We start from the raw sequence: 72,089 nt of genomic DNA on the forward strand, positions 1-72,089 counted from the left end.
CCATCCAGGCATTTCTATATATCCTCTGAAGTCAGGTTCCCAACCCTCAATTCTTGACTTTTTGCCCTAGCAGACTCAACACCACATGGAAACTACCAACCCTTGAGGCTTGTACCCTCTAAAGCCATGGCCCGAGCTCTTCACTGGCCCCTTTCAGCCATGGCTAGAGCAGATAGGATGCAGAGCACCAAATCCCTAGCCTGTACACAACACAAGGACCCTGGGTCTGGCCCATGAAACCACTTTTCACTCCTAGGCCTTTGGGTCTGTGATGAGAGTGGCTTCTTTGAAGACCTCTGGGACGCCCTGGAGACATTTTCCCCACTATCTTGGTGAGGAACATTCAGTTCCTCATTACTGTTGCAAATTTCTGCAGCTGGCTTGAATTTCTCCTCAGAAAATGGGATTTACTTTTCTTTCACATTGTCAGGCTGCAACTTTTTCAAACTTTTATGCTCTGCTTTGCTTACAAAACTAAATGCCATTAATAACACTCAAGTCACCTCTTGAATACTTTGCTACTTAGAAATTTCTTCTGCCAGATATCCTAAATCATCTCTCTCAAGTTCAAAATTCCACAAGTCTCCAGGACTGGGACAAAATGCTGCCAGTCTCTTTGATAAAACATAACAATAGTCACCTTTACTCCAGTTCCCAACAAGTTCCTCATTTTCATCTGAGACCACCTCAGCCTGGACTTCATTGTCCATATCACTATCAGCATTTTGGGCAAACCCATTTAACAAGGCTTTAGAAAGTTCCAAACTTTCCCACATTTTCCTGTCTCCTTCTCATTCCTGCAAACTGCTCCAATCCCTACTTGTCACCCAGTTCCAAAGTCACTTCCACATTTTCAGGTATCTTTTCACAACATCCCACTCTACTGGTATCAATTTACTGTATTAGTCCATTTTCACATTGCTGTTAAAGACATACCCAAGACTGGGTAACTTATACAGGAAAAAAGGATTTAACGCACCCTTACATTTCCCTTTCCCCAATGGACAGTTACCCTGGTAAAAGGGCATAGCTTTCCTTGGGGAAGGGTGAGACAAAGATTAGCAGCATAAATTGTAGGTAGTGTAGTGGGGTCCCTCCTCAAAGGACATAGCCTCCTCTGTTTTTATAATTCAAATTAGTCTTTTGTCCCTTTGACCTGGAAATTTTCTGCTTACATATATTAAGTAGGAATGCGGTAGGCTTCCTATCAATTTCGCTTCTAGGAACACCATGACTAATTAGCCAAGGCCAGAGCTCTACATTAGTCCACTAGTCAGACTATGCTGGTGCCACTTTGACTCTGCTGTCCATTATGGTATTTATGTCCACCTTGCCTTTGACAGTGGAGTGCTGCAACTTGGCCCCTGACATCTTGGGATCCAATTATTCCCAATGTATCTAAATTCTGTAGTTGAGTGACTGTGGTTCCCACTGTTAGATCTGACATAGAGACAAGGGCTATCACAAGGCTCTTCAAAGATACTGGTGCTGCACTCTATTTTGCAAGGCATTGGTCAAGGGTATATCTTCTGGACCCTCCCAGCTGGGATGAGAAGGTCTAAAGTGACTAATCCAGTCCACCATCCCAATCCCTCTAAACTTTTGGATCCCTTCCTTTACATTAAACCAAGGGAGATTAGGCATTTCCAGCTCACTCACAGTGGGCCATCTTTTAATCCATATTTCAGCTAACCAAGCAAATAAACTATTAGAAACTTTTTAAATTCCCTGAACTGCAACATTAAATGCAGAGTCCCTACTTAGTGGGCCCAAATCAATAAATTCAGCCTTATTTAACTCTATGTTCCTTCCACGATTATCCTACACCCTTAATATCTATCCACATACCTGTTCTCCAGATTTCTGCTTATATAAATTAGAAAATTCATGGAGCTCTTTTTGAGTGTACTGTACCACCTCATGGGCCACGCTATTAATTTCACCTCTAAAGGCCCACTGGGACTTTAGTTCATTTATAGGTCTAGAAGCAAACAGGTATGTTGGAGGTGGTTCCTGAGGAGAATCAACATTATCTTGACTGGCAACTGCCTCAGAAGAGGCCACCACTGTTGCCTCAGTCAGTGCAGGGTTTATCTCCTCAGACAAAGGTGGAAAGGCTGATGGTAGCATGGGTCGAGGAGGGCATGTTGCCACTATTGGGGATGGGGAAGCTGTTTTTCTGGCAAAAGACATTCATTAGAGTTTACAAGCTCAGTGTCTCCAGCTTCATCAGGGTCCTCCCACATAACCCCATTCCAAGTTGCAGGGTCCTATTCTTTTCCAATCAATGCCCTCACTTTTCTTAACAGTAGACACATGGCAAGGATGTGCATAAACCTTTTCTTGCAGGTCAGCCACTCACATGATAAGAGTGTGTGTCTGTTTTTCCACAATTTCAACTCTTTCTCTACAGGAGATGAGACTCTCACTCAGGGCAATCTTAATAGATTTGAGGCTCAGTATCTGCTTCTAAAGTCAGGAGTTAGAATCCCTAAGTTCATCATTTCCTTTCATCACTTTGTCCACTGAATTTAGGAGCAACCAACCAGCTTCATTATGTTCCTTGGTTCTCCACATATGGTCAAAAGTATTATGTATAGAGTCACAAAACTCCTTGACTCTCATGAGCAGTGAATTAGGAGTGTTAAATGCATTTATATTGCATAACTCTCTAAACAATTAAAGCCAAGAACTATCAGTGTTCTCCATACTATTAGAAGTAGAGTCTTTAGCGTTTTGGGGTCTAATCATATTTAGCAGCCAACTCCAGAAAACCCAAAACCAACAAAGGAACTCTATCCTTAATATTCTATTCCTCTAGAACAACTCCTGGTACCAAAACCTGTATTAGTTAGGATTCTCTAGAGAAACAGAAGTAATAGGATAGATACATATACAAAAGGGAGTCTATTCAGTATTAACTCACACAGTCATATGTTCCCACAATAGGTCATCTGCAAGCTGAAGAGGAAAGAGAGCCAGTCTGAGACCCAAACCTGAAGAACTTGGATTATGATGTTCAAGGGCAGAATGTATCCAGCACAGTAGAAAGATTTAGGCTGGGAGGCTAAGCCTGTCGAGTTTTTTCACATTTTTTTCTGCCTGCTTTATATTCTAGTCATGCTAGCAGCTGATTAGATGGTGTCCACCCAGATTAAGGGTAGGCTTGTTTTTCCCAGCCCACTGACTCAAATGTTAATCTCCTTTGGCAAAACCCTCACAGACACACCCAGAATCAATACTTTGCATCCTTCAATCCAATCCAGTTGACACTCAGTATTAGCCATCACAGTTACCATATAAAATGTATTGCCTTTTATCCAGCCACCAGCTCATAAGTGAACATCATATATTACTTTTTAGCTTTTATGGAGGATCTCTACTTCCTTGTGTTAATTCCTGTGTATGTGAAAATCAACTAATTTTTACATGAAGCCCAAATCAGAGTAATTTAAAGCAAAGGTTTATTTTTCACTCATGCTACACATTCATCTTGGGTCAGCAAGCAGTTTTTCTGTACATTAACCACTTTTAGGGGTGTAGGCTGCTGGAGATTCCACCTCCTGAAATATTGTGGTTTGCCACTACAGGAAGAAAAGAACATGACAAATTATGTTTCATTCCTCAAAGACTTCCATTCAAAGATGATACGTGCCATTTCTGCTCACACTTTATTTGCCAAAGAAAGTGACATGGTCACGCCTATCTTCAAAAAAGCTGAAAGATGCAATCCTTCCTTGTATCCAGAAAAAGGAGAACCAGAAATACTGATAAATAGCACTAGATGTCATCATATTAACCTAATCTAATTTTAGAACTATAAGAACATCCCCACAAATCATATTAAATATTAAATCACATTAAAACTTAATATTAAAACTTAACATTCATTTAATATTGCCTAATTTCCTTCAATTTATCATAGGTATCTACCTCTTTTAAGATCTTATTGTCAAAGAGTAGTTAATCATTTTTAAAGTACTTCAAAGATCTTGCAGATTAGACTTTCCTAACAACACTGTGGACCAGTTGCAGTGGCTCATGCCTTTAATCCCAGCACTTAGGGAGGCAAAGGGAGGATCATGTGAGCCTCTAGAGAGGCTCCAATATTATTAAATTTTTAAAATTACAAGCTTCTTTCCTTATCACCATCTTTTCCTCTAAGAAAGATAAAGGTAAACAAAACAATATTACCTAAAATAACTTTGTCTTGATATATAGAGAGGCCAAGTACAATTAACATAACAAAGCTAAACTTCTTTTCATCAATTTACCTAAATATCAAAGTATCTCCAACCCTTGACAATCTGAAAACACATTTCAAGGAGTTTTTCGTTTTCTTTTTTTTCCCCCATCCATTAAAAAGAACCTATCAAACAGAAACGGGAGGGTTACAGGATATTTCAAGAATAACAGGGATAAAAGCAGACAGCATGAAAAAAAATTGCTGTGAACTAGGTAATCTATCAGACATATAATAAAATGCCTATTCTAGAGAGTTGCTTCTGGGTTTCCAAAAGAATCAGAAAATAGGAATTGTTCTCTGCTTGTTGTTCTCTGCTTGTTTTAAGAAAGAAAGATGCAGAAGTCAAAGACTAACACTTAAAAAAATCCCAAAGGTTTTGAGCAAAGAGAGACCCATTTTAAATAATAGCAATGTAAATAAAGCACTATGTTTTTAAGCCTAAGAGACATTGCTTTAATAGTCATGCTCAATTTAAAACTCACAGCTGTTCAATCCATTCAATCCATGATAACTTACTTTAATAATGCTAGTTGTTCCAAAATAAGAAAATTATATCAAACTACTTCAATTAATTCACACAGAAATGAAAATTGGAAGTACACATTTAAACATATTCCCAATTATTATAATTCTTTATTCACCCAGGACACCATTCTGAAAATTTAAAGGAATCTTAACAATGTATGTTCCTCAACTATAACAATTAAAGCACACCGGTGGGGATTTTGATGGTAGGGGAGATTTTTGCCTGAGTGTGGGCAGGAACAGATGGAGAATTTCTGTACCTCCTCTTCATTATTACTGTGAACCTAAAATTGCTCAAAAATATATTTTTTAAAAAAGAACACTAAATTCCTGTTATCTGATTTTCTTTTTTTCTTTGTAGTATGTGACATATATACTACAATCCATGCCAAGGTATATTGTTTCCTCCCCTGAAGAATAGAAATGTTTCAATAGAAAAAGAAGTTCCTCTTCCCTAAAAGTTATCTGTCCTCTTGTACTCTGGATCCTGGCCTCCTCCAATTTGTACAGATTGTCCATCTATTCATTTATGTATCCATCCATCCACATAATTTACAAAATTGAATTGACATCCTACAATGTGCTCAGCACTGTGCTAAATAAGCATTGAGGATATGGTAATCCTAAGGAACACATTTGAGAAGACAGGAGGAACTTGACGTATAGTGTAACAGACAGGGTCATCAGCCCCTGGCTTCCATTCCAGCTCCCATTCTCAAACTGGAACATATTAAAGCTTTCATTTTCTGGAAGGAAGGCAAGAAAACTGCAGACAGTAGAAGAGATTTTTGTGTTATTAGAATTTGCTAGTCCCAATAGGTGAAGGGCAAAATAACTAGGAGCAGCCTTGGAATCACAAGTGCTGTCCTAGAAGTCACAGCCAGTTTTAGGTCCTAGAATCATTTTCGAACATATTTACACCAGGGTGAAGAGCCACTACTAGACGATGCCAAACTGCAGCAAGAATAAGACGGATTGGGGCCTTGCAGACAGACCCCTGGAATTCAGTATCGGTAGCTGAAGACTCAGACTGTATCTCACTAGTTTTGCAATAAAGTAACCCCACATATTAGATTATTTAATTGTTGGAGCCTAAGTTCTTTTTTTTTTTCACATTGTGACACAATGCAAAGAAGGAAAAGGAGTTGTGTTGGTGGCAAGGAATTGTGGAATTTTCTGCCTCGTGAATTTTTATTTTCTCTGCGAATTAGGAAGACAGTTTATCTTACACAAATGGGGAGGTAAATACATTAATACACACTCAAATCATTAAGACTTTAAATCAATGCAAAGTAAAGCAAAATCATTCCATTCTCTTCCTTATCACTCCCCAACAGATACTGTCTTTCTCATCTGCTGTTATGACTCTAATTGTCTTTACTTCCTGAATTGTCCATGATATCATTTCTATTTAGTGTGTTTTGTTTGTTTTAACTAAGCCTGTCATATATGGCTTCTGTGTCTCTCAGTTCTAAATTTTAATGTCTTAGAAATGGGAACCTGGGCCAGGGGTGGTGGCTCAGGCCTGTAATCCCAGGACTTTGGGAGGCCAAGGTGGGCAGATCACGAGATCAGGAGATCGAGACCATCCTGGCTAACACAGTGAAACCCTATCTCTACTAAAAATACAAAAAATTAGCCGGGTGTGGTGGCAGGCACCAGTGGTCCCAGCTACACCGGAGGCTGAGGCAGGGGAATGGCGTGAACCTGGGAGGCGGAGGTTGCAGGGAGCTGAGATCACACCACTGCACTCCAGCCTGGATGACAGAGCGAGGCTCTGTCTCTAAATGAATAAATAAATAAATACAACAGCAACAAAAGAAATGGGAATTTGATGGGGCCAGCCTGGCTCAAGTGGAGCCACCTAAAACATGCAGCTATGGCCAGGAGTCAGCATCCTGTGGTCCAAATGGCCATTCCTGAGTACAGATACTATTTCTGGAAAAGAGGAAACTGCTATAAGTCAAGTAGCCAGACAGTGCATGTCTATGGCACATGCAGTTTTCCCCATGGCCTCTGTGCTCCTTGTACTCTTCCTTTTCCAGTAGTTCTTTCTGTTCTTGTTAGGCTTCTCTTCCTCCTAAATGCTGGTGTTTTTTGGGATTCTCTTCAAGGTCCTCTTCTCTTCTTTCTTGGACCTTCTCATGAATGATTTCATCTTTTACCAAGAAAACAATTAACAGTTACCTGGTGATGACTCCTAAATCTGTACTCCTTATACGGATCTGACTCCTAAATTACAAGCTTGTAAAATATCACAGATAAAAGAGCTGAGAGATGACGAGAAAAAAAGTTTTACATCACAAGTGTCAAAATCATGGGTTTAGCTGGCCTGAAACTAAATCTACTCTATGATATTTTTAAATAAGAATTCTTTTTGCTTAAGCCAGATTGAGCTGGGCTTCTGTGACTTGCAACCAAAAGTGTGTTTGACAGATTAAGGGATATTTTTTAAGGGGGTTTTTTCCTCAGTGTTTTCTTTTGCCATTTGTTCACACTTCCTTTCTTGGTTACCTCTCTCCTTTTCTCCCAAAGTCAGTCTAATGTCAACTCCACAAAACATTTTCATAATCATTCTCATCATTATCACCATCCCCACTGCCATCCTCATTTCCCAAACCGACACACACGCACACACACTGCAAAATAAACTCGAAGTGTCAGTAACCATTTTATTCTTAATAACTTGTTAACTTTAGAGTCTGTAGTCATTAGAGTTCATCCAAATTCAGCCCTCTGTTGTCACGAGAGAAAGAGATAATGTTTTAACATGACCTGTAGTAAAATAATAACCCAAGAAATCTGAGATCTAGTCCCACCTATTTTGACAAGAAAACTAGCTGGGAAAACACAAGTACAAAAAAATTTCTGAATTTATATTTCTTCCTTAATAAAAATGATATAATCTTTTCCTAGTTGTGTTGTTATTTTATTATTATTATTATTTTAGATGGAGTTTCGCTCTTTCACACAGGCTGGAGTGAAGTGGCGCAATGTTGGCTCACTACAACCTCCACCTCCTGGGTTCAAGTGATTCTCCTGCCTCAGTCTCCTGAGCAGCTGGGATTACAGGCACACAGTACCACACCTAGATAATTATTTGTATTTTCACTAGTGACAGGATTTAGCCATGTTGCCCAGGCTGGTCTCCAACTCCTCAGCTCAGGCAATCCACCCGCCTCGGCTTCCCAAAGTGCTAGGATTACAGGCTTGAGCCACTGTGCCTCGCTAAGTTTTAAAAATTAAAAAAAAAAAAAAAAAAAAAAAAAAATCGAGACAAAGTCTCACTCTATCACCCAGGTTGGAGGGCAGGGCATGCTTATGACTCACTGCAGCCTCGACCTCCTGGGCTCCAGTGATCCTCCCACCTTTGCCTCCCTAAGTGCTGGGATTAAAGGCATGAGCCACTGCGGATGGTTCACAGTGTTGTTAGAAAAGTCTAATTTGCAAGATCTATGAAATGCTTTAAAAATGAGAAACCACTCTTTGACAATCAAATCTTATAAGAGATAGATACATATAATAAAGTGAAGGAAAAAATTAGGTAATATTAAATAAATGAGATCTTAAAGTAAATAAACATAAATATATATATGCCATTTTTATCTTGGCATGTACAGGAATAACTGTATTCCTGCTCATACAGACCATAAGTTTGTAAAAAATCTTTATAAATTATTTTCATATATTTACAAAACAGCAAACTACATGGAATACATATATGTTATGGCACCTTGACATATGTACAAAGGATTTAATTTAAGGAATCCAGCCATTTTTTCAATATTATCCAGACATATTTGCATCTTGGGTGTATGAGTACTAATATAGCCTGAAATAAAAAGTTGGACTGCTCATAAATATACCCGTGTTTTTGTAGGTAGATTTATATTAAAGACTGAATACAACAAGAAATATGTATACAGGCCCAGACAATGTTGTAGAATATACACTAGCAATTCCTAGAACATCCAGTAAAAATTAACTTTAATTGGAATGAAATGTAAATGATATATTTTACCTTGAATATATACATGTAGCATGTATCTCAAAAAATCCTGGAGAAGACTTGCAATCTTCATAGCAATTGTAATTAAATATTAATTTCTTTTTTGTTAATGCAAAATCTTATATAAAAAAGACAGCTTTATAATTTGGACAGTATAATAATTTTCTTGCATCCATAAACAAATCCTTCTCAAAACCAATTTCTTTAAGTTAAAAATCTCACTCTGTTTAAAATGTACAATAAGTCCTTTCTTAATGTCCTCAATAATTTCCTGAAAATTGTGCCTTTAAGCAAAATGACATATATTGAAATCAATTTTACATAGGCTAATTGATACAAAAAACAGTTTAGTATCTATGGCATATTTCTGGTCACAAAAGCATCATCAAATTTCAAAATAAATACCTCAAACACTTCTAATATTAAACACTGAAATAAAAGTAAATGTAAACATTTAAGAAAGATTCATGAAAACAGGTAAGACAATTATTTCCTTAATTATTCCAGTTCAAAGTTGAGGATGGCCACAGCCTATCTCCAAAGTTTAGGGAGAAGATGAGGAACAACCTCCCTGCCCCCTGCCCCGACAGGATGCCATTCCATTGCAGGGTGCACTCACAGGCACACCCACCAGCACTCAGACCAGGACCACTTAGACACTCCAATTCACTGATGTGTACATCCTCGGGATGTGGTAGGAAAACAGGGGTACCCAGAGAAAACCCACACAAGTATGGGAAGAAGCTAGCAAATTCCATGCAAACCTTGGCTCCAGCTGGAATACCTTTTTTTCTCAGATATTACAACCAAACAATCTTCAATGAAACAATGTTATAACGCTACCTTTGAAACAATTTGTTACATATAAGTATTCAGAGGCTCAGGAGAAAGAATATAAGGAAAAGAGAGTGAAGTCTTAGTCCCTGGTTAGTTTTTCTATTAGATAGCTGAATAACCTTGTCCTAGTCACCTGCGTTCCCTTGGCTTCAGTCTTCTTAGCAGGATAAAGGGGATGTTGGCTTTCATAAAGTAAACTCCAATTCATTCTTTGTATTTTATTGTAAGCATGTCATTTATTATTTAGTGCTGCCAGGAGAGGAATTAACTGATACGTAATGAAGGCACATGCTCAACCTTAGACAACATTACAATGAAAAGTAAAGGATATATTTTTTTTTTTTCCAAAGAGAAATTCACCCATCCTCTGAAATTATCAAATATATTTATGGAAGGGTTACTCCAGTTTATTCTTAAGAAAGAGGAAATTGTGGCTATTCAGATTGTAGCTTGTAATGTTCTGCTGTATTTTTCTTTACTAAATTATGTCTTGTCACTTCCTTTAAATAGTTAAAAATTTAGGGAACTGGGCTATAGTTGGGAAATAATGAAAAGCACTAGGTGACCTAAAATTGTTTAGAATGCATTCATGTTCTATTGTAAGAACGATAGTAAATCAAAGAAGACTAACTAAAAATGTTGCCTGCAGCTACTTTAACTGATGCACCAATGGCAGGCACAGGATTCACGTGGTGCTTTGTCTAACTATCATTTATTTTTCTCTTTCTACTCAAAGGCAGATGCAGCAGGATCCACTTAAACATTAGTCTTGTCAAATCGATGCTGGATTTCTCTTCTTTCCTGAAGGCAGTTATACTAGCACAATATCATTATTATTGTCGAAGAAGCTGAGACTAGCTCTGTGCTCAAGATGCCAAAATAATTTAGTCATTGCCAAATGAATAGTTTAGCATTTTACAAACATGGCTTTGCTTGGACTAGTCTGAATCTTTTGAGATTGTTCAGAAATAAAATATAAGCCACTTGCTCAATCAACAAAAGCAATCAAAGAAAAATGAAGTCAGGCTTCAATGTAAATAAAGGTTAGGACAATAGTCATTTGGGGATAGAATAACACCAAACTCACTACTGATAATTATTTTAAGAAGAAAGAAACACAATTTAGTCTATTTAGTGGAAGAACACTCTAGCGAGACTTCAATAATGGAATAAATAAACATACCTTGGCTTAAGTGCTGAAGCAGGGTGTTACTCCATCAAACTTCTGGTAATAACTTTTTTTTTCTTTTTTTTTGAGACAGAATCTCTCTCTGTCACCCAGGCTGGAGTGCAGTGGTGCAATCTCGGCCCTCTGCAACCTCTGCCTCCCAGGGTTCAAGCGATTCTCCTGCCTCAGCCTCCCAAGTAGCTGGGATTACAGGCACCTGCCACCATGTCCAGCTAAATTTTGTATTTTTTGTAGAGATGGGTTTTCACTATGTTGGCCAGGCTGGTCTCAAACTCCTGGCCTCAAGTTATCCACCCACCTTTGCCTCCCAAAATGCTGGGATTACAGGCATGATCCACTGCACCTAGCTCTGGCAATGAATTTTTAAAGCTACCTTTTTCCACTCCTGTTATACTGCCTTCATTCATTCACATAAAATTACAAATCTACTACATGCTGGTGCTTGCTGGTCATGTGGAGGATGAGGTACCTACTTTGGAAGGTTGAAAATTGTTGTGACAAAGTTATGCATAGAGTGCTAAGAGACAAGGGAGTAATGTCTGGCCAAATTCAGAACCATCAAGGTGAGTGTCCCAGAGGAGGAAATTTTTTGCCAAAGTCTTAAAACATATAGGAGTTAAACCACATGAAGAAGGGAGCCCAGGCCATTCTTGGGAAGAGGATACCATTTCTGAATGATAGTTTCAGGCAACTACTGGAATATAGGTTACTATGTTTATTGCGGCACTATTCACAATAGCAAAGACTTGGAATCAACCCAAATGTCCATCTGTGACAGACTGGATTAAGAAAATGTAGCACATATACACCATGGAATACTATGCAGCCATAAAAAAGGATGAGTTTGCGTCCTTTGTAGGGACATGGATGCAGCTGGAAACCATCATTCTTAGCAAACTATCACAAGAAGAGAAAACCAAACACCGCATGTTCTCACTCATAGGTGGGAACTGAACAATGAGTTCACCTGGACTCGGGAAGGGGAACATCACACACTGGGGCCTATCATGGGGAGGGGTAAGGGGGGAGGGATTGCACTGGGGAGTTATACCTGATATAAATGATGAATTGATGGGTGCTGATGAGTTGATGGGTGCAGCACACCAACATGGCACAGGTATACATATGTAACAAACCTGCATGTTATGCACATGTACCCTAGAACTTAAAGTATAAAAAAAAAAAAAAAAAAAAAAAGAGTGAGAGTGAGAGAAGAAGTTAACAAGGAAGGGGTCAGATCATTGAGAGCCTTGTAGGTTAAGCTGAGAAGCTTAAATTTCATCTTGGGCACTATGGGGAGTCGTTGGCAGAATGTAAAGAAGTAGAGTAACAAGATTTGCATGTTATAAAATTTTCTTTATATTTAGAGTTTATTCATATATTCAACAAATATTTATTAATATTTACTATAAGAAATGTGCAGGAAAGGAAAATGCAGCAATAAGCAATAAAGTCAGGGTCCCTACCCTCATGGAGTTTACAGTTCCCCAATAGAGACAGGTAATCAATTGTTTATTACTGAAGGAGACCAGTTGGGAGTCTATTTCAATGATCATGGTAAGAAGTGAGGAGGGTCACAATTGAGGCAGTGGTAGCAGAAGTGGAAAATAAAGGACGCATTTTTTTTAAGATAGGAGTAGACATAACAAGATTTAGTCATTCTGATGACCAAAACCCAGATGTGATATTCCAATAATAACTATGTAGCTGATAAAGAGGTTTCACCTACTGAGTGGACATTCTATACCAAGTACTGAAACAAGCACTCTATTTTACCGAATGCTTATGGAAACTCTGCAAAGTATATATTAGTTGTCAATTTTATCAGAATCTGAGGATAGATTTCAAAAATGATTGCAACACTTTGCAGATTCTCCCATCAAGAGATGGAGCCTATTTCCCTACAAGGCTTGGTCTTGTGGCTTGCTTTGATCAATAGAACACAACAGGAATGACATTCTACCAGCTTAGTCTAGCCCTGTCTCGTGGGCCCTTCTTCTGTTGTATCCCCATTATGCAGAACAAGTGTAAGCGATAACAAGATCAAGAAATAAAACCTGGAATGAACCTCATGCATAAGGATTTCCTAAATTTTGTAAAACTTTTCAGGTTCCTCAGAAAAGACCCTACTACTTACACAAGTTTTAAATCACATATTCTCTGTTTCTTGGTAGACATCACTCCCTGCCTTTACCATCATGACACCTTAATGCCTCAGGAAAACTGATTGCCCATTTGGATCAGGAGCAAATGCTAAGGTACATGAATAAATCAAGAAATATCGGTACCTTTTAGGATCCTCTGTTAAGTTCTTGGGGCACAAGTAGTGAACCTCTGATGGTGTTTCATAGAAATCTATAAATGTAATTCTATAGCCTTGTAATAGTTTACCATAATAATCACGAGCCAAGAGTTCTGCTCTATGGAGCCATTCATGGAATAATACATCAGAACTAGAAGGGGAACTAAAGAAAATATATTCTAACTCTGTTCTTTCAAAGATGAGAAAACTGAAGTTCAGAAATATTGTCACCAGCCCAAGGTCATACAATTCATTAGTTAGAAAGATGGAATCAAATACAGGTCTTCTAAAAACTCTGACTAATGCTACTGCAACTTAAAACTAGTGCTGCCTCCAGGGAATAATTGGTTAATAGCAGGGAAAATCAAAATGGACACTTTCGTCTCCCTAGGAAATTTCATATCCTACAACATTAAAGTAAAACTAAATGAAAGGAATCTAAACAACAAAAGTATAAGAGAACATATTTTTAAAAATGAAACAGTATTTCCTTAACAAGCCACATTTCAACACTTTTCTCAAAAAGCAAAAATCAATTTGTAGATAGTTCACTAGTGAGGTAAAATTCAGTTGAGACTATTTTTAAGCAAAATTAAACATTCAATAATAGGGTTTAAATACTTTGAAGAAGTTCTTTTAAAAAATGTTGTAGAGGTACAATTAATGTCTAAAAAAGAAACATTAGAAGTAAAATGATTGTGATCATTCTCTTTCCCCAGGTAAGATAATCTCCAATAATCATTTTATCCTTAAATAATAGTAACAACTTCAGAAGTTTAAACAATAATGCTTATTTAACCTGCAGTTTAAGAAATACATTTGAACTACCTAAAAATATCTCCAACTGTTTTCTAAAGTTCTCTAAATTGTGCATCTAATTGTCTCATTCTCACAATGGCGGTTTTGGTAATTTTTACAATGAAGGGATAAAAATTTTCAAGAACTTTTTGAAAGTTACACGGGAAACTTGGAATAAATATAAAAACAGAACAAAGCTGGTGATTCAGTAGCTATGCTGTGGGATGCCCTTCCAGCGAACACCTTTCTGGGAAACATCCTCAGACCCAGACTGATGAAGGAGTGGGCAGCCTTCTGTGCAACTTGTGACTTTCCAGCTAGCACAGTTGATGAGAAGAGAAGTTAGCATATATTTCAAGATAAGATAATCTTATTTTCTCTTGGAAATTTACGTTTTGAGATTCAGGAATACAACTTGTTGGCATTGGTTCCTGGAGTTATAAGGTATTGTTCAACTGCTGTTAGAACCAGTGTCATAGAAACCTAGATTCACCATGAGTCATCAAGGGACTCAAAGACAGACGTATCCGGAGAAAAAGAGAATAAAGCTGAACATGCAGCCTCCAGCCCCAAAGAAAGAGTGAGAGAGAACAGGAGAATAGAATCTTATTAGAAGCCAGATGTATTTCGAGCAACTGGGTTCCTTGAAATTTCTCTGGTTCATAAGTGCTTCACAGACATAATGGGCTAGTAAATTAGGTCCTTATTTTGGAACAAATTGAGAGATATATTTGGAAGCATGACAGGGATCAAGCTGTCAGCTTTAATTGGGGATAAAAGCTAAGTTGGAGAAGGGCAAACTGCTAATAATTCACCACAGATTTGTCAGATTTACCTACCTAGTCACAAGCCCAGTAATAATCACAGCATAGATGCAAAGATAGATAATGCATCTCTCTGCAGTCAGGCCAATTTCAAAGTGAGACAAGAAAGAAATAGGTGATCTATACATATGCAGTGTGTTCTTCCAAATCATGAAAGAATAAGTGCTGCCTCTCTTTTTGATGCTAGGTCTCCTCCAAGATATTCTTATTTAACTAGCCTACTTGTCACCTGGACATCAGGATTTTTGAAAACGTCTCAAGTGTTTCTATTGTGCAGCCTGTCATGAGAATATCCTCTCTAGGGAAGACTTAGTAGAGATAGAAGTAGCCATCATCAATCCTTCAAGCCTTTTGCACTCTTACCTATTGGATTTGAATATCTTACGTAAGGTCATCTTAGGTTATGATTGTCCCTCTCAGGTAAGCATGTTAGCATTTTTGTCAGGACTAGTTTGCTTCCATACGCAAGAGGCTCCAATCAAAATACCAATGACTTCTCCATGGATTATCTGTGATCCTCTAACTCATAAGGTATATCCCACAGAAAGCTCCACAGCCCATCAGAAAAAACAAACTAACTCTAAGATTTGCTCAGTCCAAATTATATGTCCTTTACTATTTCCCAGCTAAAATTATGTCAACCTGTATTTCGTTATATCTCATCAAATTTTCTGCAATAAGATTAAATAACTTTGTGATGTACCAAAGATAAAATAACAGCTAAAATATACTCCATATTTGATATGAATCCGCTTCCATTATGAGTTTCACAGAAAGATTTAAAAATGTTCAAAGAAATTTTACATTTAATATATCAATATTTTATTTAAGTAAAATAATTTGAAGCCTAAAAATTTAAAGTTCTTCTCAATTTCTTATTCCATTTAATCTCTGCAAGAAGTCTTGATACTTGAAGCTATACTATGTTTCACCTATTGTAAAAGCTACAAATGCCATAGCACTAATAAAGTTGAACTTAGCCAAAGTCTCTCACATATCTCGTTAAAAAAAATAAGTCAAAATATTCTGGTGGGGTACAGAGGCTAATGCCTATAATCCCAGCACTTTGGGAGACTGAGGCAGGTGGATCACCTGAGATCAGGAGTTCAAGATCATTCCGGCCAACATGGGGAAACCTTGTCTCTACTAAAAATACAAAAATTAGCTGGGCATGGGGGTGCATACCTGTAATCCCAGCTACTCGGATGACTGAGGCAGGAAAATCACTTGAACCCAGGAGGCAGAGGTTGCAGTGAGCTCAGATTATGCACTGCTCACTCCAGCCTGGGTGACAGAGTGAGACTCCATGTCATTAAAACAAAACAAAACAAAAAAACAAAAAACAAAATCATGCCATAAAAAGTCAAATAATTAATAAAATATATCATAGTTTCATAGCCCTGGTCCATTTCTGACAAATTTAGATAACCAGCCAAACCCCAATACCTAGACATTTCTTCATAAAATTTTAGTATAATAACATACTATTGTCATTAACCAATAGTTCTCATTCCCAAATGTATACTATCATTGTCTTGTATACTTTTAAAAAATACTAATATCTTACCCAATAATAGTCAAATCAGCATCTTTGAATGAGGACTGTGTAAAGATGTATTTTTTAAATCTCCCAATGTTTTTATTATTTATTAGTAACCACAGTAAAAGCAGTTCTAAGTTTACAGACATTGAGTGGAAAGTACAGGGAGTTCCCATATTGCACCAGTGTGGTACCTTTGCTACACTGATGACATAATTTTGATGAATAATTATTAACTAAAGTCTGTGGTTGACACTAACATTCACTCTGTGTTGTACATTCTATAGGTCTTAACAAATAGATGGCATATACACAGTATTACTTATGATTCAAAATAGTTTCACTGGCCTTAAATTCGCCTATGCTCCAACAATTCATTCTTTTTTCCCTCCACTGGAACCCCTGGCTCTCAACTACTGCTGTTTTCTTTTGTTCTGTCTTCACAGTTTTGCCTTTTCCAGATAAATTACCTAGTTGAAATCATTCTGTATGTAGCCTTTTCAGATTGACTTCTTTCACTTAGCAGTATATATCTCAGTTTTCTTCATGTCTTTTCATGGCTTGAAAGCTCATTTCTTCTTATTACTGAATAATATTGCAGTGTCTGGATGAACCACAGTTTATTTATCCATTCGTCTATTTAGGGACATCTCAACCCAGGGTATTTTAATGTCTAGCCAGAGTTAACCTCTGCCATAGACCATAGCAGAAACTCAATAATATCTGAAGGAAGAGGAAATGGGGAAAATCTCTATTTTAGCCATAATGAGCTGTCAGGCAGTCAATTTCAGTGCATAAACATTTCTGTGAAACACAAGTGAGTGAGAGTTCTCATTACGGGGTTAATATTTTTGAATAAGCACCTATCATTTCAGAGGGAAGCCACCTACTCAAACTGTCTTCTCATGCTGCCATTTGAGCTACTGCTGCCTTCTTGCAAAGTCTAGAAATTTACACTGGTAGCAGCTCCAGTCACCATATGCTGTTTTACTCCCTCCCTATCTCACCTCTAAATTTAATTTAATCCCTCTTAATTCCATTTATTTTTTGAGCTCCGTGCTTTCACACTTCCTTGTGAGCAAGCATTTTAGTCCTACGCTTTAATTCAGTCATTTAATAAGGGTAAGCTTAGAAATTTTTGAAATCTGTGGCACAGAAAAGAATTCCCCTAGTCCTCTCATATATTTGAATTGGAGAATCACCTTCAGCATATTTCTAAGGTAAACTTGCTCTGTTTGTTTGTGTTTTTTTTTTTCTTTTTCTGTAACTTATGACCCCAGAAGCCTAAGATGTACCAGCTTTTGTCATATGCTTCTCAATACATTCTTGCTCAGCTTTTGAAAATCCCAGATCTTGTGAATCACTTGTTTTTGTTGTTTTTGTTTTCAAACAGCTTTCTTGAAAATAATTCACATGCCATACAACCTATTCATTTAGAGTATACCATCTAACATTTTTCAGTCTACTCACTGTGTTACATGGCCATCAGCACAATTAAATTTTAGAACATTTCAACATCCTAAAAAAAAATCCTTGTTCCCATTAACAGTCAATCCCTATTCTATACCAACCCTAAGCAACTTACTAATATATTTCATTATTCTGGCCATTTAATACAAATATGTTCTTTTGTGGCTAGATCATTTAACTTAGCATAATGTTTTTAAGAGTCGTTGTGCCATAGCATGAAATAATACTTCATTTCTTTTTATTGCTAATAATATTCCATTGTATGGATATGCCAGATTGTATGGACACATTTTTCAGTTGATAGACATTTGGGTTGTTTCCACTCTTGGGCCACTATGAATAGTATTGTTACGAATAATCATAAACAAGGTTTTGTATGGATATAGATTTTCATTTCATTTGGATATATGCATTGGAATGGAATTGTGGGTCATATGATAACACTATGTTTAACTTTTGAGAAACTGCCAGACTATTTTTCAAAGTGACTGCACCATCTTACATTCCCACCAACAGCATATACACATTCCAATTTCTCCACATCTTTGCTAAAGTTGCTGTTGTCGTCTTTTTTATCATAGCCATCCAGTAAGTGTAAATAGTACCTCATTGTGGTTTTGATTTGATTTTCACTAATGATGTAGAACAACTCTTCATATACTTATTGGTCATATGTATATCTTCTCAGATAAAATATCTATTCAATTCCTTTCACCATTTTAAAATTGAGTTACTGTCTTTTTCATTGAATGGTAAGATTCATTTAAATATCTGGATACAAGTTATTTATCAGACATATGTTCTCTCATTCTGTGTTTTTCTTTCCTTGAGGATATAATTTGAAGCATAAAAGTTTTTAAATAATACAGTTTAATTTATTTTTTTTTCTGCTTATGTTTTCAATGTGTTACCTACAAAAGTTTCTTAACCCATGATCATTAGGATTTACTCCTACATTTTTGGCAGGAATTTATAGTTTAATCCCTTATGTTTAAGTCTATGATCCATTCTGAGTTTCTATGTTTTTGTTTGTTTATTTCTTTGTTTTTATTTGTTTTTTGTTTTGCATATGATTTGAGGTAAGGTTCCAACTTTTTTCCTTTGAATGTGGTCATTCAGTTTCCCCAGCAGTGTTTGTTGAAATGACTATTTTTTCACTATTTAATTTTCTTGGTACATTTGTCAAAAATAAATTGACCATATGTTTGTAATTATGCCAGTACCACACTGTCTTGATTACTGTAGCTATGCAGTAAGGGTTGAAATCAGGAAATATGAGCCAAGATCGTTTGACTATTCTGGGTCCCTTGCATTTCCTCATGAATTTTAACTTCAATTTGTCAATTTCTTCAAAAAAGCCAGCAAGAATTCTGACAGGGATTGCATTGAATATTTCCACCAATTTAGGAAGTAATGGCCATCTTAACATTATTAGTCTTTCAATCCATGAACATGAGATGTCTTTCTATTTATTTAAGGGTTTTTTTTTTTTTTATAATATCTTTAAGCAATGTTTTGTATTTTCTAGTGTACACATCTTATAAACCTTTTTGTTATACTTAAATATTTTGTTCTTTTTCATGCCATTTTGGTTGGAAATGTTTTAATTTCAAATGCATAATTTTCATTGCTAGCCTATAGAAATAACTGATTTTTAGAAATTGATCTTTTATTTTTCAGCTTTCACACGTTTTTAGTGTAATCCTTAGGATTTTCTGTATACAAAATAACGTGATCTGCAAATAGAGATAGTTTTATTTCCTTCTTTCCAATTTAGATGTCTTTTATTCCCTCTTCTTACCTAGTTGCCTGGGCTGGAAACTCCAACACAATATTAAATTAAGGTGATGAAGTCGAACATCTGTGCCTCGTTCTTGATATTAGGGTGAAAATATTAAGTATGAGGTTAACTATTAATTTTTTGTAGATGGTCTTTACTAGGTATAAATGAGTATTTTTATCATGAAATGTGGTTGTAGAACATCAAATGTTTTCAAAATGACTGTATAATATTTTTTTCTTTTATTCTGTCAAAATGGCTTATTACATTAATTAATTTTTGGATGTTAAATCAACCTTGTGTTCCTAGGATAAATCCTACTTGTTAATGGTGTATAATCCTTGGATTTGCAAACCTTGGATTTGGTTTGCTAGTATTTTGATGAGTAATTTTGCAAATATATTCATAAGCAATATTAGGTCATAGCTTTTTTCTTCTAGTTTTAGTATCAGGATACTATTGCCCTCATAGGATGAGTTGGAAACTGTTTCCAACTCTTCTATTTATTAAAAGAATTTGTGAAGTATTTATAGTAGTTTTTCTTTGAATGTTTGATAGATTTCACCAGTGAAAACATATGGTACTTGGCTTTTCTTTCAGGAAGTTTTAAAATGATCAATTCAATCTTTTGCTTATTATAGATCTATCTGGAATTTCTATTTATACTAGAGTAAGAGTTAGTACTTTGCATCTTCCAAGAAATTAATTCTTTTCATGCAACTCATCTTGTTGGTTTATAGTTGTTTGTAATTATATTCCCTTACAATCTTTTTATTTCAATACAATAAATAGTAACATTCCCTTTTCATTCTTGATTTTAGTAATTTCAGACTTCTCTTAGTTTTTTATTCTTGGTTAGTCCAGCTAAAATTTTGTCAGGTTTTTGATATTTTTAAAAGCATGAAATAGCTACTCCTGATTTCCTTTCATTTATAGTTGTGTGGTATATCTTCTTCCATCCTATTACTTTCAAACTATTTATGTCTCTTTCAGACAAATTATTATTGGATCACAATCTTTAAAATCCAACTCAAAAGTCCTTGTTTTTTGGTGAGATTGTATAACCCATGTGCATTTAATATTATTGATATGTTTAGAATTTTATCTGCCATTTTGCCTTTTGTTTTCTATGTGTCACATGTCTTTTTTCTGTATCTATTTGTGTTTTTTATACTAAGCAGTTTATGTTTAATGTAACAGTTTAATTTTTAGTAAATTTTAAATCACATTTTGAAATATTTATCAGTGGTTCTTCTAGGACTTACAATGTGTGTCTTAACTTATGAAAGCCTAATTTAAATTGATACTGATTTAATACCCATAAAATACAGAAACTTTATTCCTATACAGCTACATTTCCTCCCTGCATTTTGTCCTATTACTGTCATACATACTACTTCTATAAAGTTTACAAACTGAACAATACATTTTTATAATTATTACTTTATATAATCTTAATTTTTTTAAAGAACTAAAGAAATAGAAGCAAATATATATGTATAGAGACTGTTATATTAACATTCTTATTTACCATTTCTGTTTCTTTTTATTCTGTCTAGTGGTGTGAGATAACACTTGGTATCATTTCCTTAGTCCAACATAACTTCATTCTCACCCAGTTCCTTGAATGGTGATTGTCAAATACATGACATATCTTTGTGTTACATGCCAGAGTGTTGTATTATGCAATTGCTTTTTGAATCAGTCAAAAGAAGAAAAGACAAGAGCATGCAATTATGCTCTATTTTTCAATTAGCTACATAATTACCTTTATGGGCACTCTTTGTTTTTCTCATAGCTTTGAACTAGTCTATTGTCACTTGCTTTCAACCTGAAGAAGTTCTTTTACTATTTATTTTAAGGCAGTTTACTGGCAACAAATTCTCTCAATTTTTGTTTCCTTGGGAATGTCTTATCTTACCCTCATTTTCGAAAGATAGTCTTGCTAGATATAAATTTATTTTTCACTGTTTTTACTTTTAGCTTTTTGAATATGTCATCCCACTACCTTCTGGCCCCTTCTTTCCGATGAGCTGTCAGCTTGATGTGATGATTCCTTTTTACTCTTGCACCTTTCAAGATTTTCTCTTTGTCTGTTAGCATTTTGACTGTGATATGTCTGGGTGTTTTTCTGTTTGTACTTATTGTATTTGGAATTTGCTGAGGTTCTTTATGTGAATATTTTTCATCAAATTTAATAAGTCTTCAACTTTTATTTCTTTGCTTATTTATTTTGTCCTTTGCTTTCTTCTCCATTGTTAGTCCCATGAAATGTATGTTGGTGTGTTTAATGGTGTTCTACATTTCTCTGAGACTCTATTAATTTTTATTTATTCTTTATTCTGTTTCAGATTGTCTGATCTCTACTGATCTGTCTTCAAGTTCACTATTCTTTTCTTCTGCTAGCTCATTTCTACTCTTCTAATTATTTTTTCATTTTAGTTATTTTACTTTTAAACTATAGAATTTTAATTTGGTTACTTTTTAATAATATCTGTCTCCTTATTGGTATTCTATACTTGTTAATATATTGTCATCATACCTTCCTTTAGTTATTTAAGCTTGACTTCTTTCTGTTCTTTGAAAGTATTTGTAATTGCTGCTTTGAAGTTTCTATCCACTAACTCCACTATCAGGGTCACTTTAAAGACATATTCTATAGCCATTTTTTTCCTTATTTATAAGTCACACTTTCCTATTTCTTGGTATGTTCCATTATATTGTTGAAAACTGAACATTTCAGATAATCTATTTTACCAGTCCTGGATACTGATAATTCCTGGGATTGTATTGCTTATTTGGTCTTTTAAAATTTGCTTAGTTGCTTAACTGAAATAATTCTATGCCGTGTATTTCCCTTACAGGGAGAAGATTCTGATGTCATTGCTCACATATTCCCCCTTGTTTTCTCTTTGGCTACCCTGGTCAGTATAGCTACTAATTTGTCAAATGTTACATGTAAATCTCTTTAGCCAGTTAGATTTTTACTCTTTACCATTAGTGTGTGTTTGTGGTTTGGAAACTGCTAGCACAGTTCAGGAATTTTACATGTCTCTGCATATTCAACCAGGAACAATAGCTTAGAGGATCTCTCTCTGGTCACTACTGAGAGTGTGTAGTCTTGGGCACACACATGTTTTTTCTTTTTTTTTTTTTTGTTTGAGGTGGAGTCTTGCTCTGTCACCCAGGCTGGAGTGCAGTGGCGCCATCTCGGCTCACTGCAAGCTCCGCCCCCCGGGTTCCCACCATTCTCCTGCCTCAGCCTCCCGAGTAGCTGGGACTACAGGTGCCCGCCACCACGCCCAGCTAATTTTTTGTATTTTTAGTAGAGACGGGGTTTCACCTTGTTAGCCAGGATGGTCTCGATCTCCTGACCTTGTGATCCGCCGTCTCGGCCTTCCAAAGTGCTGGGATTACAGGCGTGATTTTTTTTGAGAATGCCAGGAATGACTATGATATTATTTAGAATACTGGTTAGGAGTCACGTCTGGGTCAGAGTAGCTTATTTTTCTGTCAATGTTCAGTCGGAGGTTGTGTGTAAGCCCATTTGCCAGTGAAGCTTCAGACACGCTGATTTGTGTGAGTCTTGGGAGATGTTTTTAAATATACCCCCACATGTAGATTTCATGTTTCTGTCTGGGTAAACCTATTACACAGGCACAGGCCTCCTCTAGAATTGTCTACATCATAGATGGGCTTTTATTTGCTCTCTTTTTCTCTGATTGTCTCTGGTAAGCTTCTGGCTCCTCTGCCATTTTGTTTGCATCAGACCTACCAGTGTCTAAGCTTTGGGACTTAAAATGATGTCATTGTGTTTTTTTTCATTATCACAACTCCAAAAGATGGATTATTCCTTTCTTTTTATTTTTTACTAATAATACCTACTCCTCCTTTGTGAGTGAGATGGCCCATTACGGCTCGGATATGTAAAGCTACATTTGGAAATTTCTAATTAACACTTCCAGATACAATTTGAGAGGGTGAGTTGAAGTTGACTTTGAGGAAGCTTATTTAGCCCTTTATACCTGGCATGAACTATTTTGTCGTTTTTAAACATTTTCAACTTTAATTTTAGACATGGCATAGCCAGGCAGAGTGGATCACACCTGTAATCCTAGTACTCTGGCAAACTGAGGTAAGAGTATCACTTTGGGCCCAGGAGTTAGAGACCAGCCTGGGCAACAAAGTAAGACCCTCATCTCTACAAAAAAGTAAAAAAAATTAGCCAGGCACATTGGTATATGCCTGTAGTCCCAGCTACTCAGGAGCTAAGGTGGGAGGATCACTTGAGCCCAGGAGTTTGAGATTGCAGCGAGCTATGATTACGCCACAGTGCTCCAACCTGTGTGACAGAGTGAGAACCTGTCTCAAAAACAAAAAGGAAAAAAAAGATACATAGGGTACAAGGGGTAAAGGTGCAGGATTGTTACATGGGTAGTTTGTGTAATGCTGAGGTTTGGGGTATGGATCCTCTACACAAGGTAGTGAACACAGTACCCAATAGTTAGGCTTTTAAGCCACGCCTATCTTCTTCCCTCCCCTTTCTAGTAGTCTACGGTGTCTATTGTTGCCATGTTTATGTCCCTGTGTGTTCAGTATTTATCTCCCACTTAAAAGTGAGAACACGCAGCATTTGGTTTCCTGTTCCTGCATTGATTCACTTAGATTTATAACCTCTAGCTGTGTCCATGTTGCTGCAAAGAACATTACTTCATTTTTTTCTGGCTGCATAGTATTCCATGACCTATACGTACTACATTTTCTTTTCTTTTCTTTTTTCCTAAAAAGGTATAATTTTTATTTTCATTATTAGTTTTTTAAATGAATGAAGGTATAATGTTTTTCTCTAAATTGCTTAGCTTGATAAATAAAATTCTGTTTTGCAACAGACATGGTACATCATTTTATATTCCCATATTAGTTTAATAAATACTACTTTTTTCTTTTTGATTAAACAGCAGAAATTTATTTTCTCATATCCCTGGAGGCTAGAAGTTCAAGATCAAGGTTTAGCTGATTTGGTTTCTGGCAAGGACTCTTTCTCTAGCTTGTATATGGCCATCTTGTTGCTGAGTCCCTTCTTTCTGCATCCTCACATGAGTCTTTTCTTGGTTCATTTGCACAGAGAGAGGAAGTGAGTTATTGGGTATCTCTTCTTGCAAGGTCATTAATCCTTAGGGAACAAAGTCTCATCCTTATGACTTCATTTACCCCTAATTGTTTCTTCCAAGGTCCCCCTCTCAAAACTTAGTAACACTGGAGGTTAGGATTTCAACATATGATCTTGAGGAAGACACAAATATTCAGTCTGTAATAGTGAAACATCAACCTCAGAATGTCATCTAAGACTGAATATCCATTGACAAGTGTAATGTTAACATTTATTTTTTCCTTTTTTTGGGGGGGGGTATGAATAATCTTGTCACTCAAGTACAGACCTTAGTATCTGTACAGTTCATTTTTCAACACTTGCCCCATTTCCTCTCTCTCTCCACTCTAGTGTTTTCCAGTGTCTATTGTTGTCATCTTCATGTCCATGAGTACATAATGTTTAGCTCACTTATAAGTGAGAACATGCAGTATTTGGTTTTCTGTTCCCGCATTAATTCACTAATAATGATAATAATGATTATTATATAGTAATAATAATAATTAATTCATTAATAATTCCAGCTGCATTCACATTGCTACAAAAGATATGACTTCACTGTTTTTTATGGTTGCATAGTATTCCATGGTGTATATGTACCACATTTTCTTCATCCAATCCACCATTGATAGGCACCTAGCTTGATTCCATATCTTTGCTATTATAAATAGTGCTGTGATGAACATGTAAATGCAGAAACAATGAACAGACCAATGTTGAGTTCTGAAATTGAATCAGTAATAAGAAAAACCTACCAATTAAAAAAAGTCTCAAACTAGATGGACTCACAGCTGAATTCTACCTGACATATGAAGAAGAGCTGGTACCATTTCCACTAAAACTATTTCAAACAATTGAAGAGGAGGGACTCCTCCCTAATTCATTCTGTGAACCCACATCACCCTGATACTAAAACGTGGCTAAGACACAGTGAAAAAAGAAAACTACAGGCCAATATCCCTGATAAACATAGGTGCAAAACTCCTGAACAAAATACTAGCAAATTTAATTCAACAGCACATCAAAAAGTTAAATCACCATGTTCAAGTAGGTTTCATTACTGGGATGCAAAGTTGGTTCAACACACACAGATCAATAAATGTGATTCACTACATAAACAGAATTAAAACCAAAAACCACATGATCACCACAATAGACAGAGAAAAAACTTTTGATAAAATTCAATAGCTCCTCATGATAAAAAACAAGAAACTAAATCAGAGGAACATATTTCAAAATAATTAGAGCCATCTATGACAAACCCACAGCTATGTCATATTGAATGGGCAAAAACTAGAAGCACTTCCTTTGAGAGATAGAAGAAGACAAGAATTCCCACTCTTACCACTCTTATTTAACATAATACTGGAAGGGCTAGACAGAGTTATCAGGCAAGCAAAAGAGATAAAAGGTTTCTAAATAGGAAAATGAGTTAAAGTATCTCTCCTCACAGATGATATGATTCTGTGCCTTGAAAATCCGAAAGACACCACCAAAAGTCTCCGAGAACTGAGAAATAACTTCGGCAAAGTTTCAGGTTACAGAATAAATGTACAAAAATTAGTAGCATTTTTACACTCATAATGCTCAAGCTGAGAGCCAAATCAGGAATGCAGTCCCATTTAAAATAGCCACAAAGAAAATAAAATACCAAGGAATACAGCTCACAAAGATGAAAGATCTCTGCAATGAGAACCACAAAACACTGCTGAAAGAAATCAGGGACAACACAAATAAATGGAAAATCATTCCATGCTTATGGATTAGAAGAATCAATATTGTTAAAATGACCATACTGCCAAAAGCAATTTACAAATTTAACACTATTACTCTCAAACTACCAAAGTTATTTTTTACAGAGTTAGAAAAAAAAAAAAAAAAAAAAAACTATTCTAAAATGCATATGGCACCAAAAAAGAACCTGAATAGCCAAAGCAATTCTAAGCAAAATGAACAAAGCCAGAGGCATCAGACTACCCAACTTCTCACTGTACTATAAGGCTACAGTGACAAAAACAGCATCTTACTAGTACAACAGACACATAGATCAATGGAACAGAATCAAAAATTCAGAAATAAAGTCGTGCACCTGCAACCATCTGATCTTCAACATGGCTGACAAATACAAGCAGTGGGGAAAGGACTCCTTAGTCATTAAGTGATGCTGGGATAACTAGCTAACCATATGCAGAATAATGAAACTGGACCCCTACCTTTCACCATATACAAATTAAATATATAAATGTAAGGCCTCAAAGTATAAAAATCCAAGAAGAGGCCAGGCGCGGTGGCTCATGCCTATAATCCCAGCACTTTGGGAGGCCGAGACGGGCGGATCACGAGGTCAGGAGATGGAGACTATCCTGGCTAACACGGTGAAACCCTGTCTCTACTAAAAATACAAAAAAAAATTAGCCGGGCGTGGTGGCGGGCGCCTGTAGTCCCAGCTACTCAGGGGGCTGAGGCAGGAGAATGGCATGAGCCCAGGAGGCAGAGCTTGCAGTGAGCCGAGATCGCAAACAGAGCGAGACTCTGCCTCAAAAAAAAAAAAAAAAAAAAAAAAAAATCCAAGAAAAAAACCTAGGAAATACCCTTCTCAACATCAACCTTGGCAAGGAATTTTTGGCTCAGTCCCCCAAAACAATTGCAACAGAAACAAAAATTTGTAAGTGGGAACTAATTAAACTAAAGAGCTTCTGCACAGCAAAACACTTATCAAAAGTAAATAGACAATCTTACAGAATGGCAGTAAATATTTGCAATCTGTGCAATATTAGACAGAGGTCTAATATTCAGAATCTGAAAGGCACTTAAACAAACCACCAAACAAAAACCAAATAACCCCATTAAAATGTTGGCAAAGGACGCGAACACTTCTCAAAAGGAGATATACAAGTGGCCAGCAAACATGAAAAAATACTTATCATCATAAATCATCAAAAAAATGCAAATCAAAACCACAATGAGACACCATCTCACACCAGTCACAATGGCTATCAATCTAAAATTAAATTTTAATCTAAAATGGCTCTCTGGTGCCATCTGGAAGGAAATTATCTTTGTGAATAAAAGCCTAAGCCTTAGTGTGTAAATTTGGCTCAGAAAGACAATTTAAGCAGGTGAAAAATAATTTATCATCTTAATGCCTAAAAACCTTTTAAAGAAATCCCGAGGTAGGCAGGATTCTAAGACCGCCTCCACCTCAGATTTCTAGGCCCTGGTGTACACACCTTCTCCCAGTTATTCGAACACTAACATATGTGTTGCTATAAAAGATTTTGCAGAGGTAATTAAAATCTTTATTCAATTGGCTTAAATTAGGAAAATTATCCTAGGTAAGTGTGACCTAATCAGGTAAATAATTAAAATAAGATGAAGTGCTACAATTTCCTTTTTAAAGAATGAATAGGCCAGGCACTCTGGCTCATGCCTGTAATCCCAACACTTTGGGAGGCCAAGGTGGGCAGATCACCTGAGGTGAGGAGTTCAAGATCAGCCTGGCCAACATGGTGAAACCCATCTCCACTAATATATATATATATATAAAACTTAGCCAGGCATAATGATAGGTGCCTGTAATCTCAGCTACTCAGGAGGCTGAGACAGGAGAATCGCTTGAACTCGAGAGATGGTGGTTGCAGTGAACCGAGATTGTGCCACTGTACTCCAGCCTGGGCGGCTGAAAGAGACTCTGCCTCAAAAAAAAAAAAAAAAGAATAATATTTTATGGTATGTTTATGGCACGTTTTCTGTATCCATTTATCTATCAATAGACACTTAGATTTTTTATCTTGACAATAGTAAATAATAGTTCAATGAACAGGAGAGTACTAATATCTCTTTAAGATCCTGACTTCAACATAACCAGAAGTGAGATGGCTGGAGCATATGGCAATTCTTTTTTATAATATTTTGAGAAGCCACCATAGTGTTTTTAATAGTGGCTGTACCATTTTTATATTCCGATGAATAGTATACAAGGGTTCCAATTTCTCCACATCCTCACCAACACTTGTTATCTTTTGATTTTGACTAATAGCCATTTCAATAGTTGCAAAGTAATATTTCATTGTGGTTTGAATCATACTGGTAATTAGTGATGTTGAACATTTATTCATATATCTGTTGGTAATTTGTATGTCTTTGGAGAATTGTCTATTGAAGCCCTTTGTTTATTTTTTAGTTTAGTTGTGTGGGCTTTTTGTTTGGTTGTTTTGTTCTTGCTGTTGAGTTATAGGAGAGCCTTATATATTTTGGATATTAATCCCTTATCAGATATAGATATATGGTTTTCCAATATTGTATCCATTGCATAGGCTGTCTTTTTACTCTACTGAGTATTTACTTTACTGTTAGAAGCTTTTTAGTTTGATATATTCCCACTTGTCTAATTTTATTTTATTGCTTGTGCTTTGGGATTCATATCTAAATCATTGCCAATAACAATGCCATAAAATTTTTCCCAAAGTTTTCTTCCAAGAGATTTATAGTTTCAGGTTTTACATTAAGTCTTTAATTGACTTTGAATTAGTTTTGGGGTACTGTGTAAGAAAAACGTTCAATTTCATTCTTTCCATTGTGGATATCCCCTTTTCCCAACAGCATGCAACAACATGAATGAAACTTGGAGATCATTATGCTAAGTGAAATAAGTCAGTCACAGAAGGACAAATACTGCAAGGTTCAATGCATATTAAGTATCTAAAATAGTCATACTCTCAGAAACAGAGAGTAGAATGTTTTTTTCCAGGAGTTAGGGAAAGGGAAAATGAGGAATTGCTATTTCACAGGTATACAGTTTAAGATATGCAAGATGAATCATTTCTAGAGATAAGTTGTTTGACATTTTGCTTATAATTAATGATATTGCATTGTGCACTTAAAAATTTGTTGTGTAGGTAGATCTCATGCTAAATGTTCTTACTACAATTAAATAGATAAATATGCAAGTAAATACAATAAAATAAGATGAAGTGTGGAATAGCCATTATGAACAACAGTATAGAGGCTTCTAAAAAAATAAAATAAAAATAAAATCACCATATGATGTCTTGTCTTCTAAAAGATGATGAAATTGCTATCTTGTAAAGCTACCTGCATTCTCATGTTCATCACATTATTCACAATAGCCTAGATATAGAAATAATCTAAATGCCCATTGACAGATCAATAAAGAAAATGGTGTGTGTGTGTACGCATATGTGTGTCTGAGTGGGTCTGTGTGTAACAGGATATTATACAGCCTTTAAAAAGAAAGAGATTATGCCATTTGTCACAACATGAATGTACTTGGAGGACATTATACTAAGTGAAGTAAGCCGGACAGAGAAAGAAAAATATCACATAATCTCACTTATATGTGCCATATATATATGAGCTCAAATATATGGAGATACAGAAGTAGATAGAAAATGAAACAGTTTTTATCACGGGCTGGGCATGAGACATGCAAATTTTAAAAGAAAACAAAATAGCAGGTATGTAGGATGAACAAATCTACAGATCTAATGTATAAAATGAGGACTAATAAAATGAGGACTAAAGTTAATAAAATTATTTCATTGGAGATTTTTGTTAAATAGATTTTAACTTCTCTCATCATTTAAAAACAGTAGTTATATGAGATGATAGATATGTTAATCCACTTTACTATAGTAACCATCTTACTTTCTCTACATATTTCATAATATAATGTTGTAAATCTCAAATATACACAATAACATTCATTTTAAAATATAAGGTGAAGTATGAGAGACATGCTCTTCTGCTGGCCTAGGAGAAAATGGAATTTGTCAGGAGTTCTACAGCTACAAGAAAATGAATTCTGCCAACAAACTAAATAAATTTCAAGAGGTCCTCAAGTTGAAGATAAGAATACAGCCCCAGATAACACTTTGACTCCTAACAGTTTTATTTCAGCTGTGTGAGAACTGAACAGAAAATCCAGCCAATCTGTGCCATGACTGCTGACCCACAGAAACTGTAAGACAGTAAATTTGTTTTTTTTTTTTTTTTGCTATTAAGCTTGTGGAAATATGTTACACAGCAATATAAAACTGATCCACTCTCTTCTCCATAACTGAATCCTTGTTTCTGTGGTGCCAGATTGCTAAGGGCAGTATTGCAGCATTGTCCGCCTGCATTTGTTAAGGCTGCTGCTGTAGTTCTACACATGTAAAAAGATCCCCTTGCCTGCATAAAAATCACTCACCTAAATACAAACTGCCACAAGCCTATAAACAAAGCCTTCATAAGGCAGGGTAAACTGGCATGTTCATAAGCCTATTTCCCCAGCTCTTATAAAAGTCGAAATTCAAAACAAACTCCCCAGGCTTCATAGTAAAAAAGTCAACTGCAAAACCAGAAATGCAAACTTTAAGAAACATATAAGGCTGCTGAAAAATCAAAGTCAAAAGCTATGACAAGTCCCACTTGCTAACCTAAGACTTAAAAGAGCCATCAAAGCCTAACCTGAAGATTTCCAGTCTTTGGGACATGTAGAAATTCTCAGGCCTAATAATACAATCAGATAACAGATGTATAAAATTCTTAAAGATCAAAATGTCCATTTTAACCATGATTGCTTTCATTTATAAACGCGTGGCATGTGTGTTTGTGTGTGTCTGTGTGTGTGTGTAAGTAGGTTTTAACAAACTCTTTAGGAGGAGAATAACCACAGCATATGAAATCAAGCAATAACTTCTAATCATGAGGACAGATACCTTATTTACCATTTTAGTAGAACATCCATTAGATTTTAAATTGACCTCTACAGAAACTCACTATTAGGCTAAATAACATAATTAATGTTTCCTCCAATGCCAAACATAGTCCTTTTGGCATGTCGGACATTTAATTTATGTTTTTTAAAGAATTTTTATTTCCATAGGTTTTTGGGGAACAAGTAGTATTTGGTTACATGATTAGGTTTTTCAGTGGTGATTTATGTGATTTTGGTGCTCCCATCACCCAAACAGTATACACTGAACCCAATTTGTAGTTTTCGTCCTTCACCTCCCTCCCACCCCTTCCCCGGAGTTGCCAAAGCACATTGTATAATTCTTATGTTTTTGCATTCTCATAGCTTAGTTCCCAGTTATGAGGGAGAACATGGGATGTTTGGTTTTCCATTCCTGAGTTACTTCACTTCAAATAATAGTCTCCAGTTCCGTCCAGGTTGTTGCAAATGCCATTAATTCATTCCTTTTTATGGCAGAGTAGTATTCTATTGTGTGTGTGTGTGTGTGTGTGTGTGTGTGTGTGTGTGTGTGTGTATCACACAATTTTTTATCCACTCATTGACTGATAGGCATTTGGGCTGGTTCCATATTTTTGCAATAGCAAATTGTGATGCTTTAAACATACATGTGCAAGTATCTTTTCCATATAATGACTTCCTTTCCTCTGGGTAGATACCCAGTGGTGGGATTGCTGGATCAAATGGTAGATCTACTTTTAGTTCTTTAAGGAATCTCCACACAGTTTTCCCTAGTGGTTGTGAAGTGTCTGGAGTAAATGCCCAAGATTCATTGTCTCATGATCATGGAAAACTAGGATGCAGACACACAAAGAGTGAGGTTCAGAGCGGAAGTTTAATAGGCAAAAGAAAGAGAAGAGCTCTCTCTGTTGTAGAGAGAGAAGTACTGGAGAAATGGGTTGCCAATTCCATGATGAAATGCAGAAGGTTTTATAAATAAATGCTTGAGGAGGCAGTGTCTGATTTACATAGGGTACAAAAGATTGGTCAAACCAGGCATGTCATTCGCATAGGATGCAAAAAGCTGGCCATATCCACCCTAATTTTTTATTATGCAGATGACTTTTCTGCCTGAGAAGCACGATGCTGCCTGTTCCTTTACTGAACGGGGGGGGAAAAAAAAAAAAAAAAAAAAAAAAAGAAGGAAGATGGGACCTCCATATCATACATGCCTGGCCATCAGGTAGCTCTTTTCTGTTAGCATGGTTGCTGGTATTCACCCGGGCAAGCTTCCAGCTTGCTTATCTATGTTTGCAACTCGATTTTTCAGACTTCTCTTTGATAGAAAATAAATGATTCTGGCACTACTTTTTTTTTGTTAAAAGGGAAATTCCACTGAGGACTTTTTTACCCTCACTCTCTGCCTAAATAATTTACATCTCCTGTATCAGTTATACTATTACATTACCACCAGCATTGTAGAAGTGTTCCTGTTTCACCATAACCACACAAACATCTATTATTTTTTGTTTTCGATTGTGGCCATTCTTGCAGGAGTAAGGTGGTATCACATTGTGCTTTTGATTTGCATTCCCCTGATCATTAGTGATGTTGAGCATTTTTCATATGCTCATTTGTCATTTGTATATCTTCTTTTGAGAAGTGTCTATTCATGCCCTTAGCTCACTTTTTGATGGGATTGTTTGTTTTCTTTCTTGTTAATTTGTTTGAGTTCATTGTAGATTCTGGGTATTAATCCTTTGTCAAATGTGTAGGTTGTGAAGATTTTCTCCCACTCTGAGGAAGAAGAGAAATCTAAAAGCCTGGAAAACATATTTGGGGGAAGAATTGAGGAAAACTTCCCCAGCCTTTCTAGAGATCTAGATATCCAAATATAAGAAGGTCAAAGAACACCTGGGAAATTTATTGTAAAAAGACAATCACCTAGGCACATCGTCATCAGGTTATCTAAAGTCAAGATGAAGGAAAGAAACTTAAGAGCCATGAGGCAAAAGCACCAGGTACTGTATGAAGGAAAACCTGTAAGATTAACAGCAGATATCTCAGCAGAAATGCCACAAACTAGAAGGAATATGAACCATACCTTCAGCCTCCTTAAACAAAACAATTATCAGCCAGAAATTTAGTAGTCAGTAAAACTAAGCTTTATAAATGAAGAAAAGATACAGTCTTTTTTAGACAAAAAAATTCTGAGAGAATTTGACACTACCAAACCAGCACTACAAGAACTGCTAAAAGGAGCTCCAAATCCCAAAACAAACTCTGGAAACGCATCACAACAGAATCTCTTTAAAGCGTGAATCTCATAGACTTCTACAACTGAAATACAATAAACAATTTTTTTAAAAAACCAAGGTATTCGAGCAAAAAATAGCACATTGAGTGGGACAGTAGTACCTCATATCTAAATACGAACATTGAATGTAAATGGCCTAAATGCTCCACTTAAAAGACACAGAATTGAAGAATGGATAAGAATTCACCAACCAATTATCTGCTGCCTTCAAAAGACTCACCTAACACATAAGGACTCACATAAACTTAAGGTAAAGGGATAGAAAAAGACATTCCATGCAAATGGACACCAAAAAAAGCAAGCAGGAATAGCTATTCTTATATCAGACAAAACAAGCTATAAAGAAACAGCAGCTTAAAAAGACAAAGAGGAACATTATGTAATGATAAAAGGCCTTGTCCAACAGGAAAATATCACAATCCTCAATATATATGTGACAATTAAATCAATTGTGATAACCTGTATAGAATCCTGGAATGGAAAATCTAAGAAAACCTGAATAATCTATGGACTTTAGTTAATAATAATTTGTCAGTTTAGGCTCCTGTTGGCTGTGATAGTTTCTCAGATATTCCTTATTTCTGATTACCTTGATAAGTTCAGGGAGTTTTGGTTAGTTGCATTGTAAGATGCACTTCTATCAGAATTTGTCTGACATTTTTCTTGTGATTTTACTGGTGTTGTGGGTTTTAGCAGAGAATACCACAGTGCTAACATACCATTTTTAATTATATCATAACAAGAAAATATGCTATCAACATGATTTATGGCTATTCATGTTAACCTTGATCTCATGGCTGAGGCTTGTTAGGTGCTTCCACTGTAAGTTACTCTTTTCCTCCTTTTCTCATACCTTAGTCTTTGGTATTAAGCCTCCCATGTGCAGCCTATACTTAATGAGTAGGGAGTTGTTTTCCCCCCTTAAGACTGAAATATCTATATAATTAATTTGCAGTTCTTCACCATAGAAGATTTGTCTTCTCTTCCCCACTTAGGAATTTATTAATCATTCATTTTTGTCAATATGAACTCATATATTTATTTTATACTGTGAGTTACAATCTAATAATGCTGTATTTCTTTTGCTGTTCAAATTTCTGCAGTTTGGACTGGATCTTATGTAATATAAACAAAAATCTTTATTTGGTTAATAATTTTATTATTTATTATTGAATTTATTATGTAAGGAGCAAGGATTTTAAAAGTATTTATTTTGAATTTAATATCAAGGAACTCAAAAATAAACAAAATGGAGGAAAAACATTTATTGATAAGTCAGTTAAAAAGCAATAGCTAATGTTACAGGAGTAAAACACTTATTATATTCTCAATTATTCTGGAACTCACTTTTAAAATCCTTTAAAGTTATGGCATTATAAATTCATGTTTAAGTCTTCCTAATATTGGTATCAAGATTTTACGTCTTTCATTTGATCCTATTACTTTGCAAAAGATGGTATCATCTTATTTAGATTTAGATTGTTCAGTAGCCTTAAGAAATTATCTGATAATACCAACAAATACAAAAGCAAATATCACTGATAAATTGATTTGAGATGGAAAGAAACATTTTCTTACATCTATTTTACATAAATCATTGTTATAGGCATACTGGATTTTAAAAAAACAAAGCGATAGTATAACTTAAACAGAGTTCAAAAGTTAGTAAAGACAATAAAATATATCCCACAAAACAATCATATAGACAAAATATAGGTGCTAAAGGGAGATGTGACCAAAATACTTTGAGATTTAAGAGTATTGACTTCTAATTCTATTTCCACTACCTTCTCTTATTGGACATAGTTTGACTTCAAGGTCATCCGGTTATTTAAAAAGCAGGCTGCTACAATTATGTTGACTGCAGAGCAACCAGAGAAATGAACTTTAATGTTTTTTTCAATTCATGGTCCTTACAGTTAGCCAGTATAAGAGAAGTGCATTCCCTACATAGTTAATCCAATTAGTGCCTAATCATATATCTTGTGTGCAATGTTTCCAAAGAGATACCACAATGAATTCTCCTCTGCTCCAGACACAACATATCTGTGACACATCACAGCACTGCAAAGTCAGGGACTCCAGATGGTGTTACCACAACATTGTAAGACTGAATTACCAAAGTATGTGAACCAAAATAGACCACTAATAAGAGCAACATATACAATCAGTCAAAATGCACAAAACAACATAAGGAATAACTACTCAGAAAGCGAAAACATTTAACAAACGTCAGAGATGAGAAAGTATATGGGATAAGTGTAAATACCATCCATAACGCTGATAACTCCAACATCTAAGTCTCCAGTCCCAATCTTTTGCACAAATCTACACCCCTACTGGACAACTCTACTTGGCTGCCAGTGAGGCATTTCAAACTTAACATGTTCCAGACAACATTCTTGATTACCCATGGAATCTCCTGACCCTGAATTTTCCATATCAGAAAATGATGGTATCATTCACTAAGTAGGTTTGGTAAGAAAACTAGAAGTAAGCCTCCATTCTTCTCTTTTGATTATATCCTAAAACTAGATCTCAATTAGCAAATTTTATCAACCTCTATATAAAATATATCACAAATCTTATTTCTGACCACCTCTACCTTGACCACCCAACTGCAGCCAATATGATCTTTAAATAGCACTACTATAACCATCTTCTAATGGTTTACCATGTTTCCACTCATGCTCCCCTCTGTAATTGATTTTAAATGGCATTCTGAGCCATCTTTTCAAAACATCAGTCAGATCATGACACTTCTCTGCTCAAGTCCTGCAATGTCTTTTAATCACACATAAAACAAAAATCCAGAGATTTTCACGTTCATAGCTGGAACAAAACTAAATCACCTCTTATTTCCAAGCATTTCTGCAAACTAAACTCAGTGTGGTTTGCACAGTTGATCTCACCAAACACTGGATATGTGGGTGCCTTGATCTTGGACTTCCCAGAACCTAGAACATGAAGCATACTTTTCTGTTGTTTAAGCCTTCCAGTCTACGATAATTTGTTATAGAATTCCAAACTGATTATTGGCCAGCACTTAATCACACAGCTACATCAATTACAGAGAAAGCTGGGAAGGTAGCCTGTATATGACAACCATATGGCCAGCTAGAACCTGGAAGCCCAAATACTAAAGAATGAGGTAATGAAGAGATACTGTTGGGTTTCTAGTATTTGTCATAAGTTCTGTGCCATATCTTCCTACTACTTAGTAAACTATTGTGTTTTTATTCACTTATTTTCAATGTATTCAATGTATCAAAAAATTACTACTTTCTTTGTCACACCCCTCCAATTTACTATCGCCTTAATGGTCAGATTTGATATAGGTATTAGAAAACACTTAGATTAAATTAACTTCTATTATATAATGTAAAGGTGTTATATTATACTACATATTCAAGGACTATGTATTATACCAGACAATCCTTGCATTTCTATAAGGAACTACCTGAGACTATGTAATTTATAAGAAAAAAGTTTAATTGGCTCATGGTTCTGAAGGCTATACAGGAAGTATAGTAGCATCTGCTTTTGGGGAGGCTTCAGGAAGCTTCCAGTCATGGCACAAGGTGAAAGGGGAGCGGAAACATCACATGGCAAAAGCAGGAGAAAGAGAGAAACAGTGGGGTGGGAGGTGCCACACAAATTTAAACCACTAGATCTCATGTGCACTCAGAGTAAGAACTCACTTATCACCAAGAGCATGGTCCAAGCCATTCCTGAGGGATCTGCCCCCAATATTCAAACACCTTTCACCAAGCCCCACCTCCAACAGTGGAGGTTGCATTTCACCATGAGATTTGGGTGGGGATAAATATCCAAATTATATCACATATTATATTACATTTTAAAGAACACTTTCATTTAAAATTCTATTTAATTGGAGCATATTGAAGATTCCAACACCAAATATGGAAGTAAACAGAAATAGACTTATGCAAATAGTCAACTGATCTTTCACAAAAGAGCAAATGCATCACAATGGAGAAAATATAACCTTTTTGATAAACAACTGGATATACATATACAAAAAAATGAATCTATACATAAAACAATTAAATAGATCACAGAACTAAATATAAAAGGCAAAAACTCCTAGAAGATATCATTGGTGAAAATCTAAATGACCATGTGTTTGGTGATGACCTTTTTGATACAACACCAAAGTTATAATCCATAAAAGGAAAAAGGTGATAAACTGCACTTTCTTAGTATTAAAAATTTCTTCTCTGCAAGACATTTTTGAGAGAATGAAAAGATGTGCCACGGATAGGAAGAATGTGTTTGCAAAAGACATATCTGATAAAGGACTGTTATCTAACATATATGAAGAATTCTTAAAACTGAAAAATAAGAAAACAGAAAACCAGGTTAAAAAATGGCCCAAAGCCCTTAACAGAAACTTCACTAAAGAACATATGCAGATGGAAAATAAGCATATGAAAGGATGCTTCACATCATATATGATCAGAAAATGCAAATTAGAACAACAATTAAATACCACAACATGCCTATCAAAATGGCAAAAATCCAGAACGCTGACACTATCAAATGCTGGTGAGGATGTGGAGCAGTCATAACTCATTTATTTCTGGTGGGAAAGCAAAATGGTTCCAAAATACACTTTGGAAGATGATTTGGTTTTTTCTTACAAAACTAAACATACTTTTACCAAACCATCCAGCAATCACTCTTTGGTATTTACCCAAAAGAGTTGAAAACCTATTCACACAAAAATCTACACACAACTATTTATAGCTGCTTTATTTCATAGTTGCCAAAACCTGGAAGCAAACAAAATGTCCTTCAGTAGGTAAATTGATAAACAAAATATTACATCTAGACCATGGTATATTATTTAGTGCTAAAAAGAAATAAAATACCAAGCCATGAAAAGACATGGCATAAATTTAAGTCCCTATTACTAAGTGAAAGAAGACAATATGGAAAGACTACATACTGTCTGATTCTGTCTAGATGACATTCTATAGAAGGCAAGCTATGGAGACAGTAAAAAGAACATCAGTTACCAGGAGTTAGTGGGAACGGAAGGATACATAGAACAGAGAGGGTTTTCAGGGCAGTGAAACTACTCTGTATCATAATAATGAATACATGTCAACATAAATTGATACATAGCCATAAAATATATAACACCAAGAGTGACCTTTAGAGTAGACTATGCGCCTAGGGTAATAATGACTTGTCAATGTAGGTTCACCAGTTGTAATAAGTGTACCAGTCTGATGGGTGATCTTAATAATAGGTGAGGCTATGTATATGTCAGGGCAGATGGGGATATGGAACATTGTTGTAACTTCTGCTGAATACTGCTGTGAACCTAAAACCGCTATAAAAACAAAGTCTATTTTCTTAAAAAGTTATGAACTCACAAAAGGCGGATGAATATAAAAACAATTATGCAGCTTAAAAAGCCAGACCAATCCCTGCCATAGTGTTAATATCTTCTTGTTTACTGATTCAATTTGTTTAAACTTCTAGAAGATACAAAATAATCTTTAATGGGAGAAGCAAGATCAGTATTTGCTTATTGATGAAGAAAGATGATGGAGGAGCAGATGAGACAGATTATAAAGAAGCACAGAGAAATAATTAGAGTTGATAGATGTGTTCATTATCCTGATTGTGGTGATAATTCTTTAGCAATATACATATGTCAACACTTACTAAATTTTACACTTTAAATATGTGAAAGACATATTGTGTTTTAATATCTGAAAAAGATGTTTTAATACATTTATAAAAGCAGACTCAATAGTATCATTGGATTTTAATATGACAGAAAAAAAGGTGAAAGTTATCATCATGGAACAGTTCATAATATCATGTAGACTTATGAGCATTTGTCTTCAATATGAATGCCATCTGTCATTTGCATGTTAGAGGGAAGAAACTGGAACCTGTTTCAGACTATGCTTGAAGTTGAAACCATACACAAGATAAGACATGGTTCTTTTACTTCAAATTCTCATAGGAATTGCAGACAACAGAACTCATCAGTCTCCATCTCAAATTGTGAATTTCTAAAGGAACACAGTATTCTAGACTCATAAACTATTAGAGATGAAAGCAACTTAAGTTCACATAGTCATACATACCTTGCCATGTTCGGAAGATAGGATTTCCTAGACAGGCCACAGTAAACTCACAAGAGTACACATAAATATATTGGCATAGTTGGAACTAAAACTCACCTCTCTGGCTCCCAGCCCAGGATTGTCTCCATTACATCAGTGCATCATTTCCCTTTTGCTAAACACCACACCCTAAGCATAGTCAATGGTCCCTATATTTGCTTACCAACTGATTATCCTAATTGACAAAATGTACCAAAAGAGGCCCTCCAAATTATACTCTGTTCAAAAGGTTGAGGGGCAAATAGTTCACAAGGATAAGAAATCATGGGAAATCCCAGTTTTTCTTTTTAATTCCTTTTTTTTTTTCTCTTTGAGATTAGACATATTTACATATAAATATTTGAAAATGAACAAACAAACAATGAAGAACTATTTCTCTACATACAATAAGATAAATTAATGTGCACTATGGTGGGAAAAAATCCAGAATGAATTGCTAAAATGTCAATTTATGAATTAAAACTATTAGTAGAGATTAAATCAGTCTGATGAACAATCAGTGGGAGACTTTTGAGAAGCTCTATGCTATTTATAGTAACGGCTCTGAAGCTTTGCTGTTCATTTATATTAGGTAACAAAATTACTACTGCAACAGAAGTACTTTATAGGATCTATGGCACTTGGCAGCAAAAGAGAATTGATTCCAAGCCAAGGAAATGACAGCACAGTATAGCTGGTGCTGACTTGAAAGAAGGAAAAAAAAAAGAAGAATGGATAATAATAGATGCATATGGGCAGTGAAGAAAAGTGCAATCAGCTCAGATTAATTACAAGTTCAGTACATGTGCAAGGGACAAATTTCGAAGGAGATCGAGATATAAAGGGATAGGCATTTAAGTTGGCTGTAGGGAATGGACAAATTTATGCCAAAAAAAGAAAGAAAAAGAAAAGCCTCTAAAATCACATCAGCAAGGACAAAAGACCTGTCATAACAGACATATCATGAATAGTTCTGTAAGCGGGAAGAAGTAATCAAAGTAATCACAGTCCCTAGCACATGGAGAAACATTTAATCTGCCCAAGAGAATTACTTTTAGTTCTTGTTACATTACATTAGTTCATTACAAGAACTAATTACATTTAGTTCTTGTTCATTTTCCATAGGTCATTTTGGAAAAGTTATCACAATGAACAGGATAGTGATGACTTATTGAGAAACCAAATGCGAAAAAAATGTTAATAATAATATAAACTACAAACTTTAATTTCTAATACAGCCATACTCTCATATTCCAAGGTCATATATTCACGAAATTCACCCTTCTAGATCACAGTCCATACTTATTAGTATGAAGAAATGGAAACCAACCAATCTATTTAGCCAAAATCAATAGCACAAAATACAGGAACTTTGATTACATGAGAGATCTTCATCCAGAGCACGACTATTATTTTAGATGTGATTTTATTAATATTGTGTTCTCTAAGGCAGATACGTAGCAGCAAGTTCTACAGGGGGAAGAACTGCTAAATATAGTTAAGAGCAGAAAAATGTGTATAAAACCATATAAGCTGAGAAAGATTCACAAAAATTATGAATATAGACAAAAAATCTTAGCAGAGGCCAATTAATATAGAATAGAAACATACATTTCCACACCTCAATCAATCATGATGCCATCACATGCTATTATTATACAAGATGATTTATGTTCAGGGTGATGACTCAGTCATTGAATGAATAAAAAATCATCTTCTGTGTACTCCACAGCAAAGCCAGGAAAGTGAAAAGTACATTATAGAAAAGGCTGCATGCAAGATCATTAAACTGAAAAAATTATTGCCTTGAGTATAGAATTATCTGGAAAATTCCCTTATGTGAAGCACCTCATTGGTAATGAGGTATTTTCTACACAGGCCATAGTAAATTCACCAGAGGAAAAAAGAAATATATATTAGTCATATCACTTTTGCATGGAAGTGAGAAGAAACCCAAATAAAATGATTAAATAATTTTTGACCCACATACCTGAAAAGTATAGTGGTAGGTTTCTGTTCAAATATGGCTGGACAGAGGTAGGTAGAATTACCAGGAGTCTATTTTTGTTAATCTCTTGACTCAGTTTCTTTAACTTTTTATTTTAAAATACATTTAGAAGTTACAGGAATGTTGAGAATTATTAGTCTGTTCTCACATTGCTAATAAGAACATACCCGAGACTGGGTGGTTTATAAAGAAAAAGAGGTTTAATGGACTTACAGTTCCACATGTCTAAGGAGGCCTCACAATCAAGTTGGAAGACAAAAGAGGGGCAAGGTCACGTCTTACACGGTGGCAGACAAAAGAGTGTGTGCAAGGGAACTCCCATTTATAAAACCATCAGATCTCATGAGATTTATTCACTACCAGGAGAACAACATGGGGGAATCTGCCCCCATGTTTCAATTATCTCCAACTGGCCCCACCTTTGACATGTGGGGATTATTACAATTCAAGGTGAGATTTGGGTGGGGACACAGCCAAACCATATCAGGAATATATTACAAAGAGTTCACATATATTCTTTCCTCAGTTTTCTCTACTGTTAAAAATTTAGATAGCCGTAATTTTAAAACCAGGAAATTAACATTGTTACTATACTACTATTAAACTACAGATTTTATTTGCATTTCATCAGGTAGTTTTTTTCCTGAAAGTCTTTTTTTCTTTTCTAAGATCCAATCAAAGCTGCCACATTACATTTAATATTATGTCTTTTTAGTCTCTTTCTATTTGTGACAATTCCACAATCTTTTCTCACCTTTCATTATCTTGGTACTTTTTATAAGTACTGGTCCATTATTCTGTAGATGTGCCTCAATTTGACTTTGTCTGATATTTCTTTACGATTAGATTGAGGTTTTGCCCTTTTAGCACAAATTACAGAAGTAATTATTTTTCCCCTCTAAGTACGTATTATTGGGGGAACACAGTGCCAATATATATTATTTCTGTCAATATTAACCTTGATTACTTGGTTAAGGTTTCTCTACCAGGTTTTTCCATTGTAAAATTAATATTTTCCCCTTTGTAGTTAATAAATAACTACAGGGAGACACTTTGAGACTATGTTAATATCATTTTTCTGCTCAAACTTTCACTCAATGATTTTAACATCTATTGGTGAATATTGACAGTGTAAACCAAAAAGCATCTGAGACAGGAATCAATCAATTTAGAAGTTTATTTTGCCAAGGTTAAAGACATCCCTGGAAGAAAAGAACACAAAATCACAGAAACAGTCTGTGGTCTGTGACTCAATCAATTTAGAAGTTTATTTTGCCAAGGTTAAAGACATGCCTGGAAGAAAAGAACACAAAATCACAGAAACAGTCTGTGGTCTGTGACTTTCTCCAAAGATGAATTTGAGAACGTCAATATTTAAAGGGGAAAAGTGGGCTGGAGGGGAAGGAGGGAATGTATGGTAATCCACAAGTGCAATAGAAAGGGAACAGGCCGGGGAATAGTCAATTATATATTCCTCTCTTCCTCAGTAAATTGGTACTTTACATAAGATAGGGCAAACACAGAGCAGTTACCTGTGGAGAGATTTAACCTTTAACCTGGAGCTATCTGCTTAGCAACAAAAGGAAAAGTAGTTCCTTGTGTCACTCAGTTTTTAGCTTAATTTTTTCCTTTAGGCATAGTGAATTATTTCCCATGTTTTTATTTTCCTTTCAAAACTGCAACAATTATTCTGTGATGTTTGCCTTGGCAATGTTTTTTCTGCCCTAGATTCATTTTCAGAAAGACATTGCTGAAGAAAGTGACGGAAAGTAGCTCTAGACTTTAGTTTAATCAGCTTAGCAATCCCAATAAAAGGATCACACCTTTTTCCCCAGTTACAATAGTGCTACCAATGGTTTCCTTTGTGGGGGCATGTACTATACAGTGCTAACTTGGTTGCCATAGCCAAAGGGAAGGCCACTGTCATAGACAAGGCCTGGCTTATGTTCCTCTTTCTCGAGTTGGGGGCTGGGGTTGTTGCACTGAAACCACACAAAATGAGAATGGAGAGAAGACTTCTTAGGTTAAAAAGAAAACACCAAAAATAGTGATACAAAATTTGACACAGGTCAAATCAACAAATATCCACTGCACTATGATATAAATTATTATTCCTGATGTGGCCTAAGATCTAAGTTTGTAAAAAACAATTATTGAAACCCATTAGTATCCAAAAATATAAGCATTTAACTTTACCTTATTATCACAACGTGGAAGAATGCAAGTTCTTGGTCACCTATTTTAGTGTTTCCCAACCTTTACAGTAGCTATAATTTAAGATTTCCTTCTTCTCTGTCCTTCATAGAAACAGAAAAAATAGCCATAATTGTTCTTACCGTTAAAATAGATCATTAGTAAAATGCATGACACATAGATAACTGGTCAAAAGTGGCATTGTTATTATTGTTATAACTATTATTAATATATTAAACTTGATATATATTTATGAGGAGCCTGTTTTATATAAGATAATAATAGATTATAGAAAACTGAAATAAGAAAGGATACCTGATTATAAATAGTACAATCAATAGTATGAGAGAAAAAATATGTAGAAAACTCTAATACCAGGTAGAATGTAGCAAGTTTCTATAATAGATGTATAAGTACAATGGTTAAATACATGTTTATGTGTTTTAAATATTAAGTATCTCCTTAATCTTTTCTTCTTTAGGCAAAACAAAACAAACAAAACCCAAAGGACCACCTTTTCAACTGGCTTTCCTCAAAAGATTAGCTCCCAGACACATTTAACTTAGGATATAAATTGGATGTCACATTAACCAGCAACTGAATAAGCAGAGCAAAGGACACTTGACTTCATTATTTTCAATATTTTAAATAAAAAGACTTAAAAATTATAACAAACATTTCAATCAGAGTGTTATTTTCCAGATTTAATACTATAGTCCCTTTATGAAAAACAGAAGACCTTCCATGCATTTTTTCTATACACACAAAAAATCAGATTATTTGATTTCTTTTACACAAAAGGCTTTGTAGTTTAGAAATAGCTGTTGAATTAAATGACCAGATTGTTGCTAAGCAACAGTGTAAAACAATTCTTAGATATGGAGACATGTCTAAAGTATAAGCATGTAAGGCCTATGGTAAGTCTGGCATTTTGTGGACTCAGCTCATATTGTTTGCAAAAATAATTATTTCTATATTATCTTTCAAAAATGGTTGGGTGTGTGTCAGCTGGTGTATTCAGAGAAAGTGGATGGATTGAGGATGAAATGGAAAGCAAAATCTCAACCACCATTGGGTTAATTTTAATTTTTCAGTTCCATTTTGGCCCTGTTCACCTGCCAAGATATAAAATGTTTTTAATTACTTTTGGTTTCTTTGTTGTAACTCGTGAAACATTTCTAAGACAACTATTCAGATATTCTGGATTAATGGCCCTGTTCTGGAAATAAGGTCTTTTACAGATAATATTTCTGGAAAAATATGTTAAGAAGCTATCCTCTGACTTGATAACATGTATTTCAATTTATAAATTATTGTGTAGTAAATGTAATTTTATTATGAAGGTACAGCAGTAAAAATTCAGTAATTTATTATATAAAAAATGTCAGGTTTTGCTAATACTGCAAAAACCAGTAACACAATTGTCACTTCTTTCTTTCTTTTTCAGTGCTTTTGGAGGTTACATTTGTCACTTCTTAAACTAAAGGAAAAGACCCACTTTTCATATAAAGTTGTAAGTAGTAAACATGTTCCTTTGAAACGAGAGAAAAATGCCCTTGCCTATGAAAATGCTGCCCTACTTTTGCAGAGGTAGCTGTATCATAGAGTGAATGTGGCAACTGATATGGCCATCACTGTGAAGAGCTGGGTACACACACCAGCCTCAGGACACCCCCTGCAGTCCTAACTTGGGAATGTAAAACTCAGCTATTGCAAGTAAACCATTTCTGCTTCATTCACATAAGAACATTTCCTTCACAAAAGTCATATGGACAAGACAAAATAAGAACTTACCTAAGAAAAACAAAATGTCTTTGGTTAATTATCGTGCTAAGCTACTTTCTGCAGAGGTTAAGTGCTGTAGACATTAGGATCAGGAAAAACCAAGAAACAAACAATTGTGAGTAAATTTTTCTCTAGGAGACAAGGAAAGGAATTTGTTCGGCTCCTGAGAGATAAATGTATGAAGACAAAGACAGAACAGCAAAAAAGTCAGAAGAACCAGAGAGATGGTGTGTAACAGGAGGCTTTTAAGAAGCATCCAATAGCAACAGTCTCCTTTCTAGTTATTTCTATTACTTCAACCTTACCTCTCCAAATCCAGCACCTCATTATGATATCCTTCCCAATCAACCTTCTATGGAACTGCTTTAGTTATGAGTGTTTTCTTGTAGGATATTTCCCTGTAAGTCTTGTGAATGGGGTAAGTTGCGCAGGGTGAGACACGGCATGTGCAGAAACCTGAGCTCAAGGGTAGAGAAATGGTAACCACAGAAGCCCCAATAAATTCATGTAACACTTGGAAGAAGGGTTTACGTTTCCACAGATCATGGAATTGGAGGTTTGAAACTATCTCAAGTGACTTCAAAGGAGCGTGAGACTCTACCCAGAGAATATCTAGCATATTGATATAAAGGTTGAATATGCCTTATCTGAAATGCTTGGGACCAGAAGTGTTTCAGATTTCAGATTTTTTTTTGGCGAACTTTAAATATTTATACATACATAATGAGACAGCTTGGAGATGGTAGCCAAACCAAAACATAACATTTATTTATGTTTCATATATACCTCATACACATAGCCTGAAGTAATTTTATGTGATATTTTAAATAAGTTTATGCATGAAGCAAAATTTTGACCATGACTATGACATGAGGTCTTCATGGAATTTTTCACTTATGGCATCATGTCAGCACAAAAAAGTTTTGGATTTTGGAGCATTTCAGACTTTGAATTTTCAGATTAGGAATGTTCAACCTATAATATAAATAAGTTTGATGTTTTGGGTTATTTTATCCACAGTATTTGTTGAATGCCATTTTAGATACATATGTAGAACGAATATAAGTTGTCACGTATAATGGAGATATAAAACACAGGCAATAATATATTTGCTGCAGGAATGACTTGTGCTTCCCACATCTTTGAGATGCAGATCGCTGCCTGTTCAAATAAAACCAATCAGAACTCTAATTACATGATTATGCAATTCTTGAATTACATTAAGGTCACATTCAGATTGTGTTTTATACCTATAATTGGAGTACTAGTTAATAGGGTACTTTATAGAAAATATAAACCAATTGAAGTGGTGTTTAGTGAATTATAATAAAATAATAAGCTTAGACCCATGGCAAAAAGTAATAATCAAGAAAGAAAAGAACACATTTATATTTTGCAAAAAGCCAAAGCAGTCCACTTTTGTATAGCACAACTTGCCTTCTTCATGCCTTCCCTAACACTGGGTATTATTTTGCTGTTGCTGTTTCCAGACCCAAATATTTCCTTACTCAGAAAGCAAAATGACGTCACAAAGATTATTTTATTCATAACCCTTTTGTGATTCATAAACTGGAAACACATTCAAAATTGAAGCTTAATTATTAGGAAGAACAAGGCGACTAAAATGTTTCCTCGCGTTACAAAGGGAGTAGTTACACCTTCATAAATTACACATCATTAACTATGTAGTCTAGCGACCAAATCCCATGAGAGAAGATATGACAATTTTTTATAATTTAACAAATATGACTAATTAAGAGGTAGATATTTTCTATCTAACTCAGAAGCAAACTTATTACCACAACGCCAGTTGTATTCTTTGAAAGGAGTTTAGTGTAAACTGTATTTATAAAGTAAAATCTTCTGCTTGGCTCTAATCTACTCCTTCCACCTTACTGTGATTCTTGGAAGCATTTTCAAATGTAATGTGTTCCTAGGCAACTGCAACAAAAGAATTATTATTTAATTTTATAAAATACTATAAAGTTACTCCAGTGATATTGTCCTTGAGTTTGATGATATAAAAATAATGCATGTTCTTACTTAGACATATTTATTATATACAGCTAAAAGTCTTGAGAATAAACTTTACTATGACTATATTAAATTTAACTTCCAAAGGAATGAAGAGACATTTCCTCATGAGGATTTGTAATTTAATATAGAAGAGTAATTTAGCATAAACTCCAGAATATATGTAGTGTAAATAAAGAACTAGATGAGGTAGAAAGAAATATAAGGATTATACCAAACAGTGTGCACACAGACACACAGCCACATGTACACACACACATATATATAAAGACACACACTCACACACTGTAGACCACTTTTCAACAAGATAATTTTGTTCACTGCAAAAATAGTATATACCTTAAATACCTTAAAAAATTAAAATATCTTTGGTAAACAATGAAGAAAATAATTTCATCACTGAAAATTATTATTTTATAGAACACATTATAGAAATGGTCTATAAGAAGCTTGTACAACCTCTAGGCTGTGAGTTGCATGTGGCCCAGAACAAATTTGAATGTGACCCAACACAAATTCATAAACTTTCTTAAAACATTATGAGGTTTTTTTTTTTTTTTGCCATTTTCTAAAGGTCATCACCTACTGTTAGCATTAGTGTATTTTAGTGTGATCCAAGACAATTCTTCCTCCAGTGTGGCCCAGGGAAGACAAAAGATTGGACACTCGTGGTCTGTAATATATAATTTAAGAAAATATTAATACATATAAAACAATTTTTAAAACATACCCAGGTCCCATTTCTGTAGCTCATAAATTTGATTTGGACTGAGTTTCCTTCATTTGCTTTTAATGTTTTTACTTCCAGCTGGCCATGCACTGTATGACAATGCTCATTTTTGCTTACCTTATTAGAAACATTTATCTTCACAGTGTATATCAACTGAATAAAATGACAGATACTCTGCCCAGTGTTTCCTCTCATTATGCTCTACTTGACCATACAAATGGTAATAGAGGTAAAACAGATACACAGGCCTCCAAAGCTGCATCAAAAGATGTAAAATCTCCTTGATCTTAACATCTTAACTGAAGGTCTGATAAGGAACACATTACTCTATAATTTCCTTAAGAGTGGGATGAGCATGAATGAGCACCTGTCTTTTTGATTGTTTTATCCTGACCACCTAGTTGGGTAAAACACAGCAGATGCACAATAAAAATATGCCACATTACTTATAAATGTATGCAGTGGTTCAGAGATGTCAACTCCAAATAAGTGGAAAATGATTTTTTTATGGATTTATTTTGAGATTTTAAAAATATCAAATCCACTTTTATTCATACTAAAGATTTAATGAATGGACTATAAAAAGATGTTTAAGACAATTCTACTTTCTATTTTTAGCAATTTCAATAACATGCCTTTTGAAACTGAAGGCAAAATATACCTTCTTGCAGAAATACATGTTATTTGAATTTTTCACAGATTGCTGAAAGCTCTAAGGGCTAACATATAGTATTAGTTATCTCTTCCCTAGCACTCGTAACTGAAATATTCAGGTGCTCTATAAGAGGAGGGTTTTTTAGGGGGTGTTTATATCATTCTGGAATTACTTAGTGGTGATGATTGCAAAATATTGTGAATACAACAAAAAGCACTGATTTTACACTTTAATATTGTTAATGTGTTGAACTTTGTTGTATTAATTTTATCTCAATTTAAGAAAATTAAAAACAAAAAAAAAGATTTGAATGGAGAAGGCATTTTATTAAAATTTTGTAGTTAATTCTTATATTTAAAAATTCCAACTTAAAAAAATTGTCTGCCAATTGATTAATAAAATAATAAGGTGTGACAGTCACTCACTCAGAGCCTCCTCTGGAGAGAGCATAATTGACACACACATTCAGCTACTACGTCTTTGAATTTCTATCCAGTCAGCCACTATATTCATCTGCTAGGGCTGCATAACAAAATACTACAGACTGGGTAGTTTAAACAATACAAATTTATTTTCTCATGGTTCTGGAGCCTGGAAGTCCAAGATTAAGGTGCCAACAGGGTTGGTTTCTGGTGTGGCCTCCCTCATTCACTTGCACACTGCACCGTCTCACTGTGTTCTCACATGGCTTTTCTTTTGTGAGATGTACAGGGAGAGAAACAGAACTCTGATGTCTCTTCCTCTGCATATGAGGACAACAGTCCTCTCATATTAGGGCCTTGCCTTAAGATTTTATTAAAACGTAATTATATTCTGAAAATACCTATCTCTAAATACAGTCACATTGAGAGTTAGGGTTTCTTTTTTTTTTTTTTTTTTTTTTGAGACGGAGTCTGGCTCTGTCGCCCAGGCTGGAATGCAGTGGCCGGATCTCAGCTCACTGCAAGCTCCGCCTCCCAGGTTTACGCCATTCTCCTGCCTCCGCCTCCCAAGTAGCTGGGACTACAGATGCCCGCCTCGTCGCCTGGCTAGTCTTTTGTATTCTTTAGTAGAGATGGGGTTTCACCGTATTAGCCAGGGTGGTCTCGATCTCCTGACCTTGTGATCCGCCCGTCTTGGCCTCCCAAAGTGCTAGGATTACAGGCTTGAGCCACCGCGCCCAGCTGAGAGTTAGAGTTTCTAAATATGAATTTTGGAAAGGCACAATTCAGTCTATAACAGCTCCAGACATCCCAGTGTGGCACTATTCCTCAAGGGACCAAATGACCACATGGTGGAAATAAACAGCACTGGGCTCTTTCCATCCTGAGAGGGGCAGTGGTTCATTCTCAAAGGGTTAGACACCTACTTAGGATGTGCATTTGCCATTCCTGCTTGCTGTGACTCAGTTGCCACCACCAGCCTGAGGCTTAGAGAATGCCTGATCCACAGGCATTCAAACCCTGTAACATGGCATCTGTATTAGTCCATTTTCACACTATTGATAAAAACATACTGGAGACTTGGAAAAAAAAAAAAAAAAAAAATACAGGTTTAATTGACTTACAGTTCCACATGTCTGGGGAGGCCTCACAATCATGGTGGAAGGCAATTCTCCCTAAAAGCCCCACCCCTGCAGCAAAATTCTGCCTGGGAATCCAGGCATTTCCATACATCCTCTGAAATCTATGTGGAGTTTCCCAAACCTCAGTTCTTGACTTCCATATACTTTCAGTCTCAACACCACATGGACGCTGCCAAGGCTTCAGGTTTCCACCCTCTGAAGCAACAACCCAAACTGTACCTTGGCACCTTTTAGTCATGGCTAGAGCAACTGGGACACACAGCACCAAATCCCTAGACTGTACACAGAAGAGAGGCCCTTGGCCCAGCCCATGAAACCATTTTTTCCTCCTAAACCTCCAGGCCTGTGATGAAAGGTGCTACCACAAAGGTCTCTAACATGCCCTGGACACCTAACATTTGGCTCCTTGTTACTTATGCAAATTTCTGCAGCTGGCTAGAATTTCTCCTAAAAAACAAGTGCGATTTTTTTTTTCTATCATATTGTCAGGATGCAAATTTTCCAAACTTTTATGCCCTGTTTCCCTTTTAAAACTGAATGCCCTTAACAGCACTGAAGTCACCTCTTGAATGCTTTGCTGCTTAGAAATTTCTTCTGCCAGATACCCTAAATCATGTCTTTCAAGTTCAAAGTTCCACAGATTTCTAGGGCAGGGAAAAAATGTTGCCAGTCTCTATGCCAAAACATAACAAGAGTCACCTTTGTTCCAGTCCCAAAACAGTTCATCATCTTCATCTGAGACCACTTCAGCCTGGATTTCATTGTACATATCATTATCAGCATTTTGGTCAAAGCCATTCAACAAGTCTCTAGGGAGTTCCAAACTTTTCCACATCTTCCTATCTTCTGAGCCCTCTAAACTGTTCCAACGTCTGCCTGCTGCCCAGTTCCAAACTCCCTTCAACATTTTTGGTTATCTTTACAGCAGCACCTCACTCTACTGGTACCAATTTACTGTATTAGTCAATTTTCACGCTACTGATGAAGACACAACCAAGACTGGGAAATTTACACACAAAAAAAGCGGTTTAATGGACTTACAGTTCCACATGGCTGGGGAGACCTCACAATTATGGCAGAAGGCAAGGAAGAGTAAGCCACATCTTTTTTTTGTTTTGTTTTGTTTTGTTTTTGTTTTTTTTGTTTTTTTTTTTTTTTTTTGAGACGGAGTCTCGCTCTGTCACCCGGGCTGGAGTGCAGTAGCCGGATCTCAGCTCACTACAAGCTCTGCCTCCCGGGTTCCCACCATTCTCCTGCCTCAGCCTCCCGAGTAGCTGGGACTACAGGCACCCGCCACCTCGCCCGGCTAGTTTTTTTGTATTTTTTAGTAGAGACAGGGTTTCACAGTGTTAGCCAGGATGGTCTCGATTTCCTGACCTCGTGATCTGCCCGTCTCGGCCTCCCAAAGTGCTGGGATTACAGGCTTGAGCCACCGCGCCCGGCCAGCCACATCTTTCTTGGATGGCAGCAAGCAAACAGAGAGAGCTTGTACAGGGAAATCCCTCCTTATAAAACCATTAGATCTCATGAGACTTATTCACTATAATGAGGATAGCATGGGAAAGACCTGCCCCCATAATTCAATTACCTCCCACCGGGTCCCTCCCACAACATGTAGGAATTCAGAGATGCTATTCTCTGGCATGGTTTTGCTGAATTTCTGATTTTCCTCTACCACTTATCAATGTCCAGAAGTTGAAAGCCAAGTTATCTTCATGGTGTATCCCTCTTACTGGTGCTCCCAGTAGCAACAATATATTAGCCACTAGTGGCAAAGAATGATCTCTATGTGGAGATTGTTCCACTATGCCTCACACCACAGGATGTGAGCATATCTTCTGTTATTTCTTTGCTAAAAGTAGTTTATTACTTGACATGCACTTTACTTGTCCTAAGTGTGGCACAGAGGTACTTAAGTCTGCAGCCACTGAAATCAGGAATTGACATGTCAGAGGTAAATGCTTTTTAGAAAATAAAATTGCTTCCTCTGAGGAAAAAAAAATCACTGTTTAAATTCTTAATATTAGTCATCCTAAGTACACCATTACTGTATCCTTTATAAGGAATGTGCAGCCTAGTCACTATCTTCTGTTCCTTTTGAGGCATGACTAAATCTAATCACTGGAAACCATGTGATTCTAAATATATTATGTAAATGTTAATGTATTATGTCAGTGTATTTGGGTGGGGATACAGCCAAAACATATCAGCATCCAACCAGCAGATCCACTTCACAGCAAGGAGGTATGGGAGGAGTACCATGCCCATGGGATTGAGTAGTCATAACACATCCTTCATCATCCAGAAATAACAAGTTTCATAGAACAACGGAATGACTGAAGTTCTAGCTTGGAGGCAACACTTGAAGAAGATGTACGTGTGTGGGTGTGTGTGGGGGGTATCCTTCATGATGTAAGTGCATGAAATCAGGAAATGCTATATGGTGCTGTGCCATTAATAGGAAGATTGCGTGGGTCTGGGAACCAAGGGGTAGAAACATGACTGGCCCATCTTACCATAACCCTTACCATTGCTACCAATGACTCCCTGGAGAAATTTTATTCCTGTTGAAGCCCACTCTGAAATCTGTATTTTTTGCTGTTCTGGTCCACAAAGGTCCCACCAAACGACAGAGCAAAGGTCTCATTGAACTACAAGTTATGCCTGCTATCAAGGAACTTTGGATTTCTTGTGCCCAAGAATGAGCAAATAAGAAGAGAAGTCATTGTTGTAGCAAGGATAATTGTGTTCAGCAGAAGGAGGTAGGGATGCTGTTACACAATGGGGACAAACTGGGATACATATGGGACCCAGGTGTCTCTGGTATTCCCTAGCCCCTTAATAGCTGTGATCAAACATATGCATAACTCCAGCCTAGGGAGGGTATAATTATCAATAACTCAGACCCCTCAGAAACGAAAGTTTGAGTCACACAAATCCAGTAAGCCACCAAGGCCTGATGAGGTAGTATCTGAGGGGATGGGGGATTCAGAATGAACAGTGGAGGAGGGAGAAGTTGACTAATTATTGCCTCTAGATCAGTAGCAGGGATACAGCCTATTGTTCAAATTACTAACTTTCTTATTTTAGATGTCTCTAAAATCTAAAAGATTGAGGGATGACAGGTGTACAAGAACCATGGAGGAGCTGCTCCTGGAACATGCATGGAGAGATAGATGTGTGCAAACACATAAGGAGATGTTGACACAAATTATCTAGTCATAAAATGAAGATAATAAGAGACTGGAAGAAAAGGAACAATGATTAACAATAGAGATTATAAGGGATTTTTATACTGTTGTATATTTTTACTCCTTGTAAAATTGTCTAGAGTGAGCAAATATTTTGTAACTAAATAAATCCATGTTTATAGAAATGTTTATAGAAAGATTGAACAGCATGTCCAAAGACCCGTGGGCAAGAGAATTTTAGGTGAGGGGAAGGAAGATTCTGGGGGATACCCCTAGGGCAAAATACTCTCCAATCTGCCCAGACTATGATACAGGCAAACAATAGACAGAGCAATGTCCATCTGGGTCCTCTGCTGAGAGGGTAGAAAACACTCTTCTTTCTCTCAGATGAAAGCTACAAAGGCCACTTATCATATGACCTGGATTCAAATCCTTGTTCCACATTAACTATCGCTACATTCTTTTCCTCAGTCTCCTTGTTTGTAAAATGGAACCATAGCTGCACTGCCAAAGAAATTTGTTTTGGGAATAAATAAGATCAATGAGCTTAGAAAAGTGCCTAGCACACAATATAAACTCAATTCATATGATCATTTTCTCATCATTGTTTTTCACAAATTATCTCTTACATACTTTGAATAAAATATGAGGTTAAATTATGAAGTAGTTTTTCCATCAAACACATGGCAAAACAGGAAAAAAAAAAAGACAATAATACTGAGTTTGGAAGGCAATTTCATTCTAATGATTTTCTGGTTTATATAATCACATTGTGTAACTCCAGGTTTCAGGGTTTGATGGTTTTGAGACAAACTTTAAAATAACATAGACAAGCAAAATCTATATAATTTTCAATTAAGAGATTCAAGTGGAAAGTATGCAAGGTTTTCAAGTGTAACTGTTGAGATTTGACAAAATGAAAAGTAAATCTTACAGAATGCCCTACTGTGCTACATATTGAGCCTTCTAAAACTAAGAGTGATATATTTCCAGGATTCCAATTTTCCATGGGAAAAAACCCACTATCACTGAGTGAAGAAACTTTTGGCACTCTCAGTTCTCATTATCCCAGCTGCTGAAGAGTAGAGGAAGAAGACATTCCCAGGATGGCCACTCACCACCTTAGTAAAGCACCACTGAGATTCATATCTGGAATTGTCTCTGTAAGTCAGTGCACTTTTGTTTCCATTCATTAAAATAAGCAATGTTGATTGAGAACCGATTATAACAGAACAGTTCTGTCATAGAAACAGGAGATGAGGCAATCAAAAGACAAACTAGCTCACTCCTTCAAGGAGTTTACATTCATCAGAGGAAACCAAACAGTCAATAGGTAAACTAAGAAATAAACTAGTTGTTGTAATGATTGCATGAGGTCACAGGATAGTAGTCTAATATAGACTAAATGTTCAGCAAAGCCCTCTTAAAAGGTGTATTTAAGTCAAATTTGAATAAGGAGAAAGAACTAGCCTTTTAAAGATTCAAAGGGAAAGTTTCATGAAAGGGAGGAATTAGTGCACATAATAACCAATATGAGTTATTAGAAGAATAGAAGGAAGAACTCTATTTGACCCAGATAACAAGGGACTTAGTGGCAGGAGGTGAGGTCAGAGGAGAAGGGAAGCATCAAGCCAGGGAAGAATTACAAGTCATGACACTGAGTTAGAGTTTATTCTCTAAATACACTGGGAAGCTATTGGAGGGTTCTAGGCAGTGGAAACGGTTTATCCACCATTTTGGAGAAGTTAGTTCCCCCACAACACTTTAACTCTTTAGCAGTTTGACAAAACTTAAGTTACGAGACCAGTATTTTAAATTTTAGTATATAAATAATAAGGATAAATTTATGTACCATCAAAATAAAGCTTTGCAAAGTTTGCAAATGATCAAATATAGAATTCAATGATCTTATTGCATGAAAAAATATTAAAGACAACAACAACTGAGATAGACTTTTGAGTTTGCTTTTGAGAAGTTATCGATCTAAAACAGGCCTTTAAAAGAAGCCATAAGCCTCAGATGTTAGACGAAACCCCATCCTGCTCATAACATTCTTCTTACCTCTATCTGGATAGAAGAGCAGAGTAGAAAGTATTGTCTACTTTAGAAATATCTAGGTTTAGAAGGTTCAATTTGTTTGTTTGGTTTCCTTTTTTTTGTTTTGTTTTTTTTGGAAAGTCACATTTCACAGGATTATCCTGATGCTTGTGAGAAACAAGAATTTAAGAGTATCAACATCAGGCCAGACACGATGGCTTATGCCTGTAATCCTAGCACTTTGGGAGGCCAAGGCAAGCAGATCACTTGAGGCCAGGAGTTTGAGACCAGTCTGGCTAACATGGTGAAATCCCATCTCTACTAAAAACAAAACAAAACAAAAAAATACAAAAATTAGCTGGGCACAGTGGCAGGTGCCTGTAGTCCTAGCTACTCGGGAGGCTGAGGCAGCAGAATCACTTGAACCCAACAGGTGGAGGTTGCAGTGAGCAGAGATTACATTATTGCACTCCAGCCTGGGTGACAGAGAGAGATTGTCTCAAAAAAAAAAAAAAAAAAAAAAAAAAAGAAGATTAACGTCTGTAACATTTGCAGCCATACTTCCTAAGTTTTCTTCTAATTGACACAAAATACATTCATTCTGCAATGCACTTTCAAAAAATGTCACCATATACTCAGGAAACAACTCTAAAATGAATCTCACCTATGGTAATGTATCTTTGAGTCAGACAGACTAAATGTTCCCATGGACTCTTACATGGTATTTACATCTCAAATGTAGCCATTCTGTGTCATTTGAAACTTGTTAGTTGGAGGGGTGCTGACTTTATGTATAATTTGTTTATATATTGCTTTGGTCCATAAAGAACTTGAAAGAAGATATACTGTAAAAGGCACAGGCCATACAGCAAGATAAAGCTAGTTTTTTAAAAAGAGAAGAAAAACAAAGTGAAGAGAAAATAAGGATGAGGAAGTAAAATGGAGCCAGCACGAGCTTAACACAAAATATAGGGCCTTAACCTTTGTGGAGGGTTCACAAATTGGCTCCAAGCTTTCCAGAAGAATGATATTTATTCAGCTACATAATTGTTACTGTCTTAAGACAAAAAAACAAAAAACAAAAAAAAACAACTAGCTTTGTCAGAGGCGTTTGAACCAGAGCAATCCCATCTTAAATAGGGGCTGGGTAGATAAGGTGGAGACCTACTGGGCTGCATTCCCAGAAGGATAGGCATTCTAAGTCACAGGATGAAATGGGAGGTTCGCACAAGATACAGGTCATAAAGACCTTGCTGATAAAACAAGCTGCAGTATAGAAGCCAGCTAAGACTCACCAAAACCAAGATGGTGATAAAGTGACCTCTGGTTATCCTCACTGGTACACTCCCACCAGCACCATGACAGTTTACAAATGCCATTGCAACATCAGGAAGTTACCCCATGTGGTCTAAAAAAGGAAGGCATGAATAATCCGCACCTTGTTTAGCATATAATCAAGAAATAACCATAAAAATGGGGATCCAGCAGCCTTCTATAGAGTGGCCTATAGAGTAGCCATTCTTTTATTCCTCTACTGTCTTAAAATACTTGCTTTCACTGTACTGTTTGGAGTTCTCCTTCATTCTTTCTTGTGCAAGATCTAAAGACCTTCTCTTCCCTCTCTTGGGATCTGAATCAGGACCCCTTTCTGGTAACAGTTTCCCAAGGGGAACAATAACTTTTCTTAGATGAGAACAAAATGCATCCTGCAGACTCTCATAAAAGATCCTTTTTAATGCACTGAATGACATTCTTAATAACATTCTTACAGCACATGTAAGCTTCACGGCATTGTTTTTATAAGAAAATGGATGAATAAGTCTTCTATATCTATACACGCTCCAATAATAACATATTTGTTTTCTTTTCTTTCCTTTTCTTTTTTTTTTTTTTTTTTGAGACAGGATCTCACTCTGTCACCCAGGCTGAAGTAAATAATAACATATTTCATTTCTTATTTTAAACTGCTTTTTAGCATTAAGAATAAACAAACAGTTCTTGGCGCTACATGGGGTTGAAAATAATGTCTGTGAATGGGCCCCAGTCTCTTGAAACGATCTTTACTAGGAAGGACACTTCAGCAAAGGTAAAAACATACAACAATATATTTAATGAGACTAATTCAAAGAAAGGAATGATCACAGCGTGGACTGGAGTGTGGGAGAGAGATTTACTTCCGTAAGTTTCTATTATTAGTGAATGGGAAAATGATGACTCTGAAATAGAAAGCATAGAAACGTGCTGTAAAGGGTGCTTGGGAAGGCCAACTCCACTTCCTTCACAGAAGAGATTCTAAATACAAAAAAAAAAAAAAATAAAGAACACAAATGTTCATATTATTACCTGGGTCAAGGACTCCTCTAAGATTCAGATGAAAACTACTACACATTCATTGACTGATTAAATGTGGCAAACCTTAGCTCTCAGCCCACGCTGGTTTTAGAAAAATGTTGATGCTGAGGTTTTACAGCAAGGAAAAAAATTCTGAAAACTTATTTCTTGCTTTGCCAATCTGAAAAATAAGAGAGCTGGCAAATGGCAGATGCCTATGTATGCAAGGTGAATTGAAATGGTAATGGCTATGCTATAGCAGCAATGAGTCTACTAAGGATATTGGCAAGTGTATCAAAGGCAACTGGTCAAGAAGGGTTTGAGGCATCCTTATCAAAGATTATGACATTGGCACATCACAAGGAGACAGAATTCGCCCCACAGGGCTATCTCAATCCTTTGCTTTTATGCAGCAATGCCAAGAATTCAAATACTGGGAAGAATTCAAGTACAGAGAAGAAAGGATAGGGGATGAAGGTACTAGATCTTGAGTTTGGAAGTACAGAGTGAATAATCTGAGACCTAGCATTCTTCCTGCAATATGTAAACAGAAAGGAAAGTAAGAAGGACAAATATTCTACTAAGAGTTAAATTGAGAAGTGCAAACTCAAGTCTGTAGACCAAAATCAACTTAATAAAGTCGGCCAATAAATAAGTTTTTTTTTTTTTTGAGAGAGAGTCTCGCTCTGTTGCCCAGGCTGGAGTGCAGTGGTGTGATGTCGGCTCACTGCAAGTTCCACCTCCCAGGTTTCCACCATTCTCCCCTCTCAGCCTCCTGAGTAGCTGGGACTACAGGCGCCCACCACCATGCCCGGCTAATTTTTTTTTGTATTTTAGTAGAGACGGGGTTTCACCATGTTAGCCAGGATGCTCTGGATCTCCTGACCTCATGATCCGCCTGTCTCAGCTTCCCAAAGTGCTGGGATAACAGGTGTGAGCCACAGCGCTGGGCCTACAATAAGTTTTTAAAAATTATTTCTCATTATTTGAAATGTATACATTATATAAATTCCTACATTTCATGCTTCTTAAAAATAAAATCAGAAGATCTGGAAATGCTAGACTCTGAGGTTTCTAGCAACAGTCATACCCTCACAGCACCAAACTCTGTTGTTTTTCCAGCACTGAGGTGAGATTATCTTCAAGCTTGAGCAATGTTTCTTTCCACTAGCCAGGCTGCCTAGTTCATTGATGTTACCTGCCTCATTCCTATAGTTATTTGAGTTTCTAACTTAGCCCGCCCCAAACCCTGGACTAACATATTATTTTTATTCACCAATTGTGGCAGGCATGAGGTACACCTCAGACTTTCAATTCTAAGGACCTTAACTGCCGCACTCTGAATCTACCATATTTTCACCAAGGGTGTGCTTCTTACTGTCTTCTCTGAGCCAATGACTGAGCACATGAGGATCCTGAAACAAGATTATTCCTGAAGAACATAGGTCTCTTCTTATACCCAGCTTTGGCTCTAGGACTCTCTGATGATCATGCTGAACCTTCTCACATTGCAGAGCAAACTGTTTCCTTTCAACCTTCTTTTACAAGGGGTCAGATTTTCATCCCCCAGTTTTATCCAGCTCACCCCTCATTTCTGTCACAGAGGCATTTTTTTCTAATAAAAGCCTTGCCTGGTTAAGCCTACCTTAATGTCTACCTCTTGTTGGACCTAGACAACTATGAGAGGTATATAAGTTGGGTGATCCAAAAAAACCCAGGCCGTTAAATGGGGAAAGAGACTGACTCACTCACCATCCAACAGTTGGAGAGGATATGATTCTCCTTTATAAATGAGAAATGGATACTCCTTGGCACAAAGTACTAGCACATTGCCAGTGATGTTACCTGTAATGACAGAAAGATAAGGAAGGAAAGAAGGAAGGAGGAGGGAAGGAGAGAAGGAGGAAAGGAGAGAAGGAGGGAAGGAGGGAAGGAGGAGGGGAGGAAGTCTCAATAGAAAGGAGTTCCTTGGCAGGTGAAATAATGTAAGCATTTGAAAAATATTGGCAGAAATGCCTACAAAGACAGTGGAGTTGGCTGAGTACTGCTAAATTGTATTTATTTCCAGAAGAAAGATAATGAGCGATTAAGGGCTATTAACAACTAGTTAATGTCTAAGTGAGACAGCCAGAGAGCCCTGTGATAGAGATGCTTATGACCTACAGTGGAAGGGCAGAAACAATGGATGAACAGAATGATTTAATTGTTGAAGCCACAAAGCTCAGGGGAAATGTTTGAATGTTAAATCAAGGTGTCTGTTATACAAAGGGCCCTGGTAGAGAAAACCTGAGAAGTTAAATATGGCTCGAGTACATCTGGATGGAGACTACTTACTTGGTTGGATTATGGTCTAGCAAAGGAGGGATCCATTCTTCTCTGGTAAGAATTAGCACTTCACTGTGCTGAAATACGTTGCAGGAGCCTCTCTCACATGAAGCATCAGGTGTCCTTCCACCTCCTTTACTGGCCACCAAGCTGGTGACCAGTGTTAAATCCCAGCATAACCCAGTGGGGGATGTGCTGAGTCTTTTAAGGGAAGATAAAGACAGTATGCAATAAGGAAATGCAAGAATTCTTGTCATTAATAAACAGGATCCAGGAGAGCTCTCCTGAGATAGAATTTTAAGAGTGCTTGATTAAGAGTGCCAGAATTTAAGTATAGATAAGCAAGAATTCATTGACTGAGGAAGTATTATATTTTCTTGGAATTTGGGATTGAATACTCAACCAAGGACACCATCAGTGGAAGCAAAATTGTTTCTTGAGTAGCTCTTAGAAGCTTGTAGCGGGCTAAGGAATTTTAGCCAACACTTAGTGACGTACACTGTGTTACCCTGGTAGATGGTAGAGAAATGAATTAAGAGGCTAAAAAAAGGGGGTATGCTAAAATGGATATGTTTTGTAAGAGCAGAAGATCCACTAGAGAGCCCAGAAAAACACTGTTCACTGAATATTTAAGGAATTTTCTAGCACAAATTTGCTAGCACAAACTAGGCCCAAAGTTCTACCACATCCTCTTATTAGAATAGGAATCTACAGAGAGCAAGTAAAGAATGGAGTCCAGGCTAAATTCCAACTCACAGTGTGCCCATGGGGCCTAGGAACCCAATCCACTGGTCAGTTCCCCAGTCCCTACGGAATATTTCTATTTGGCATACTGGCTATAGAAGTCCTTAGTTTGGAGAGTAAGAGCTATCATATCAGGAAAGGCCAAATGGAAATTTCTGAAACTCTTCACCCTGCACTCATCCACCTTCAGCCAAGTAGTAAAATAAAAACCAACAGCATATCCCAAAGGTTATGAGGTTATGTCAGAGGTTTAGCAGTACAATTAAAGACTAAGGATACAAGGGAGATGCTTCATGTTAAATCTCTATTTAATTCACAAGCCTGGCCCCTGAATAAATGTATAGTTATAGAGAATAGCCATAGACTATATATCAGATTTAATGAAGTCATAGCAACAATAGCAGCTGCTGCTCTTGATGTGTTATCATTGCTGAACACATTATTAAACCCTCAGGTGTAAGATTTGAAGCCATTAATTTGGTGAACATGTTTTTTACCATTCCAATTAGGAAAAAGAATAAGAAATAGTTAACATTCATACAGAAGGGACAACAATTTTCATTTATGTGTTTGCCTCAGGGCTATGTTAACTCTTCTGTTCTCTGTCATAATCTAGTCTGAAGAGACCTATACCACCTGGACATTGCATAGAACATCTCACTCCTCTCTCATACTGATGGATATCATGTTGATTGGACAGGATGAGCATGAGATGACAAGAAACTGTGGGGAGACACATGTACTCCAGAGCATAGGAAACCAATCGTAGGCAGCTTCAGAGACGTTTCACTCCAGTGAAATTATTAGGGGTCTAGTGGTCAAAGGCATGCTGAGTTTCTTCACGAATAAAAAGATATTGCATTTCCTACCAAAAAGAATGAGCCACAGTGACTGGTAGACCTCTTTAAGCTGTAGAGCCAACAGATTCCACATTTAGGAATTTTGCTCTGGCACACGTACCAGGTGAAACTAAGGCTTCCAACATTGAATAGGGCCTGGAGAAGGAAAGGATGCTGTAGGAGGTGCATGTCTTGATGCAATCAGCCTTGTAACTTGTATTATGCAATCTGGCAGACATTATGGTCCCAGAGCTGTCAATGATGGGAAAAGATGCAATGTGGGGCTTACAGCAAACTCATAAGAATCAGATGCAGGCCACTGGAATTCTGGAGCAAGGCCAAGTATCCAGAGGAGATAATTATATGTTTTGATAAGCTGAGAAGCAAAACTTGGCATGCTTTTGGGAACTAGTAGAAACTGCACGTTTAACCAATGTGGCTTCAAGTGAATATATGTCCAGAACTACTCATTATGAGTTAGCTTCTTTCAGACCTGCCAAACAATAGAGTTATAAAACAGCCCTATCAGCAGTCCATCACAAGATGGAAATAACACATTTGAAATCAAGCCTAAGGCTGGACCAGAGGGGCCACACTGGCAGATAGAGACATATGAACATCAAAATTATAGACTCCATTTACCTGGGTAAATCTACCTCTGATTGTCCAACTTGTTAACAACAGACCAAAACTGAGCTCCAGATATGGCACTCTTCTTTAAGAAGATTGTCCAGCAAGTTTGTGGCAAGTTGCTACATCCACCAGCTTCAATCCTGGAAGGGTCAGTGGTTTGTTCTAAACATACTTACCGTGGCGTGGGTTTTCTTTTCTTCTTTGCAGATCATCAGTCATTGTTACCACTGAAGAGCTTATGCAATGCCTAATGTGTAGGTACGGAATCCTACACAGCATAAAATCTGGCCAGGAGATTCTTCTTACAATATAGAAGGTATGAGGGTGAGCCCATGTCCATAGAATCTACTGGCCAAATCCTGTACAACACTTTCCAGAAGCAGCTAGCTTCATACAATGCTATAGCAGTCTTCTAAAGGTGTAACTAAAAGAAGCACCCTGGAGAGATGATGCATTGTCCTTCAGGACATAGTATATTCACTAAATCAAAGACCATGGTATAGTGCTGCATCTGCAGTAGGGAAGATATATAGGTACACAGGTCATTCTTTTAAAGGGTGGAAGCATGAGTGACCCCACTTATCAGTCCTTCCAAACAGCCATTGAAACATCTTGTGCTTCCTGGCCCCATCACTCTGAATATTTTAGTGCCAGGGATCCCAGTGCCCAAACAAGAAACATTCTTGTCAGGATACACTACAAGGGACCACCTGGGAAGAGGAGTAGTGGTGACCCTGATCAGCAGAAGGTAGAGCCGCTTTTGCACAATGAGGACAGGGAATAGTATGTGTGGAAAACAGGTGTTCCACTTAGGTACCTTGTGGTACACCTTTGCCCTATTCTTACTGTGAACAGACATATACAGCAATCTTAAAATGAGAAAGGTATGATTATCAAAAGGTTCAAGACCTCCACTGACTTGAGGAAAAGCAAAGTATGAAAATGGCTTATACCATCATAATGGAACTGATCTCTAGCCACACTCTAACCTCTATAGCTTTCTGACCTATTCTAGTTGCCACACATAGTAAACATTTGCCCTGTACCTGAAATGCTCTTTCCCAAGATATTGGCACAAGTGCCTTACCACCTCTTTTGCCTTTATTCAAACATCATTCAAATATGCCTTCATTAAAACATCATTGTTTCCTGGTTATCTGTACTTAATTTCTGCTTTATTTTTCTCCATTGTGCTTATTATCATCTAAAGCACAACATAATTCACTTATGTATGTATTACCTCTTTCCCTAACACAAATATAGGTTTAAAAGGACTTGGATTTTTATTCATATACTGCTGTATCTCCAACCACTAGAACAGTGTCTGGTACATCATAGAAGATCTTATTGAATGAATTAATGAATCATCATCATTACAGAGAGGCAATTGTTATGGTATGAAGCAACATGTGTGGAAGCTAGACTGAAAAGGGCATGGTGTAAATGGACACGGAGAAAATATTATCATCATCATTATCACGACAACTAACATTTATTGAATGCTTATTATATTCTAAAAAATTTGCAGCTTGTTTTACATGCATTTTCTTATTTAAATTTTCCAACTCTGTGGCCTGGATTTCAGTATTATTTCCATTTTCTCTGTGGCTTAGAAAGGTTAAGAATCTTGATCAAGATGGAAGTAATAACTGGCAAAAATGTTCTTCAAACTAGATTTGTCATCAAAGTCTGAATTCATAACCTGAATTCTCAGATGAATGTGGAAATCAGAGAACAATTTTAGAACTTTGTACTATGCCAGATAAATGGAAGAGGACAGAGCAATATTAAAATAATTAAACAATAAGAAATTATAACATTTATTAGTAAAAAAGAATGTCTTAATAAAAATGTAGGTGATGCTTTTAAAGAGATCAGGGAAAATACCCAAATCTAAGAAAATAAATCCTTAAACTCCATTTTGTATATATATAATTTTCTTTCTTCAAGAAGGTACATAATGACTATATGCTCTTCCATCAGTTTTTGAAATCAATTTTAAGGAAGTCTAATTAAAAGAGTATTACAATAATAGCAGAATCATCACAAAGACAGGTATTAACAATACTGTTAAGTCCAATAAAGAAAATAGAAATTTTATGGATATATAAATGATAACATATGTTCTGGAATACCACAGCATGAATTTTTCAAATCACTAGCTCCAGTCTTTGCTATTTAAAAACACACATACTCGCACACATGCACACACCAAATGTAAGTTTATTGTGCTTTTTTCATTTTGTCTTATGAAGTCTAATTGAGACCCAGATACATGATGTCATAGAAAAATCTGCTAGGTGAAAAGCAGACAGCTAAACAGTTTCAGTTGCTTTAAAAACATTCAAATTCCAAGGACCGTTATTCTGTTACTTGAATAAAAAGTAGATGAAAGCTCTACAGAAAGGCAGAAAATCATAATCACAGATATGGAAGGTACTTATGTCAAGGCTAGGAAATAATGGTAAATATATGAATTGTGTACAGAATAATCTCAGTTAACATGAAAATAGGGGAAGCATGCCTTTTGAAATTGTCTAACACACACACACACATACACATTAATTGAAAACCTCTTGAGTACTAGATCTTGTGAGGTTTGCTGTAGAGATAAATGAGCATTTTTCTTTGCCTTGTAAGTAGCAGAAATACATACATATTGAATGTATTGGCAATATGTATGTGGTACATACATATTGAAGTACTATATGAGAAGTAGAATAGGTATAGATAAAACCAGGGTCCTAGATTTTAAAAATAGCTGATTTTGGCCAGATGCAGTGGCTCACGCCTGTAATCCCAGCACTTTGGGAGGCCGAGGTGGGCGGATTACAAGATCAGGAGTTTGAGATCAGCCTGACCAACATGGTGAAACCCACTCTCTACTAAAAATACAAAATTTACCCAGGTGTGGTGGTGCACGCCTGTAATCTCAGCTACTCAGTTGGCTGAGGCAGGAGAATTGCTTCCGGGAAGCAGAAATTGCAGTGAGCGAAGATCACGCCACTGTACTCCAGTCTGGGTGACAGAGGGAGACTCCGTCTCAAAAAAAATAAATAAATAAAAGAAAAAAATAAATGCGATTTTAAAGGAAAGATTCACAAATTATGTAAACTTAGGGAAATGAAGGATATTAGGGGATAGATGTTGGTCATGGAAAAAACTTGAGACACTGAAGAGTCACACTGAGACATTTAGTATGGCCAGAGCATAGGCTGTACAGTGAAATGAGAGGTAGAAGATGATGATATTGGAAAGTGATGTGTTTGCATCAAGTAACAAAGGACATTTTAAACAGAAAAATGACATAATCAGTTTAGGTATTAGGTTGGCACAAAAGTAATTGATGTTTTTGCCATTAAAAATACTGGCAACCTAATATTTAGAAGATCAATATAGAGGTGTGTAGGATGTACTGGAGTTATTGGAGATGAAAGACAGAGACACTGTGTGCTACAAGTGAGCCAGAATGAGGATGTGGTCTAAGCCAAGTTTCATACAGTGCTCTAAACTGAGATGTGACTTGTTTGGTTGTGACGAGCAGCAGTGAAATTAAGCAGATAATATGGATGGCACTCAAAATATACTTATTGACTGATACCCGTCTCTCTTTATGCTTGTATGTTAATGGTACAGTTTTTCATCCATTTAAGTTTGTGGGGTCTGGTTTAAATTTAGGAGAAACAGAAGAATTACAGAGGAGAGGTCACATGTTTTTCCCTTGCTGTCTCAGTTAAAGCTGATTTTCCAAGAACAGCATGTCTGTGATGTTTTCTTTCATCATTAATAAACACATTAATGTTCTCCATAGTTCAGATAGCAGTTTTGAACAATATTAGAATTATGAAAGTCTATGATATAAGGTCATTTTAAATTATAAATGTTTGAATCCCAGCACTTTGGGACACCTAGGCAGGAGGATCACTTGAGCTCAGGAGTTTGAGATAAGCCTAGGTGACATAGGGAGATCTTGTCTCTACTAGAAATCAGCAAAATTAGCTGGGCATGGTGGTATGCACCTGTAGTTCCAGCTACTTGGGAGGTTGAAGTGGGAGAATCACTTGAGCCTGGGGAGGTTACAGATGCAGTGAGCTATGATGTGCCATTGCACTCCCACCTAGGCAACAGAGCTAGATACTGTCTCAAAATAAGTGTGTGTGTGTGTGTGTGTGTGTGTGTGTGTGTATACATACACATGTAATAACCATATATATGGGTTTTAATGGATATTGCTTGTCAGAGTGTTATTTATTTCTTGAAGATTATCAATATTTCATTATACACTATACATTTACTTTTTGGGTTTATTATTGATGTCTTCTGATCCTACACAAATTATTTAGCATTTAACTTTTAAGTCACACTCCCTGGCAAACAATTACTAGAAGAAGCACAGAAAGATGTATCACAATCAATGAGCCCATTTTAGGTCAAGCAGTCAGTGAAATCCAAATGTGAGAAATCAATCCACAGTTTGAAGAAAACAATGGAAAGCCTGATGCAAGTTTGTTTTATGATAACTACTTTGTCCTTGACAGCGAGAAATATTGAGAACTGTGGAGGTTGTCATTAAAGGTACAAAATCCCATTCATCATGCACATCTTTTTCAGAGATATTGATTTTGATGGCAACATTTCGCAGTGTACTTTGAAACCAAAATCTTCCCCAAATAGCATGTTCTATCAATTCAAGACATAGAGTGAAATGAAACAAATGCTACAATTCTGTGAGTGATCTCTTAACTGACAAAACAATTACCCAGTTGTTTTCTGCTGTGAGAGCATCTGTAATTGCAAAAGGCAAAAAAGTTTTTTTTTTTTTTTTGTTCTATTTTGTTTTCTTTTTTACTCTTCTATTGGGAGAGAAAGTGAAACCACATTTCCACTAGTATTATTATCTTCAACAAATATGTACTTTAACAGTATTGATAAGAAGAGAATTAAGATGATTTTTAAGGTAAAAAAGTTGTGCCTTTTCACAAACACAGATGAAAATATCATATCAACCTAAATTAATTTGCTAACTGCATACATTATTTGTTTACATTGCAAAATCCTTAACGTGAGAAAAAAACATGCAATGAAAAATATAATTTGGAAAACAGGATGAGGTAGCGGGGGCTAAGGCTCAATTTTGCACAACTGAGCACAATATAACTAGAGCTGTAACATAATTAATCACCTTTAAAAGATGGTTTAATTAGATTGACTTCTTACAGTTAAAAATGAGTATTTGTTCATTGGGTCATTAATGTACAACCAGTCTTTATTAATATAATTTGTTCATAACCCTTGATTATTTAGTGAGTATTTTCTAATTGATAACTGATAAATCTCCATTTCACTTTATATAGATATGGTCTAAAAAAAAAAAAAAAAGAAAAAGGAATCTACCATTTTAATGCTGGAAAGGAGTTGTAATTTTACAACTGAGAAAACTCATGACAATCTCTTGAATATTAATACTTAATATTTACAGAAGGTTTTCTTTGGGGCTGGCACTTCACATGCTCTCTCTTATTTAAGCCTCACATCAACTTCTGATCCAGTACCAATACTGGATTTACTTAGAGGGAAACTAAGATTCAGAGAACTCAAGAAACCTACTAAATGCCATAAAACTTAACATTAGTTAGGTTTTCACATTAACATTCAAATAATATTTGAATTTACATAGTTTAATTTAAGAACCTAAATTCTTAAAGAGTATACCATACTACCTTACAGCTCACAATAAAAATTGCAACCAAAAGAGTTTTCTAGCATGAGAAAAGTAAAAAAAAAAAAGTCCATCTTTGAAATCTCTGTCACTAGAAACTTTTTCGTTTTTATTTGATTGATGGCAGAAATAGCAATCACTTTTGCATCAACCTAAATCCAACATGTACTGTTCAAATGACTTGTGAATGAGTGACAAAGTTTTAACTTAAAACTGATTAATATTCAGCTGTTTGTTTAGTGATCCTAGGAACGAATTACCTTTAGTCATGAGTTGCTTAAAGACAGAGATTGTTCTGAGAAATACTTGGTAAGGTGATTTTGTCCTTGTGGTTACCCCACAGAGTGTAGAGTATGCTTACACAAACCTAGATGGCATAGTGTACTACATTCCTAGACTATATAGTATAGCCTGTTGCTCCTAAGCTACAAACCTGTACAGCAGGTTACTTTGCTGAATACTGTAGGCAACTGTAACACAATGGTTAAGTATTTGCGGATATAAACATGGAAAATGTACTATAAAAATACAGTATAAAAGATAAAAAAGAGCACACCTGTATAAAGCGTTTGCCTTGAATAGAGCTTGTAGGACTGGAAGTTGCTCTGGGTGAGTCAGTGAGTGATTGATGAGTAAATGTGAAAACCTAGGACATTACTATGCACTACTGTAGACTTTATAAACATTGTATACTTAGGCTACAGTAAATCATAAAAAATAAAGTATGCAATGATTTTACTATGGCAATGATAACACTAGGCAATAGAAACTTTTCAGCTTCTTTCAAATCTCATGAGACCAACATCATTGGCTGAAACATTGTTATGCAGTGCATGACTGTAATTGGAAGTTATGAGTTTTCTTCTTCATGGATCTGTCTCATATGTCTTATGATGGGTTAATTTTTAAAAAGCAAGTCCATTTCTAGTTTAGAATTTTTAAAAATCTTTTCACAGGTGTATTAACCCATTCTTATGCTGCTATAAACAATATTTCAAGACTGGGTAATTTATAAAGGAAAGAGGTTTGATTGACTCACACTTGTGCATGGGTGGGGCAGCCTTAGGAAACTTACAATCACAGCAGAAGGGGAAGAAAACACTCCTTTCTTCACATGATGGCAGGAAGGAAGAGTGCTGAGCAAAGAGGGAAAAGCCCCTTATAAAACCACTAGATCTTGTGAGAACTCACTCACTATCATGAGAACAGCAGCATGGGGGTAACTGCCCCCATGATTCAATTACCTCCCACTGGGTCCCTTCCAAGACATGTGGAATTATGGGATGATATGGTTTGGCTATGTCCCCACCCAAATCTCATCTTCAATTTTAGCTCCCATAATTCCCACATGTTGTGAGAGGGACTCCGTGGGAGATAATTGAATCGTGGGGGTGGTTTTTTCCCCCATGCTGTTCTCCTGGTAGTGAATAAGTCTGATGAGAGCTGATGACTTTGTACAGCATTTCCCCTTTTGCTTGGCTCTCACTTTCTCTCTTGTCTGCCATCATGTAACATATGCCTTATGCCTTCCATCATGATTGTGAGACCTCCCGAGCCATGTGAAAGTGTGAGTCCATTAAACCTCTTTTTCTATAAAAATCACCCAGTCTTTAGTATGTCTTTATCAGCAGTGAAAACAGACTAATACATGGGAACTCCAATTCAAGACGAGATTTGGGTAGGGACACGGAAAAACCATATCAACAGGTTTATTGAGTTATAGATACACAAAAACTCACAAAAAGCACATGAATTTGGACATCTACATATACCCATGATACCATCACCACAATCAAGATATTAAATATATCCATTGCCTCCAAGAATAACGTTGTGCCGCTTTATGGGTTTGGATTTGTGCATGTTTTGATTTTTGTGTGATTTTTTTTTTTTTTTTTACTTTGAAAAAAATCAATCTAGTGCCCTTATTCCAATAAAATAAAAATAATTTATAATAAATCAAAGTATATCCAGTAAATCCAGTAAGAAAATGCTTAGAATAGCTACAGTAAGGATCCAGGTGTTTACAATAACTTAGAAAAAAATGAGTTTAGATTTAAGAAATGTAACGTAATATTTAACACTGAATATTACCACTTTTTCTTTGACGTTTTAAAAATAAACACCAAATAAATGCATTTATTTTCATACAAAGAATCACATAAAAGATACAATATCTACTATATAGGTTCATTGTATTGAAAATTCAAATAGGAGTGATGCTACATTCAGTGGCATAATTTTCCAAATTGATTAATAAAATCTTGATTATGCCTTTAAAAATAATGAATAACTTTACCTTAACATTCATGATTGTTGTAGTTAGTCCTAGAAATTTTTTTATTTTATTTTATTTTTTTTTTATTATTATAGTTTAAGTTCTAGGGTACATGTGCATAACGTGCAGGTTTGTTACATATGTATACATGTGCCATGTTGGTGTGCTGCACCCATCAACTCGTCAGCACCCATCAATTCATCATTTATATCAGGTATAACTCCCCAATGCAATCCCTCCCCCCTCCCCCCTCCCCATGACAGGCCCCATTGTGTGGTGTGATTTTCTTTGAAGTGGTAAGAACACTTAATATGAGATCTACTCCCTTGAACTTTAAATATTGTTAACTATAGGTACTATGTTGTACAGCAAATCTCCAGAACTTATTCATCTTATACAACTGAAATTTTATGCCCATTGAGCAACAGTTCCCTATTTTACCCTCCCCAACCAGGCCCTGGCTGATATGGTTTGTCTCTGTGTCCCCACCCAAATCTCATCTCCAATCTTAATCCCCAGGTATTGAGAGACCGGTCTGACGGGAGGTGATTAGATCATGAGGGTGGTTACCCCCATGCTGTTCTTGGGATAGTGAGTGAGTTCTCACGAGATCTGATGGTTTTAAAACATGCAGTTTTCCCTGCAAGCTCTGTCGCTCCTGCCACCTTATGAGGAAGTTGCCTGCTTCACCTTCTCCTTACACCATGATTGTTAGTTTCCTGAGGCCTCTTAGCCATGTGGAACTGTGATTCAATTAAACCTCTTTTCTTTGTAAGTTACCCAGCCTCAGGTAGTATCTTTAATGGCAGTGTGAGAAGAGAATAATAAAGAGAATTGGTACTAGCAGAGTGGGATACTGTTATAAAGATAAACTGAAAATGTGGAAGTAACTTTAAAACTGGGTAACAGGCACAGTTTGGAACAGTTTGGAAGGCTCAGAAGAAGACAGGAAGATGTGGGAAAGTTTGGAATTTTCTAGAGACTTGTAGAACAGTTTTGACCAAAATGCTGATAGTGATATGGACCATGAAGTCCAAGCTGACACAGTCTCTGATGTAGATGAGCAACTATTTGGGAACTGGAGTAAAGGTTACTGAAGCTATGCATTAGCAAACAGACTGGCAGCATTTTGTCCCTGCCCTGGAGATCTGTGGAACTTTGAATTTGAGAGGGATGATTTAGGGTATCTGG

At 36.2% G+C, this 72,089-nt stretch overlaps 1 long non-coding RNA gene across 1 annotated transcript; it reads left to right on the plus strand.

The window, feature by feature from the left end:
* The first annotated feature begins 14,384 nt into the window (after positions 1-14,384).
* LOC111543718 lies at positions 14,385-46,180 on the plus strand. The gene is made up of 3 exons (XR_002731940.1): positions 14,385-14,825; positions 14,918-15,150; positions 45,481-46,180. It is a non-coding gene; the product is annotated as an uncharacterized LOC111543718 (long non-coding RNA).
* Positions 46,181-72,089: the final 25,909 nt, after the last annotated feature.

This window comes from Piliocolobus tephrosceles, chromosome 10 (genome assembly GCF_002776525.5).
Source record: "Piliocolobus tephrosceles isolate RC106 chromosome 10, ASM277652v3, whole genome shotgun sequence".
Lineage (NCBI taxonomy): Eukaryota > Metazoa > Chordata > Mammalia > Primates > Cercopithecidae > Piliocolobus > Piliocolobus tephrosceles.